Below are 72,089 nucleotides of genomic sequence, written 5' to 3' on the forward strand. Positions count from 1 at the left end.
AGGACTGTTGATATGGGGCACAGCAGAGTTGATACAGAGGACTGTTGTATGGGAGCACAGCAGAGTTGATACAGAGGACTGTTGATATGGGAGCTCAGCAGAGTTGATACAGAGGACTGTTGATATGGGAGCACAGCAGAGTTGATACAGAGGACTGTTGATATGGGAGCTCAGCAGAGTTGATACAGAGGACTGTTGATATGGGAGCAGAGCAGAGTTGATACAGAGGACTGTTGATATGGGAGCACAGCAGAGTTGATACAGAGGACTGTTGATATGGGAGCAAAGCAGAGTTGATGCAGAGGACTGTTGATATGGGACTACCAGAGTTGATACGAGGACTGTTGATATGGGAGCACAGCAGAGTTGATACAGAGACTGTTGAATGGAGCTCAGCAGAGTTGATACAGAGGACTGTTGATATGGGAGCTCAGCAGAGTTGATACAGAGGACTGTTGATATGGGAGCACAGCAGAGTTGATACAGAGGACTGTTGATATGGGAGCCACAATTGATACAGAGGACTGTTGTATGGAGCTCAGCAGAGTTGATACAGAGGATTGTTGATATGGGAGCTCAGCAGAGTTGATACAGAGGACTGTTGATATGGGAGCTCAGCAGAGTTGATACAGAGGACTGTTGATATGGGAGCTCAGCAGAGTTGATACAGAGGACTGTTGATATGGGAGCACAGCAGAGTTGATACAGAGGACTGTTGATATGAGCTCAGCAGAGTTGATACAGAGGACTGTTGATATGGGAGCACAGCAGAGTTGATACAGAGGACTGTTGATATGGAAGCTCAGCAGAGTTGATACAGAGGACTGTTGATATGGGAGCTCAGCAGAGTTGATACAGAGGACTGTTGATATGGGAGCACAGCAGAGTTGATACAGAGGACTGTTGATATGGGAGCACAGCAGAGTTGATACAGAGGACTGTTGATATGGGAGCACAGCAGAGTTGATACAGAGGACTGTTGATATGGGAGCTCAGCAGAGTTGATACAGAGGACTGTTGATATGGGAGCTCAGCAGAGTTGATACAGAGGACTGTTGATATGGGAGCTCACCAGAGTTGATACAGAGGACTGTTGATATGGGAGCACAGCAGAGTTGATACGAGACTGTTATATGGGAGCTCAGCAGAGTTGATACAGAGGACTGTTGATATGGGAGCACAGCAGAGTTGATACAGAGACGTGTATGGGAGCACTGCAGAGTGATACAGAGGACGTTGATATGGGAGCTCAGCAGAGTTGATACAGAGGACTGTTGATATGGGAGCACAGCAGAGTTGATACAGAGGACTGTTGATATGGGAGCACAGCAGAGTTGATACAGAGGACTGTTGGGGATATCTACATGTCCAAAGTTCCACTGTCCAAGGACATTAAAGCCTCAATCTGTAGTTTGTGTTTCAGAGAGTGGTTACATTTCCCCAGCCCCATCACTCAGATTACTAATCAAATATTTAGCCTGTACAGTGTTTTATAAATATGTCATATTGTAGCAATGAATATTCCATCAACTAAAATGACTGGACATCTTACAGACTGTTGCTTTTAAAGCTTCATCACCCTCCCTGGATTTGGTGTCTCAGGTCTGGTGGTGATAAATCTGTATTTATGACATCTCTACGTCTTTTTATGACCTCCTGACATTACCTATTATAACATTATGCAAATCTTTTTCTCCTATCAGCTGCAGTATTCCTGTGGAAAACCTCTCTAGAGAACACTCACACATTCACATCTGGAGATAAATTATTCTGAGATAGAGAGAGAGGGGTGGAGAGGGAGAGACTGAGGGGTAATGTTTACTTATAGTAGGAGTGACGTGAAGGTGGCCATGGCGACAAAATCCTCTCACATCACAGCTCTGATGATGACGTCGGTGATGGGCCATTCATGCCTTGACCTTTGAACTCCAGCATGTTGTTTGTGCCGTTCTGGCAAGGCTTACTTACTGTACTTACTGTTCTGAACCTATAAACCCTCTCTCTGTTTCTCTCTCTGTGAACCTATAAACCCTCTCTCTGTTTCTCTCTCTGTGAACCTATAAACCCTCTCTCTCTGTTTCTCTCTCTGTGAACCTATAAACCCTCTCTCTGTTTCTCTCTCTGTGAACCTATAAACCCTCTCTCTGTTTCTCTCTCTCTGAACCTATAAACCCTCTCTCTGTTTCTCTCTCTGAACCTATAAACCCTCTCTCTGTTTCTCTCTCTGTGAACCTATAAACCCTCTCTCTGTTTCTCTCTCTGTGAACCTATAAACCCTCTCTCTGTTTCTCTCTCTGTGAACCTATAACCCTCTCTCTGTTTCTCTCTCTGTGAACCTATAAACCCTCTCTCTGTTTCTCTCTCTGTGAACCTATAAACCCTCTCTCTGTTTCTCTCTCTGTGAACCTATAAACCCTCTCTCTGTTTCTCTCTCTGTGAACCTATAAACCTCTCTCTGTTCTCTCTCTCTGAACCTATAAACCTCTCTCTGTTCTCTCTCTGAACCTATAAACCCTCTCTCTGTTTCTCTCTCTTGAACCTATAAACCCTCTCTCTGTTTCTCTCTCTGTGAACCTATAAACCCTCTCTCTGTTTCTCTCTCTGTGAACCTATAAACCCTCTCTCTGTTTCTCTCTCTGTGAACCTATAAACCCTCTCTCTGTTTCTCTCTCTTGAACCTATAAACCCTCTCTCTGTTTCTCTCTCTCTGTGAACCTATAAACCCTCTCTCTGTTTCTCTCTCTGTGAACCTATAAACCCTCTCTCTGTTTCTCTCTCTGTGAACCTATAAACCCTCTCTCTGTTTCTCTCTCTGTGAACCTATAAACCCTCTCTCTGTTTCTCTCTCTGTGAACCTATAAACCCTCTCTCTGTTTCTCTCTCTCTGAACCTACAAACCCTCTCTCTGTTTCTCTCTCTGTGAACCTATAAACCCTCTCTCTGTTTCTCTCTCTGTGAACCTATAAACCCTCTCTCTGTTTCTCTCTCTGTGAACCTATAAACCCTCTCTCTGTTTCTCTCTCTGTGAACCTATAAACCCTCTCTCTGTTTCTCTCTCTCTGAACCTATAAACCCTCTCTCTGTTTCTCTCTCTGTGAACCTATAAACCCTCTCTCTGTTTCTCTCTCTGTGAACCTATAAACCCTCTCTCTGTTTCTCTCTCTGTGAACCTATAAACCCTCTCTCTGTTTCTCTCTCTGTGAACCTATAAACCCTCTCTCTGTTTCTCTCTCTGTGAACCTATAAACCCTCTCTCTGTTTCTCTCTCTGTGAACCTATAAACCCTCTCTCTGTTTCTCTCTCTGTGAACCTATAAACCCTCTCTCTGTTTCTCTCTCTGTGAACCTATAAACCCTCTCTCTGTTTCTCTCTCTCTGAACCTATAAACCCTCTCTCTGTTTCTCTCTCTCTGAACCTATAAACCCTCTCTCTGTTTCTCTCTCTCTGAACCTATAAACCCTCTCTCTGTTTCTCTCTCTGTGAACCTATAAACCCTCTCTCTGTTTCTCTCTCTGTGAACCTATAAACCCTCTCTCTGTTTCTCTCTCTGTGAACCTATAAACCCTCTCTCTGTTTCTCTCTCTGTGAACCTATAAACCCTCTCTCTGTTTCTCTCTCTGTGAACCTATAAACCCTCTCTCTGTTTCTCTCTCTGTGAACCTACAAACCCTCTCTCTGTTTCTCTCTCTCTGAACCTATAAACCCTCTCTCTGTTTCTCTCTCTGTGAACCTATAAACCCTCTCTCTGTTTCTCTCTCTGTGAACCTATAAACCCTCTCTCTGTTTCTCTCTCTGTGAACCTATAAACCCTCTCTCTGTTTCTCTCTCTGTGAACCTATAAACCCTCTCTCTGTTTCTCTCTCTGTGAACCTATAAACCCTCTCTCTGTTTCTCTCTCTGTGAACTATAAACCTCTCTCTGTTTCTCTCTCTGTGAACCTATAAACCCTCTCTCTGTTTCTCTCTCTCTGAACCTATAAACCCTCTCTCTGTTTCTCTCTCTGTGAACCTATAAACCCTCTCTCTGTTTCTCTCTCTCTGAACCTATAAACCCTCTCCCTGTTTCTCTCTCTCTGAACCTTTAAACCCTCTCTCTGTTTCTCTCTCTGTGAACCTATAAACCCTCTCTCTGTTTCTCTCTCTCTGAACCTATAAACCCTCTCTCTGTTTCTCTCTCTGTGAACCTATAAACCCTCTCTCTGTTTCTCTCTCTGTGAACCTATAAACCCTCTCCCTGTTTCTCTCTCTCTGAACCTTTAAACCCTCTCTCTGTTTCTCTCTCTCTGAACCTATAAACCCTCTCTCTGTTTCTCTCTCTGTGAACCTATAAACCCTCTCTCTGTTTCTCTCTCTGTGAACCTATAAACCCTCTCTCTGTTTCTCTCTCTGTGAACCTATAAACCCTCTCTCTGTTTCTCTCTCTGTGAACCTATAAACCCTCTCTCTGTTTCTCTCTCTCTGAACCTATAAACCCTCTCTCTGTTTCTCTCTCTCTGAACCTATAAACCCTCTCTCTGTTTCTCTCTCTGTGAACCTATAAACCCTCTCTCTGTTTCTCTCTCTCTGAACCTATAAACCCTCTCTCTGTTTCTCTCTCTCTGAACCTATAAACCCTCTCTCTGTTTCTCTCTCTCTGAACCTATAAACTAACTCTCTGTTTCTCTCTCTCTGAACCTATAAACCCTCTCTCTGTTTCTCTCTCTGTGAACCTATAAACCCTCTCTCTGTTTCTCTCTCTGTGAACCTATAAACCCTCTCCCTGTTTCTCTCTCTCTGAACCTTTAAACCCTCTCTCTGTTTCTCTCTCTGTGAACCTACAAACCCTCTCTCTGTTTCTCTCTCTCTGAACCTACAAACCCTCTCTCTGTTTCTCTCTCTGTGAACCTACAAACCCTCTCTCTGTTTCTCTCTCTCTGAACCTACAAACCCTCTCTCTGTTTCTCTCTCTGTGAACCTATAAACCCTCTGTTTCTCTCTCTCTGAACCTATAAACCCTCTCTCTGTTTCTCTCTCTCTGAACCTATAAACCCTCTCTCTGTTTCTCTCTCTCTGAACCTATAAACCCTCTCTCTGTTTCTCTCTCTGTGAACCTATAAACCCTCTCCCTGTTTCTCTCTCTGTGAACCTACAAACCCTCTCTCTGTTTCTCTCTCTGTGAACCTATAAACCCTCTGTTTCTCTCTCTGTGAACCTATAAACCCTCTCTCTGTTTCTCTCTCTGTGAACCTACAAACCCTCTCTCTGTTTCTCTCTCTGTGAACCTATAAACCCTCTCTCTGTTTCTCTCTCTGTGAACCTATAAACCCTCTCTCTGTTTCTCTCTCTGTGAACCTACAAACCCTCTCTCTGTTTCTCTCTCTGTGAACCTATAAACCCTCTCTCTGTTTCTCTCTCTCTGAACCTATAAACCCTCTCTCTGTTTCTCTCTCTGTGAACCTATAAACCCTCTCTCTGTTTCTCTCTCTGTGAACCTATAAACCCTCTCTCTGTTTCTCTCTCTGTGAACCTACAAACCCTCTCTCTGTTTCTCTCTCTGTGAACCTATAAACCCTCTCTCTGTTTCTCTCTCTGTGAACCTATAAACCCTCTCTCTGTTTCTCTCTCTCTGAACCTATAAACCCTCTCTCTGTTTCTCTCTCTGTGAACCTATAAACCCTCTCTCTGTTTCTCTCTCTGTGAACCTATAAACCCTCTCCCTGTTTCTCTCTCTCTGAACCTTTAAACCCTCTCTCTGTTTCTCTCTCTCTGAACCTATAAACCCTCTCTCTGTTTCTCTCTCTCTGAACCTATAAACCCTCTCCCTGTTTCTCTCTCTGTGAACCTATAAACCCTCTCTCTGTTTCTCTCTCTCTGAACCTATAAACCCTCTCTCTGTTTCTCTCTCTGTGAACCTATAAACCCTCTCTCTGTTTCTCTCTCTGTGAACCTATAAACCCTCTCTCTGTTTCTCTCTCTGTGAACCTATAAACCCTCTCTCTGTTTCTCTCTCTCTGAACCTATAAACCCTCTCCCTGTTTCTCTCTCTGTGAACCTATAAACCCTCTCTCTGTTTCTCTCTCTCTGAACCTATAAACCCTCTCCCTGTTTCTCTCTCTGTGAACCTATAAACCCTCTCCCTGTTTCTCTCTCTGTGAACCTATAAACCCTCTCCCTGTTTCTCTCTCTGTGAACCTATAAACCCTCTCCCTGTTTCTCTCTCTGTGAACCTATAAACCCTCTCTCTGTTTCTCTCTCTGTGAACCTATAAACCCTCTCTCTGTTTCTCTCTCTGTGAACCTATAAACCCTCTCTCTGTTTCTCTCTCTGTGAACCTATAAACCCTCTCTCTGTTTCTCTCTCTGTGAACCTATAAACCCTCTCTCTGTTTCTCTCTCTGTGAACCTATAAACCCTCTCTCTGTTTCTCTCTCTCTGAACCTATAAACCCTCTCTCTGTTTCTCTCTCTGTGAACCTATAAACCCTCTCCCTGTTTCTCTCTCTCTGAACCTATAAACCCTCTCTCTGTTTCTCTCTCTGTGAACCTATAAACCCTCTCTCTGTTTCTCTCTCTGTGAACCTATAAACCCTCTCCCTGTTTCTCTCTCTCTGAACCTATAAACCCTCTCTCTGTTTCTCTCTCTGTGAACCTATAAACCCTCTCTCTGTTTCTCTCTCTCTGAACCTATAAACCCTCTCTCTGTTTCTCTCTCTCTGAACCTATAAACCCTCTCTCTGTTTCTCTCTCTGTGAACCTATAAACCCTCTCTCTGTTTCTCTCTCTCTGAACCTATAAACCCTCTCTCTGTTTCTCTCTCTCTGAACCTATAAACCCTCTCTCTGTTTCTCTCTCTCTGAACCTATAAACCCTCTCTCTGTTTCTCTCTCTGTGAACCTATAAACCCTCTCTCTGTTTCTCTCTCTGTGAACCTATAAACCCTCTCTCTGTTTCTCTCTCTGTGAACCTATAAACCCTCTCCCTGTTTCTCTCTCTGTGAACCTATAAACCCTCTCTCTGTTTCTCTCTCTGTGAACCTATAAACCCTCTCTCTGTTTCTCTCTCTGTGAACCTATAAACCCTCTCTCTGTTTCTCTCTCTGTGAACCTATAAACCCTCTCTCTGTTTCTCTCTCTGTGAACCTATAAACCCTCTCCCTGTTTATCTCTCTGTGAACCTATAAACCCTCTCCCTGTTTCTCTCTCTCTGAACCTATAAACCCTCTCTCTGTTTCTCTCTCTGTGAACCTATAAACCCTCTCTCTGTTTCTCTCTCTCTGAACCTATAAACCCTCTCTCTGTTTCTCTCTCTGTGAACCTATAAACCCTCTCTCTGTTTCTCTCTCTGTGAACCTATAAACCCTCTCTCTGTTTCTCTCTCTCTGAACCTATAAACCCTCTCTCTGTTTCTCTCTCTGAACCTATAAACCCTCTCTCTGTTTCTCTCTCTGTGAACCTATAAACCCTCTCCCTGTTTCTCTCTCTCTGAACCTATAAACCCCCTCTCTGTTTCTCTCTCTCTGAACCTATAAACCCTCTCCCTGTTTCTCTCTCTGTGAACCTATAAACCCTCTCTCTGTTTCTCTCTCTGTGAACCTATAAACCCTCTCTCTGTTTCTCTCTCTGTGAACCTATAAACCCTCTCTCTGTTTCTCTCTCTCTGAACCTTTAAACCCTCTCTCTGTTTCTCTCTCTGTGAACCTATAAACCCTCTCCCTGTTTCTCTCTCTCTGAACCTATAAACCCTCTCTCTGTTTCTCTCTCTGAACCTATAAACCCTCTCTCTGTTTCTCTCTCTGTGAACCTATAAACCCTCTCTCTGTTTCTCTCTCTGTGAACCTATAAACCCTCTCCCTGTTTCTCTCTCTCTGAACCTATAAACCCTCTCCCTGTTTCTCTCTCTGTGAACCTATAAACCCTCTCTCTGTTTCTCTCTCTCTGAACCTATAAACCCTCTCTCTGTTTCTCTCTCTGTGAACCTATAAACCCTCTCTCTGTTTCTCTCTCTCTGAACCTATAAACCCTCTCCCTGTTTCTCTCTCTCTGAACCTATAAACCCTCTCTCTGTTTCTCTCTCTGTGAACTTATAAACCCTCTCTCTGCCTCTCCCTCTCTCCCTGTTTCTCTCTCTCTCTGTTTCTCTCTCTCTGATTCTCTCTTTCTCTCTCATCACTCGGAGGTCCGGCTGCTTTGCATATTGATGACAACCTGACCGTCCTCCAGTCCTTGCCTGGCTAGTGTCAATCAACTTATACATTTGACATTTTACTAATTGAGCAGACGCTCTTATCCAGAGCGACTTACAGGAGCAATTAGGATTAAGTGCCTTGCTTAAGGGCACATCGACATATTCTTCACCAACCAGCAACCTTTCAGTTACTGGCCCAACACTCTTAACTGCCAGGTTACCTGCCGCCCCGTTCCACTTATCAAAGGAACGATTTAGCACCACACACCCCTCCCATTATGGATTACTACTAACAATTACAGAACATTACAGAGCACTCATAATGTACTAGGAAGTCCCATAATTGGGATTCTTACAGTTTGTCCATTCACAAACTTTGATTGGTTGAGGTAAGTGTTACAGTGTCAAAATGGTAATATTTATGGTTGCAAAGGGAGGGTACAGTGGCTTGCGAAAGTATTCACCCCCTTGGCATTTTTCCTATTTTGCTGCCTTACAACCTCAAATTAAAATTGATTTCTGGGGGGTTTGTATCATTTGATGTACAAAACATGCCTACCACTTTGAAGATGCAAAATTGTGAAACAAAGAAGAAGTAAGACAAAAAAAAACGAAACTTGAGCGTACATAACTATTCACCCCCCCAAAGTCAATACTTTGTAGAGCCACCTTTTGCAGCAATTACAGCTTGGAGTATGTCCCTATAAGCTTGGCACATCTAGCCACTGGGATTTTTGCCCATTCTTCAAGTCAAAACTGCTCCAGCTCCTTCATTTTGGATGGGTTCCGCTAGTGTAAAGCAATCTTTAAGTCATACCACAGATTCTCAATTGGATTGAGGTCTGGACTTTGACTAAGGCAATCCAAGACATTTAAATGTTTCCCCTTAAACCACTCGAGTGTTGCTTTAGCAGTATGCTTAGGGTCGTTGTCCTGCTGGAAGGTGAACCTCTGTCCCAGTCTCAAATCTCTGGAAGACTGAAACAAGTTTCCCTCAAGAATTTCCCTGGATTTAGTGCCATCCATCATTCCTTCAAATCTGACCAGTTTCCCAGTCCCTGCCGATGAAAAACATCTCCACAGCATGATGCTGCCACCACCATGCTTCACTGTGGGGTTGTTGTTCTCGGGGTGATGAGAGGTGTTGGGTTAGCGCCTTGATGGCCAAAAAGCTCAATTTTAGTCTCATCTGACCAGAGTACCTTCTTCCATATGTTTGAGGAGTCTCCCACATACTTTTTGGTTAACACCAAACATGTTCGCTTATTTTTTTCTGTCCACTCTTCCGTAAAGCCCAGATCTGTAGAGTGTACGGCTTAAAGTGGTCCTATGGACAGATACTCCAATCTCCTCTGTGGAGCTTTGCATCTCCATCAGGGTTATCTTTGGTCTCTTTGTTGCCTCTCTGATTAATGCCCTCCTTGCCTGGTCCGTGTGTTTTGGTGGGTGGCACTCTCTTGGCAGGTTTGTTGTGGTGCCATATTCTTTCCATTTTTTAATAATGGATTTAATGGCGCTCCTGTTCAAAGTTTCAGATATTTTTTTATAACCCAACCCTGATCTGTACTTCTCCACAACGTTGTCCCTGACCTGTTTGGAGAGCTCCTTGGTCTTCATAGTGCCGCTTGCTTGGTGGTGCCCCTTGCTTAGGGGTGTTGCAGACTCTGGGGCCTTTCAGAACAGGTGTTCATGTGACAGACCATGTGCAACTTAAATAAAGTCCACCTGTGTGCAATTTAACTAATTATGTGACTTCTGAAGGTAATTGGTTGCACCAGATCTTATTTAGGGGCTTCATAGCAAAGGGAGTGAATACATATGCATGCACCACTTTTCCGTTTTTTATTTTTTAGAATATTTTGAAACAAGTAATTTTTTTCATTTCACTTCACCAATTTGGACTATTTTGTTTATGTCCATTACATGAAATCCAAATGAATATCCACTTAAATTACAGGTTGTAATGCAACAAAATAGGAAAAACGCCAAGGGGGGTGAATACTTTTGCAAGACACTGTATATTACATTCTAAGTTTATCAGTAAAATACCAGCATTTTGGTATCTTTCAAGGATTTTATGTAATCTATCACAAGATATACAGTTGAAGTCGGAAGTTTACATGCACTTAGGTTGGAGTCATTAAAACTCGTTTTTCAACCACTTCACAAATTTCTTGTAAACAAACTATAGTTTTGGCAAGTTGGTTAGAACATCTACTTTGTGCATGACACAAGTTATTTTTCCAACAATTGTTTACAGACAGATTATTTCACTTAAAATTCACTGTATCACAATTCCAGTGGGTCGGAAGTTTACATACACGAAGTTGACTGTACCTTTAAACAGCTTGGAAAATTCCAGAAAAGGATGTCATGGATTTAGAAGCTTCTGATAGGCTAATTGACATAATTTGAGTCAATTGGAGGTGTACCTGTGGATGTATTTCAAGGCCTGCCTTCAAACTCAGTCCCTCTTTTCATGACAGCATGAGAAAATCAAAAGAAATCAGCCAAGACCTCAGAAAGACCTCAGAATTGTAGTCTGGTTCATCCTTGGGAGCAATTTCCAAATGCCTGAAGGTACCACGTTCATCTGTACAAACAATAGTGCGCAAGTATAAACACCATGGGACCATGCAGCCGTCATACCGCTCAGGAAGGAGACGCGTTTTGTCTCCTAGAGATGAACAACAGCAAAGGACCTTGTGAAGATGCTGGAGGAAGCAGGTACAAAAGTATCTATATCCACAGTTAAACGAGTCCTATATCGACATAACCTGAAAGGCCTCTCAGCAAGGAAGAAGCCACTGCTCCAAAACTGCCATAAAAAAGCCAGATTACAATTTGCAACTGATGAAACAAAAATAGAACTATTTGGCCATAATGACCATCGTTATGTTTGGAGGAAAAAGGGGGAAGCTTGCAAGCCGAAGAACACCATCTCAACTGTGAAGCACAGGGGTGGCAGCATCATGTTGTGGGGGTGCTTTGCTGCAGGAGGGACTGGTGCATTTCACAAAAAGATGGCATCATGAGGACGGAAAATTATGTGGATATATTGAAGCAACATCGCAAGACATCAGTCAGGAAGTTAAAGCTTGGTCGCAAATGTCAGGAATTGTGAACAACTGAGTTTAAATGTATTTGGCTAAGGTGTATGTAAACTTCTGACTTCAACTGTATATACTCCATCCCTTTCTCTCTCTCTGTCTTTCTAACCTTCTTTCCATCACACATACATACCACGTCAGTTTAGTGTGTGTGTGTGTGTGTGTGTGTGTGTGTGTGTGTGTGTGTGTGTGTGTGTGTGTGTGTGTGTGTGTGTGTGGAGAAAGAGAGAGGCTCTGATAAATGTGAAATCAGAAAGATCAAAGCCTGCAGAAGCAGAGAGGAGTGAGGAGAGATCAGTCCGGCGCGTGTGTGTGTGTGTGTGTGTGTGTGTGTGTGTGTGTGTGTGTGTGTGTGCAGTATTCTGATTCATCTCTTTGGGATGCTGTGTGAAGTCTGGTGGTTGGGTCCTTCTGCTCCCTTAGATATAAATCTGTGTGTGTCTGTGCGTGTGTGTGTGTATGGATGTCCATGCACAACTGTGTTTGGATAGAAGCTGGGTAAGACGCTTCTGGAATCATACAAAAAAAACTCTGAGTTTGTGTCCATGCACAAGTGTATGTGTGTGCGTGTGTGTGTGCGCGCGTCTGTGTGTGTGTGTGTACTGACAATCCCCTAGCACACAGACGGATGATGAGAATAAGGATGTGTGTGTGTGTGTGTGTGTGTGTGTGTGTGTGTGTGTGTGTGTGTGTGTGTGTCTGTGTGTGTGTGTTGACAATCCCCTGGCACACAGACGGATGATGAGAATAAAGGTGTGTGTGTGTGTGTGTGTGTGTGTGTTTGTCTGTGTGTTTGTCTGTGTGTGTTGACAATCCCCTGGCACACAGATGGATGATGAGAATAAAGATGTGTGTGTGTGTGTGTGTGTGTGTGTGTGTGTGTGTGTGTGTGTGTGTAACTGTTTGACAATATACAGTGCCTTCAAGACACTGTATCAAGTTACACAGTGGCCCCCAAGTTACACAGTGGCCTCCATCATTCTTAAATGGTAGAAGTTTGGAAGGTCCCCAAGTTACACAGTGGCCTCCATCATTCTTAAATGGTAGAAGTTTGGAACCACCAAGACTCTTCCTAGAGCTGGATGCCTGGCCAAACTGAGCAATCGGGGGAGAAGGGCCTTGGTCAAGGAGGTGACCAAGAACCTGATGGTCACTCTGACAGAGCTATAGGGTTCCTCTGTGGAGATGGGAGAACCTTCCAGAAGGACAACCATCTCTGCAGCACTCCGCCAATCAGTTCTTTATGGTAGTGTCCAGATGGAAGCCACTGCTCAGTAAAAGGCACATGACAGCCCGCCTTGAGTTTGCCAAAAGGCACCTAAAGACTCTCAGACCATGAGAAACAAGATGCTCTGATGAATCCAAGATTGAACTCTTTGGCCTGTATGCCAAGCATCACTTCTGGAGGAAACCTGGCACCATCCCAACGGTGAAGCATGGTGGTGGCAGCATCATGCTGTGGGGATGTTTTTCAGCGGCAGGGACTGGGAGACTAGTCAGGATCGAGGAAAATGTGAGAACGGAGCAAAGTACAGAGAGATCCTTGATGAAAACCTGCTCCCGAGTGCTCAGGACCTCTGACTGGGGCGAAGGTTCACCTTCTAACAGGACAACGAGCCTAAGCACACAGCCAAGACAATGCAGGAGTGGCTTCGGGACAAGTCTCTGAATGTCCTTGAGTGGCCCAGCCAGAGCACGGACTTGAACCCGATCGAACATCTCCTGAGAGACCTGAAAATAGCTGTGCAGCAACGTTCCCCATCCAACATGACAGAGGTTGAGAGGATCTGCAGAGAAGAATGAGAGAAACTCCCCAAATACAGGTGTGCCAAGCTTGTAGCGTCATACCCAAGAAGACTTGAGGCTGTAATCACTGCCAAAGTTGCTTCAACAAAGTACTGAGTAAAGGGTCTGAATACTTACGTAAATGTGATATTTCAGTTTTAATTTTTTATAAATTATAAAAAATGTCTAACATCCTGTTTTTGCTTTGTCATTATGGGGTATTGTGTGTAACAATTTAATCAATTTTAGAATAAGGCTGTAACCTAACAAAATGTGGAAAAAGTCAATGGGTCTGAATACTTTCCGAAAACACTGTATGTGTAAGGTGGTGTGTGTGTACCCTAGGGTAGAGATTGTGTGTGTGTACCCTAGGGTAGAGATTGTGTGTGTGTACCCTAGGGTAGAGATTGTGTGTGTGTACCCTAGGGTAGAGGTGGTGTGTGTGTACCCTAGGGTAGAGATTGTGTGTGTGTACCCTAGGGTAGAGATTGTGTGTGTGTACCCTAGGGTAGAGATGGTGTGTGTACCCTAGGTAGATGGTGTGTGTACCCTAGGGTAGAGATGGTGTGTGTGTACCCTAGGGTAGAGATGATGTGTGTGTACCCTAGGGTAGAGATGATGTGTGTGTATCCTAGGGTAGAGGTGGTGTGTGTGTACCCTAGGGTAGAGATGGTGTGTGTACCCTAGGGTAGAGGTGGTGTGTGTGTACCCTAGGGTAGAGATGGTGTGTGTGTACCCTAGGGTAGAGATGGTGTGTGTGTACCCTAGGGTAGAGGTGGTGTGTGTGTACCCTAGGGTAGAGATGGTGTGTGTGTACCCTAGGGTAGAGATGGTGTGTGTGTACCCTAGGGTAGAGATGGTGTGTGTGTACCCTAGGTTAGAGATGGTGTGTGTGTACCCTAGGGTAGAGATGGTGTGTGTGTACCCTAGGGTAGAGGTGGTGTGTGTGTACCCTAGGGTAGAGGTGGTGTGTGTGTACCCTAGGGTAGAGGCGGTGTGTGTGTACCCTAGGGTAGAGGGTGTGTGTGTGTACTCTAGGGTAGAGGCGGTGTGTGTGTACCCTAGGGTAGAGATGGTGTGTGTGTACCCTAGGGTAGAGGTGGTGTGTATACCCTAGGGTAGAGATGGTGTGTGTGTACCCTAGGGTAGAGGTGGTGTGTGTGTACCCTAGGGTAGAGATGGTGTGTGTGTACCCTAGGGTAGAGATGGTGTGTGTGTACCCAAGGGTATAGATGGTCTGTGTGTACCCTAGGGTATAGATGGTGTGTGTGTACCCTAGGGTATAGATGGTGTGTGTGTACCCTAGGGTAGAGAGATCTAGCCTTCAATAAGAACCATGATGCCTCCAGTCTGACAACTCAGATTGAGCTCTAATGTGTGTTGATGTCTCTCTCTCTCTCTGGCAGGGACAATATTTAAACAACTGTAGCTATACATTTTAGCAGTATATGTGTGGCTTGGAGTGATTTATACAGGTATTTATTCTAAATACAAATCCTTTCTAGATAAATCATTTGGTCCCAGATCTGTTTGTGATCTTGCTGTCAAGCCAAACATTGGGAATAAACAATAAAACTCTTTCAACTTTCATATAAAATATCAGTCACACAACTATATACTTGTGTTTAAATATGTTTATTACATCTTTTTCAATTATTGTATTTTCAAGGTGAAACATTTGACACGTAGTTGCAGAATGAATGTGAACTTACCTCGTTGAATAGTTGAGTCATTGAGTTATTGAATCCTTTCAGCTGTTGAATGCTGTTTTTGTTGCCAGCCTAAAACCCAGCAGACAATGTAGCTGTAGCTTAAACCACACAGAAATCTACATTGTATGCTAGGTCCAGGACCAAGCAAAGATGTCTCATCAGCTGTCTCACACACACACACCCACGCACCCATGCATACACACAGAGTTATCATAGAATGTGGCATTTCATCTGTTCTCTATTGAGTGATTTCTAGGGGAACTGCAGGCATCACATCCTAAACAATGTTCTCTTCTCTTAAAGGCTTTGTTCTATTGTGTCTGACATGTTTTTCTCTGCTCTCGTCAATCTCTTTTCTATGGGCCGCCAGTCAACATCTTTTAGAAAACAGCACAATTCATTAAAGAATACCAAGAACCCTTTGAATGGCTCACCGCCAAGGACGCTACAGCGGGAGAAAAGATTTGACAGGAGAGGAGAGAAAAAGAAGAGATTAAAAAGAGAAGAGAGAAAGAAAAGAAGCTGAACTAAAGTCCTGACAGGCACAGAGAGATTCATAGGATGTAACCCCCCCCATATGATAACATACTAGCCAATCAGAGAGGAATGAAATGTGCAATTAACCACTAGGCAGGAAGTAGGAGGCGTGTCTTCAGAGACCCAGTAGCCAGATGTAGCTGCTGATCATTATACAGGATCTACACTGCCTACTGAGCAACTGACCAACACGCAAATACAGAGTGAATGAATGGAGGAGAGGGATGGGGAGATCGAGGGACTGGGTCACAGATATAGAGGATCCACGTGGATGACTTTGCTGCTTGGAAGAATCTTCAGAATCTTCATCATGATCATCATTAGGTCATTGGGTCCATTCTGGTTAGAGAGAGAGGGAGACACAGATAAAGAGAGAGATGGTCATTATTGGGTAAGGAATCATAAGGTAACATTTACTGCAGCTAGTAAGAGAGATGAGATGAGGAAGGGGAGTACGAAGGGAGAGGTAGGAGAAGAAACAAGGGGAGAGGACGGGGTGAGGAGAGAGGAGGAAGAGGAGAAGGAGAAAAGTGAGGAGGGAGAGGGAGGAGAGGAAACAATGGGAGAGGAAGGGGTGAGGAGAGGGGAGAGAGAGGGGAAGGGTGAGGTAGGAGAAGAAACAAGGGGAGAGGATGGGGTGAGGAGAGAGGAGGAAGAGGAGAAGGAGAAAAGTGAGGAGGGAGAGGGAGGAGAGGAAACAATGGGAGAGGAAGGGGTGAGGAGAGGGGAGAGAGAGGGGAAGGGTGAGGTAGGAGAAGAAACAAGGGGAGAGGATGGGGTGAGGAGAGGGGAGGGAGAGGAGAAGGAGAAGAGTGAGGAGGGAGAGGGAGGAGAGGAAACAAGGGGAGAGGAAGGGGTGAGGAGAGGGGAGAGAGGAGAAGGAAGAGGAGAAGAGTGAGGAGGGAGAGGGAGGAGAGGAAACAAGGGGAGAGGATGGGGTGAGGAGAGGGGAGAGAGAGGGGAAGGGTGGGGTGAAGGGCGAGGGAGGAGAGGAAACAAGGGTTAGAGTATGGGGTGAGGAGAGGAGAGGGGAAGGAAGAGGAGAAGGGTGAGGAGGGAAAGGGAGAAGAGGAAACAAGGGGAGAGGATGGGGTGAGGATAGAGGATGGGGTGAGGAAAGAGGAAGAGGGGAAGGAAGAGGAGGAGGGAGAGGGAGAGAGAGAACAGACATAGAGAGGAGAGGGTGGGCTAAGGGGAGAGGGGAAGCATAGCCTATGGGAATTATCTTTGTATGGCCATCTCTAAGCGTGGCATTATCAGTTGCAGATTCCTGTCATTCCTTCCCATTAGGCCCGGGGCAACTGGAGGCAGCAGCCCACAATGGCTCCGATGCCACACTCATGCGGCTTGCATTCTCTCTCTCAGGGAGACGTTTCCTCTAGGCACTTTGTTCTAGGCACTGATCAGCTTACCCTCTCCAAATCCTTACCTGAACCATTAGATAATCACTCCACCACTGATCTAGGATCAGCTTACCCTCCCTGAATCCCATTAAAAAGTCATATAGGGACAAATGTGTTATCATGGCAGTTATCTACTGTATACCTCCTTTAGAGAACACGTTACCCCGTAATGGACGGAGAGAGGGAGGAGAGGACAGGGGAATGGAGTGATAGAGTAGAGGAGGGATAAATGGAGAGGCAGATGAAAAGAACGAGAGGAGCGATGGAGGAATGGAGGGACGGAGGAATGGAGGGATGTAGGAATAGAGGAATGTTGGAATGCAGGGATGATGGAATGGAGGGTTGGATGAATGGAGGGATGGAGGAATGCACACTGAGCGAAAAGAGGGAGGAAAGAAGGGAATAGAGGGGCCGAATGGTTAGATGGAGGGTAGGTATGCATGCTGGGCTTTCCCTCTTGTCACGTGTTCAGTTGGGCCTCTGCATAGCTGAAGCCTCATGACCATATTGATCAAACATAGCAGCCTCGTACTCTACTCAGCCAGCTGATGCTCACTTGACTCCAATTTCTCCTTATTAAGGAAAAGTCTCTCTCTCTCTCGTTCTACTCTCTTGGATTCTAGCATTCTGTCTGATGAGCTTCAGCACTATGGCCTTCTCTCCTTCTCCCTCTTTTTCTCCCTCCCGCTGCATGTCTCTCCTTCTCCCTCTCTTTCTGTCTCTCTTTTTCTCCCTCCCGCTGCATGTCTCTCCTTCTCCCTCTCTTTCTGTCTCTCTTTTTCTCCCTCCCGCTGCATGTCTCTCCTTCTCCCTCTCTTTCTGTCTCTCTTTTTCTCCCTCCCGCTGCATGTCTCCTTCTCCCTCTCTTTCTGTCTCTCTTTTTCTCCCTCCCGCTGCATGTCTCTCCTTCTCCCTCTCTTTCTGTCTCTCTTTTTCTCCCTCCCGCTGCATGTCTCTCCTTCTCCCTCTCTTTCTGTCTCTCTTTTTCTCCCTCCCGCTGCATGTCTCTCCTTCTCCCTCTCTTTCTGTCTCTCTTTTTCTCCCTCCCGCTGCATGTCTCTCCTTCTCCCTCTCTTTCTGTCTCTCTTTTTCTCCCTCCAGCTGCATGTCTCTCCTTCTCCCTCTCTTTCTGTCTCTCTTTTTCTCCCTCCCGCTGCATGTCTCTCCTTCTCCCTCTCTTTCTGTCTCTCTTTTTCTCCCTCCCGCTGCATGTCTCTCCTTCTCCCTCTCTTTCTGTCTCTCTTTTTCTCCCTCTCGCTGCATGTCTCTCCTTCTCCCTTTCTTTCTGTCTCTCTTTTTCTCCCTCCCGCTGCATGTCTCTCCTTCTCCCTCTCTTTCTGTCTCTCTTTTTCTCCCTCCCGCTGCATGTCTCTCCTTCTCCCTCTCTTTCTGTCTCTCTTTTTCTCCCTCCCGCTGCATGTCTCTCCTTATCCCTCTCTTTCTGTCTCTCTTTTTCTCCCTCTCGCTGCATGTCTCTCCTTCTCCCTCTCTTTCTGTCTCTCTCCTTCTCCCTCTCTTTCTGTCTCTCTTTTTCTCCCTCTCGCTGCATGTCTCTCTCTCTCCCTCTCTTTCTCAATTCAATTCAAGGGGCTTTATTGGCATGGAAAACATATGTTAACATTGCCAATGCAAGTGAAGTAGATAATATACAAAAGTGAAATAAACAATAAAAATTAACAGTAAACATTAAACTCACAGAAGTTCCAAAAGAATAAAGACATTTCAAATCTCATATTATGTCTATATACAGTGTTGTAACGATGTGCAAATAGTTAAAGTACAAAAGGGAAAATAAATAAACATAAATATGGGTTGTATTTACAATGGTGTTTGTTTTTCACTGGTTGCCCTTTTCTTGTGGCAACAGGTTACAAATCTTGCTGTTGTGATGGCACACTGTGAAATTTCACCCAGTAGATATGGGAGTTTTTAAAAATCAGGTTTGTTTTGTTAATTTCTTTGTGGATCTGTGTAATCTGAGGGAAATATGTGTCTCTAATTATGGTCATACATTTGGCAGGAGGTTAGGAAGTGCAGCTCAGTTTCCACATTTTGTGGGCAGTGTGCACACAGCCTGTCTTCTGAGAGCCAGGTCTGCCTACGGCGACCTTTCTCAATAGCAAGGCTATGCTCACTGAGTCTTTACATAGTCAAAGCTTTTCTCTTTCTCTCTCTCTCTCTCTCTCTCTCTCTCTCTCTCTCTCTCTCTCTCTCTCTCTCTCTCTCTCTCCCCCCCCCCCCCCCTCCCCTCTCTGTGGTCCCGGAGTGTTTTGGCCGGAGTGTTGCCATGGTGATGGTGTTCCATGCATTTGAGTCCCATGACAAGACTGACGTAGGAGTAGCAGTGTTGAGTGAGAAAGAGAGAGGCGTTGAATGTGTCATCTAGTCAATGACATGGGCCAAACTTCTGTCTTTTATCTAGTCAATGACATGGGCCAAACTTCTGTCTTTTATCTAGTCAATGACATGGGCCAAACTTCTGTTTTTTATCTAATCAATGACATGGGCCAAACTTCTGTCTTTTATCTAATCAATGACATGGGCCAAACTTCTGTCTTTTATCTAATCAATGACATGGGCCAAACTTCTGTCTTTTATCTAATCAATGACATGGGCCAAACTTCTGTCTTTTATCTAATCAATGACATGGGCCAAACTTCTGTCTTTTATCTAATCAATGACATGGGCCAAACTTCTGTCTTTTATCTAGTCAATGACATGGGCCAAACTTCTGTCTTTTATCTAATCAATGACATGGGCCAAACTTCTGTCTTTTATCTAATCAATGACATGGGCCAAACTTCTGTCTTTTATCTAATCAATGACATGGGCCAAACTTCTGTCTTTTATCTAATCAATGACATGGGCCAAACTTCTGTCTTTTATCTAATCAATGACATGGGCCAAACTTCTGTCTTTTATCTAATCAATGACATGGGCCAAACTTCTGTCTTTTATCTAGTCAATGACATGGGCCAAACTTCTGTCTTTTATCTAATCAATGACATGGGCCAAACTTCTCAGTATTTTATCTAGTCAATGACATGGGCCAAACTTCTCAGTATTTTATCTAGTCAATGACATGGGCCAAACTTCTCAGTATTTTATCTAGTCAATGACATGGGCCAACCTTCTCAGTATTTTATCTAGTCAATGACATGGGCCAAACTTCTCAGTATTTTATCTAGTCAATGACATGGTCCAAACTTCTCAGTATTTTATCTAGTCAATGACATGGGCCAAACTTCTCAGTATTTTATCTAGTCAATGACATGGGCCAAACTTCTCAGTATTTTATCTAGTCAATGACATGGGCCAAACTTCTCAGTATTTTATCTAGTCAATGACATGGGCCAAACTTCTCAGTATTTTATCTAGTCAATGACATGGGCCAAACTTCTCAGTATTTTATCTAGTCAATGACATGGGCCAAACTTCTCAGTATTTTATCTAGTCAATGACATGGGCCAAATTTCTCAGTATTTTATCTAGTCAATGACATGGGCCAAACTTCTCAGTATTTTATCTAGTCAATGACATGGGCCAAACTTCTCAGTATTTTATCTAGTCAATGACATGGGCCAAACTTCTCAGTATTTTATCTAGTCAATGACATGGGCCAAACTTCTCAGTATTTTATCTAGTCAATGACATGGGCCAAACTTCTCAGTATTTTATCTAGTCAATGACATGGGCCAAACTTCTCAGTATTTTATCTAGTCAATGACATGGGCCAAACTTCTCAGTATTTTATCTAGTCAATGACATGGGCCAAACTTCTCAGTATTTTATCTAGTCAATGACATGGGCCAAACTTCTCAGTATTTTATCTAGTCAATGACATGGGCCAAACTTCTCAGTATTTTATCTAGTCAATGACATGGGCCAAACTTCTCAGTATTTTATCTAGTCAATGACATGGGCCAAACTTCTCAGTATTTTATCTAGTCAATGACATGGGCCAAACTTCTCAGTATTTTATCTAGTCAATGACATGGGCCAAACTTCTCAATATTTTATCTAGTCAATGACATGGGCCAAACTTCTCAATATTTTATCTAGTCAACGACATGGGCTAAACTTCTGTCTTTTATCTAGTCAATGACATGGGCCAAACTTCTCAATATTTTATCTAGTCAATGACATGGGCCAAACTTCTCAGTATTTTATCTAGTCAATGACATGGGCCAAACTTCTCAGTATTTTATCTAGTCAATGACATGGGCCAAACTTCTCAGTATTTTATCTAGTCAATGACATGGGCCAAACTTCTCAGTATTTTATCTAGTCAATGACATGGGCCAAACTTCTCAGTATTTTATCTAGTCAATGACATGGGCCAAACTTCTCAGTATTTTATCTAGTCAATGACATGGGCCAAACTTCTCAGTATTTTATCTAGTCAATGACATGGGCCAAACTTCTCAGTATTTTATCTAGTCAATGACATGGGCCAAACTTCTCAATATTTTATCTAGTCAACGACATGGGCTAAACTGTATTTTATCTAGTCAATGACATGGGCCAAACTTCTCAATATTTTATCTAGTCAATGACATGGGCCAAACTTCTCAGTATTTTATCTAGTCAATGACATGGGCCAAACTTCTCAATATTTTATCTAGTCAATGACATGGGCCAAACTTCTCAGTATTTTATCTAGTCAATGACATGGGCCAAACTTCTCAGTATTTTATCTAGTCAATGACATGGGCCAAACTTCTCAGTATTTTATCTAGTCAATGACATGGGCCAAACTTCTCAGTATTTTATCTAGTCAACGACATGGGCTAAACTTCTGTATTTTATCTAGTCAATGACACTTATCGCTTATGCACATGCTCATCTGTTCTGATGATATTGTAACTGTCCTTTCTAGCGCGGCCATCTAGAAACTACTGGGCAGTGCTGTGTGTGGTAGGGTGGCAGGGACGGGCGGGGTGACGGAGCACGGCCTGGGGATGTGTCGAGGAATGCACTTCCTGGATCTGCATGAATGAACTGAGAGGAACCCGGGACATTGCACACAGAGGGGGGGGGGGGGGGGGGGGGGTTATAAAGCGAGAAATGGAGGATTGAGAGAGAGAGAGAGAGAGGAGAGGACAGCACTACAGAACTAGGGTTGTCAATCAATCTATCAATCCATGAATTACCCAAGCTACACAGCGTGGTCGGGGTCAATTTAGTGATACAACATTTTTTGAATTAAGGAAGAGAACATCACCCGTAGACACTTTGTTGCTTTTATGAATTTTGTCTTGCTGCTTTTTGTTCTATGTTGCTATGTCTGTATGCTATGTCTTGTTCTATGTTGCTATTGTCTATATTGTAATTGTTTTTAATAACCTGCCCAGGGACTGCGGTTGAAAATTAGCCGGCTGGCTAAAACCGGCACTTTTACTGAAACGTTGATTAATGTGCACTGTCCCTGTAAAAATAAACTCAAACTCAAACTCAACATGGAGGAACCAGTGTAGTGTAGTGGTCGTTCAGGGGAGTATGGCGTCTTCAGTGCTGATAAGAGCATGGTCAGTCTAGTGGCTGTGGCTTGGTATTCACACACACGACTGCTCTGACACTTGCTAACCCACAACACAACAGATCAGGCGTGATCATAACTTGACCAAGACATACGGTGTAGTGCAAACCCATGAAAACGTGTGTATTATATGATTGTGTGGCAACAGCCCTGAACCAGTTAGACTCAGTTTACATGGTAAGCTGATATGTTCCACTCTCCCTCTCTCTCTGATCTGCTTCTTTCCATCCATTGATGATGCTTTGTATGTTTGTTTGTTTGTTTGTTTGTGAGTGCGTGCGTGCGTGCGTGCGTGCGTGCGTGCGTGCGTGCGTGCGTGCGTGCGTGTGATTCTGCCAGTGTGACTGATCAGAAAGGGTCAAGTGTGTTTAAAGGGATCGGTTATTTCCAGTGAAACCCAGAACAGTACGGTTGAGAGGGACACAAGTCTTATTGACCAGAACAAGGTCAATGGAAGCACAGTCACACCATACAGACAGATGTTTTCCTGTTCACACAGACCTACACTAGTCCAGGTTCCAGTGACCAAAGCAAAAAAACATCAGATTTTTAGATACAGTAGGTTAGCACATCTACAACACTTTAAGATTCCTGAAAGCTAGCAAGCATCCAAAACCAACATGATCCTACAGTAGGCAAAAAAGGTTTATATAGAACACAGTATAAATGTAACAGTATGTACCTGGGCTCGAACCAGGGACCCTCTGCACACATCAACAACTGACACCCTCTTAAGCATCGTTACCCATCTCTCCACAAAAGTCACGGCTCTTGCAGAGCAAGGGGAACAACTACTTCAAGGTCTCAGCGCGATTGAAACGCTATTAGCGCGCACCCCGCTAACTAGCTAGCCATTTCACTCCGGTTACATAAACATAGTGAAGAATGACAAAGAAGGGGTGAAAAGATGTGTGAGTGGGTGAGGGTGAGTTGGGAGGACAGTGTGTGTGGGTAGGATGTGTGTGTGTGTAGGATGTGTGTGTGTAGGATGTGTGTGTGTGTAGGATGTGTTCGTTAGGACGACAGTGGGTGTGTGTAGGATGTGTGTGTGTGTGTAAGATGTGTTCGTTAGGACGACAGTGGGTGTGTGTAGGATGTGTGTGTGTAGGATGTGTGTGTGTGTAGGATGTGTGTGTGTAGGATGTGTGTGTGTGTAGGATGTGTGTGTGTAGGATGTGTGTGTGTGTAGGATGTGTTCGTTGGGACGACAGTGGGTGTGTGTAGGATGTGTGTGTGTGTGTAGGATGTGTGTGTGTAGGATGTGTGTGTGTGTAGGATGTGTTCGTTAGGACGACAGTGTGTGTGTAGGATGTGTGTGTGTGTAGGATGTGTGTGTGTGTAGGATGTGTTCGTTGGGACGACAGTGTGTGTGTGTGTAGGATGTGTGTGTGTGTGTAGGATGTGTGTGTGTGTAGGATGTGTTCGTTGGGACGACAGTGGGTGTGTGTAGGATGTGTTCGTTAGGACGACAGTGGGTGTGTGTAGGATGTGTGTGTGTAGGATGTGTTCGTTAGGACGACAGTGGGTGTGTGTAGGATGTGTGTGTGTGTGTAGGATGTGTGTGTGTGTAGGATGTGTTCGTTAGGACGACAGTGGGTGTGTGTAGGATGTGTGTGTGTGTGTAGGATGTGTGTGTGTGTAGGATGTGTTCGTTGGGACGACAGTGGGTGTGTGTAGGATGTGTTCGTTAGGACGACAGTGGGTGTGTGTAGGATGTGTGTGTGTGTGTAGGATGTGTGTGTGTGTAGGATGTGTTCGTTGGGACGACAGTGGGTGTGTGTAGGATGTGTGTGTGTGTAGGATGTGTTAGTTTGGACGACAGTGGGTGTGTGTAGGATGTGTGTGTGTAGGATGTGTGTGTGTGTAAGATGTGTTCGTTGGGACGACAGTGGGTGTGTGTAGGATTAATCTTTATTTCTATGGTTTCCTCTTTTCATCCATAGTTGAGAGCTCTTTTCATCCATAGTTGAGAGCTCTTTTCATCCAGAGTTGAGAGCTCTTTTCATCCATAGTTGAGAGCTCTTTTCATCCAGAGTTGAGAGCTCTTTTCATCCAGAGTTGAGAGACACAAGTCGCTTTTCCACTAAATGAACTTCAAACCAGAGATCCATAAACAACCCTTAGTCTACAGCACCACACTCTCTGGTCCTCTTTCAGCACCAACTACCATGTCATTCTTTCAGAGCAGCGGCCAATCAGATACTAGTTCTCAGCTTCAACGTGTCCAGATCTGGAGAGTCTGATCTGAGGAACCGTCCAACCAGAGAGAGGAAAGCCAGCGGCTCCGATTAGCCATTTCCTGGTCTATGGAGACATGGAGGTCATGGAACATCAAAGGTCCCTGCCATCCCTTTTCCCACAACCTTCCCAATCCCAGAGTATTCCCATTGTTTTAGATACAGTTCCCAGCTCCCCCGTCTCTCTCTCCCTCTTACACTGCCCCATAGAGACGTAACAGCACACACTTCCCTACTGTTGTTATTTTAGTTTTTTTAACAGGGGAGAGCCCGAACACAGTCCAGAAATTATGCAATCGAGATTTCCACATTTGGGAAATTCGCAGGGGTCAGCACAGCCGGAGTGCAATGGCTGAGCCTCGCCCTGGGTGAACCGCCTTCTTGATCACAGTATCTCCCTTGCCAGGTAAGTATGATCCTACTGCTGTAGTCATTGTTATCCATAGAGGGTGTGTTGGTGTAAAACCTGTTGAAAAAAATGAACGACGTAAAGCCACGCCTTCAGGCACCTTCAGGCACCTTTCAGAAGGTGAACTCTCTATCAGAGACAGACACACATTCTACCTTCCTTAAACTTTCAGCAGACTTCATTCTAACCTGAATAGCTGACTGACTGGCCATACATACATTTCCAGACAATTTCCTTTAAAAAGTACAATTAATGAGAGTTCCCATAGTAGCAATATCAGCCGGGAAAAGTGTTCAGTCTCTTGTGAGTGTGGTCAATGGTGGGTGAAGATAGTTCCACTATAACACCAACTGATTACCGAGTCCCATCCGAATACTATGTACCTGGGGGAGTCCTAGCTACCTGATAAAAAACACTTCTTCAAACACGGATCTCAGGCCTCGCTCATTCATCTTGCTTTCCATGACATGCTTCCGCTTTCACGTCTCTGCCCGGCTCTCTGTCTCACTGGAATTCAACGCACTCTCAGAGAGGGACCAGGTAAGGAAAGCTATGGCCATATATGGGCACAGGGACACACAGTGCCAGGTGGGTGTGTGGAGAACCATTGAAACCTATCGTACCTGAGTACACAAACACACCTTTAAGAAGGCCCCTCCCATCCAACACACACACAAGTGTGGTACATCAAACCAAATGCAGCGAGCAGCCCTTGTGACTTCTAAGTTATCCAGTTAAACTCTGCCTGAACTCAACAATAGAGTGACTATTGTTGTCTAAACAAAACCAAGTCAGGTCATGCCAAAAGGAACAATAGAGAGTGAAAAAGAGAGTTCTACATGGAACCCAAAAGGGTTCTACCGGAAACCAAAAGGGTTCAAACTGGAATCAAAAAGGGTTCTTCCCGGAACCTAAAAGGGTTCTTCCCGGAACCTAAAAGGGTTCTCCTATGGGGACACCAGAAGAAGCCCTTTGGCATGCTTTTTTAAAAGACTGTAGTGAGAAGAGCCTCACATAGTGACGTCATCAAAGATAGCGCCAACACACTCACTGCACGGTGAACTGATGACCAATAATCAAATGAATAAATCCTACCTGTACCAGCAAAACACTTTGTCATGGCAAAATGTCCATCTGTGAGACGTTGCCAAGTAGGACAGGTAAGAGTATGTAGGTATAGAGATCAGACAGAGAGCAGATTCCCCCTGAGAATCTAATCTCAACCATCAAGATACCGGCTATGCATCATACCGACAATATCAGGACTATCACACAGACCGGACACGCAGGCACGATAAGCACACACACACACACACACACACACACACACACACACACACACACACACACACACACACACACACACACACACACACACACACACACACACACACACACACACACACACACACACACACACACACACCGGACATGCAGGCACGATAAGCACACACACACCTACACACACACATACACACGCACACACACACACACACACACACACACACACACACACACACACACACACACACACACACACACACACACACACACACACACACACACCGGACATGCAGGCATGATAAGCACACACACACCTACACACACACACAACGGACACGCAGGCACGATAAGCACACACACACACACCTACACACACACACAACGGACACGCAGGCACGATAAGCACACACACACACACACACACACACACACACACACACACACACACACACACACACACACACACACACACACACACACACACAAAACTTTCAGAACAGCTGGTAACTGGGGGAGGGCAAGGCGACAGTAGAAGTTGACTCTAAACACAGGCGACAGCAGAAGGTGACTCTAAACACAGGCGACCGCAGAAGGTGGCTCTGAACACAGGCGACCGCAGAAGGTGGCTCTAAACACAGGCGACCGCAGAAGGTGGCTCTAAACACAGGCGACCGCAGAAGGTGGCTCTAAACACAGGCGACCGCAGAAGGTGGCTCTAAACACAGGCGACCGCAGAAGGTGGCTCTAAACACAGGCGACCGCAGAAGGTGACTCTAAACACAGGCGACCGCAGAAGGTGGCTCTAAACACAGGCGACAGCAGAAGGTGGCTCTGAACACATGCGACCGCAGAAGGTGGCTCTAAACACAGGCGACCGCAGAAGGTGACTCTAAACACAGGCGACCGCAGAAGGTGGCTCTAAACACAGGCGACCGCAGAAGGTGACTCTAAACACAGGCGACCGCAGAAGGTGGCTCTAAACACAGGCGACCGCAGAAGGTGGCTCTAAACACAGGCGACAGCAGAAGGTGACTCTAAACACAGGCGACCGCAGAAGGTGGCTCTAAACACAGGCGACCGCAGAAGGTGACTCTAAACACAGGCGACAGCAGAAGGTGACTCTAAACACAGGCGACAGCAGAAGGTGACTCTAAACACAGGCGACAGCAGAAGGTGACTCTAAACACAGGCGACAGCAGAAGGTGACTCTAAACACAGGCGACAGTAGAAGTTGACTCTAAACACAGGCGACAGCAGAAGGTGGCTCTAAACACAGCGACCGCAGAAGGTGGCTCTAAACACAGGCGACCGCAGAAGGTGGCTCTAAACACAGGCGACCGCAGAAGGTGGCTCTAAACACAGGCGACCGCAGAAGGTGGCTCTAAACACAGGCGACCGCAGAAGGTGACATTACTCATCTCATATGTATATATTGTACTCTATACCATCTACTGCATCTTGCCATCTTGATGTAATGTACCACTAGCCACTTTAAATAATGCCACTTTTATATGTTTACATACCCTACATTACTCATCTCATATGTATATACTGTACTCTATAACATCTACTGCATCTTGCCTATGCCATTCGGTCATCACTCATTCATATATTTTTATGTACATATTCTTATTCATTCCTCTACACTTGTGTGTGTATAAGGTAGTAGTTGTGAAATTGTTAGGTTATATTACTTGTTAGATATTACTGCATGGTCGGAACTAGAAGCACAAGCATTTCGCTACACTTGCATTAACACCTGCTAACTATGTGTATGTGACAAATACATTTGATTTGATTTTAAACACAGGGGACCGCAGAAGGTGACTCTAAACACAGGCGACCGCAGAAGGTCACTCTAAACACAGGCGACTGCAGAAGGTGACTCTGAACACAGGCGACCGCAGAAGGTGACTCTAAACACAGGCGACCGCAGAAGGTCACTCTAAACACAGCGACCGCAGAAGGTGGCTCTAAACACAGGCGACCGCAGAAGGTGACTCTAAACACAGCGACCGCAGAAGGTGACTCTAAACGCAGGCGACCGCAGAAGGTGACTCTAAACACAGGCGACCGCAGAAGGTGACTCTAAACACAGGCGACCGCAGAAGGTGACTCTAAACACAGGCGACAGCAGAAGGTGACTCTAAACACAGGCGACCGCAGAAGGTGACTCTAAACACAGGCGACCGCAGAAGGTCACTCTAAACACAGGCGACCGCAGAAGGTGACTCTAAACGCAGGCGACCGCAGAAGGTGACTCTAAACACAGGCGACCGCAGAAGGTGACTCTAAACACAGGCGACCGCAGAAGGTGACTCTAAACACAGGCGACCGCAGAAGGTGACTCTAAACACAGGCGACCGCAGAAGGTGACTCTAAACACAGGCGACAGCAGAAGGTGACTCTAAACACAGGCGACCGCAGAAGGTGACTCTAAACACAGGCGACAGCAGAAGGTGACTCTAAACACAGGCGACAGCAGAAGGTGGCTCTAAACACAGGCGACCGCAGAAGGTCACTCTAAACACAGGCGACCGCAGAAGGTCACTCTAAACACAGGCGACCGCAGAAGGTGACTCTAAACACAGGCGACCGCAGAAGGTGACTCTAAACACAGGCGACCGCAGAAGGTGACTCTAAACACAGGCGACCGCAGAAGGTGACTCTAAACACAGGCGACCGCAGAAGGTGACTCTAAACACAGGCGACCGCAGAAGGTCACTCTAAACACAGGCGACAGCAGAAGGTCACTCTAAACACAGGCGACTGCAGAAGGCAACTCTGAACACAGGCGACCGCAGAAGGTGGCTCTAAACACAGGCGACTGAACCCTACTGTCCATTCAGAAACCCTGCTCTTCTCTCAACCAATAAGATTGTCCGCTCAGACTACCCATTCATAAAGAAACATACTGAGTTACAGTATATACATTCACTTCCCCTTCTACACCCCACCCCCCCCTCCCATCTCCTCGTGCTCGGAGTTCATTCATGCCTTCTGCCACTGGGTAAAAGGAGTGGACTGTACCATTTACCCCAATTTATAGGGGAGTCAACATGACAGAGGATGGGGAGGGGGGGGGTCCATAGACAGGAAACTATACAACATTCCTATTCTCAACTACATACAGTATCAACCCAACAGAACAAGTCAATGACTGCATAGAACCAATAAAACAGACATTAGCAACACAATGACTGATATCCTAATGCATTTTTTTTTTTTTACCTTTGCCCTATACTGTGCCCTTCACAGCTTATTTAAATAACTCACATTTGGAGACAGCATAAGAGCTCTGTCATACTTCTGTATCCATTTAATTCTATCAATGTACAAGCTATACATGCTATTACAGTCTATGACTATGTAACAGCTATGTAACTGTTATATAACAGCTATGTAACAGCTATGTAACAGTGAATCAGCTATGTAACAGTGAATCAGCTATGTAACATCTATGTAACAGCTTTGTAACAGTTATGCAACAGCTATGTAACAGTGAATCAGCTATGTAACATTGAATCAGCTATGTAACAGCTATGTAACAGCTATGTAACATTGAATCAGCTATGTAACAGCTATGTAACAGCTATGTAACAGTGAATCAGCTATGTAACAGTGAATCAGCTATGTAACAGTGAATCAGCTTTGTAACAGCTATGTAACAGCTATGTAACAGCTATGTAACAGTGAATCAGCTATGTAACAGCTATGTAACAGTGAATCAGCTATGTAACAGCTATGTAACAGCTATGTAACAGTGAATCAGCTTTGTAACAGCTATGTAACAGCTATGTAACAGCTATGTAACAGTGAATCAGCTATGTAACAGCTATGTAACAGCTATGTAACAGTGAATCAGCTATGTAACAGCTATGTAACAGCTATGTAACAGTGAATCAGCTATGTAACAGCTATGTAACAGCTATGTAACAGCTATGTAACAGCTATGTAACAGTGAATCAGCTATGTAACAGCTATGTAACAGCTATGTAACAGCTATGTAACAGTGAATCAGCTATGTAACAGCTATGTAACAGCTATGTAACAGCTATGTAACAGCTATGTAACAGTGAATCAGCTATGTAACAGCTATGTAACAGCTATGTAACAGCTATGTAACAGCTATGTAACAGTGAATCAGCTATGTAACAGCTATGTAACAGCTATGTAACAGCTATGTAACAGTGAATCAGATGCGTTGTAATCCGACTAATCTAATAACACTCCGAGGTAACATTCACACTAGTAATCTCTATTCAATCCAGCACAGCTCCAATACATTACAGTAAATCACTACTATATCTCACTGAGCTTTCAGCTGGAGTACCTCACACAAATATAAACACATATCATCATATTATTACAGGGCTGACAGAGAAAGGATTTCTGTCACAAAGATGTTTTTCTAAGTGCAGTGTCTATTTCTATTCAATAAGAAATGTGTCATTCTGAGTCTGAGAGCTTCTCTAGTTTTCCTCTAGTCTGGTCTGACTGTGGAGGATCAGTGAGCGTTTTCTCAGCCTTAACGTGGACCATATGATATCCATCAGAAGCAGCAGTGCTAACTGGGACTTTTTTCCCCCACTTACCTACTCAGAGCATTTCCTCCTGATGGCTGTGAGCTTCTCGCCGAACCCTCTCCATTTCTCTTTCTCTCTGTCTCTCTCTCTGTGTTGGTCTGTCTCTCTGTCGGTTCCCCTCTTCTTCCACTTTCTCTCTGCCCCCTCCCCTCTCTCTCTGTCAGATAATCTGGGGTTCCCCTCCAGTTTGCCTCTCTCAGGGAGAGAAGAGAGAGAATTGTCTCTCTAGCTTCCAAACTTAACTAAACCAAATTCAAAAGAATCTGTCCTTACTCGTCTCTCTCTCTCTCTCCTTTCTCTCTCTCTCCCTCTGCCTCTCACTCTCCCCCCCTCTCCTCTCTCTCCCCCTCTCCTCTCTCTCCTCTCCTCTCCTCCCCTCTCTCTCTCCCCCTCTCCTCTCTCTCTCTCCTCTCCTTTCCTCTCCTCTCCCTTTCTCTTTCAGTCTTTTTTTCTCCTTCGGTTGCATTCTTCAGAGTGTAATCAGTAACAGGCTTAAAGTGACAGCGCTGTGCTGAAGCCGACACACACACACACACACACACACACACACACACACACACACACACACACACACACACACACACACACACACACACACACACACACACACACACACACACACACACACACACACACACACTCTCACAAACATACACACACTCTCTCTCTCTTTAAGTCCCTCTGGGCTAAAGGTGCTTTCCCACCACACTGCCGACCCCGCTCCCGACCCCGCTCTCACAACCCAGCCCTGCCGAGAAAAAACTACTATCACATGTTACAGCACTAAGACTCTCTCTCTCTTTCCCCCTGTATTCCTCTTTCTTTATCTGTCTCTCTCTTTCCCCCTGTATTCCTCTTTCTTTATCTCTCTCTCTCTTTCCCCCTGTATTCCTCTTTCTTTATCTCTCTCTCTCTTTCCCCCTCTATTCCTCTTTCTTTATCTCTGTCTTTCCCCCTCTATCCCTCTTTCTTTATCTCTCTCTCTCTTTCCCCCTCTATTCCTCTTTCTTTATCTCTCTCTTTCCCCCTCTATTCCTCTTTCTTTATCTCCCTCTCTCTCTCCCCTTCTATTCCTCTTTCTTTATCTCCCTCTCTCTCTCCCCTTCTATTCCTATTTATTTATCTCTCTCTCTTCCCCCTCCCCCTCTCTCTCCTGTCTGTCTGTCTGTCTGTCTGTCTGTCTGTCTGTCTGTCTGTCTGTCTGTCTGTCTGTCTGTCTGTGTCTGTCTGTCTGTCTGTCTGTCTGTCTGTCTGTCTGTCTGTCTGTCTGTCTGTCTGTCTGTCTGTCTGTCTACCTCCCCCCTCCCTCTCTTTCCCTCAGCCCCTCTGATGCAGACAGACAGACAGACAGACAGACAGACAGACAGACAGACAGACAGACAGACAGACAGACAGACAGACAGACAGACAGACAGACAGACAGACAGACTCTCTCTTACACACTCTGAGCTGAGACTGAGCTCTTATAGTCCCTTGGTGAAAGGGGCTGAGCCTATCGCAGTGGAGGGCAGTGTTCTGTTACACTCCTCTCAATTGAGAGGTTAGAGAGAGGACACCCATTCAGAAAAAAAGAGAGGGAGAGGAGAGGTCTCGTTATCAGCTAAGAGACGTCCACATGGTTCTGACGATTGATTGAAATGAACAGTGAGAGAGTCCCGTAGATCACAGACAAGACCCCTGCACTTCTCTCCTATCTACAGTGACGGCTCCCCCTTTACTGTCTCTAGTCTACACCACAGAGAAAGTACCTGGACTTGCAGTCAATCACCTCTGTGACACCTGAGAAATGGGAAAATAAGCTGAGATGTCAGACACTAAAGCACAAATGACACGTACAAGACAGAAGCTTGGATGTCCAGTAGAGAGAGAACATGAAAACGAAAGAAAGAACATCTTCATCTGCCAGTCCTCACCTCCATATAACCTTCTCACAACCATACCTTTCCTCACTCTGTTACCAAGAGTAGAGATATAGGAAGGAGCTCGGAAACTGCCACTCCAATAGAAATGCCTGCTCATGATACTAAGCACTGGCGTTTTTGGCTAACTCAGCCAATCAGCACAAGTACAGAGACACCAGACCGTGTTCAGTGGCAGAACTGTGCAAAAAGTAAAGTGGTCTTGATTTGAAAAGCCAGAAGAGCTGTGTGTGTAAGGCTGTAGTCAGGTTGTAGGGGCTCTTCAGGTTACTACAGATTTATACACACTAGTAATACAAATCTACTCTTTCAAAAGACATGGACTGAAGTAGGACATCTCAATTACTGAAGTAGCCAATGAATTAGCTCATTTAAAATCAGGTCAAAATATATGAGTATAATATACATTTAAAGTTCTGGAATTTTCTATACAGTTATTGTTATTGAGAGAGAATGGTAACTGGGTAGGGCTCAAGAAAACCCAGTTACTACACAATGCATAGCGGTTGGGTGGGGCTGTAGGAAACCCATTACTACAGAATGTACAGAGGGTGGGTGAGGGTGTGTGTGTGAATCACAGCTTGCCATGTGTCAGCAGCAGAGTGAAACTATACGCTCTCTGTCTGTCTCTCATTGTGTTCAGTGGGTGACTCTCAGCTACAGTATGTTAGCTAGCTAGCGTTAGTGTGGTTTAGCTAGCATGACTCAGAGCCATGACTGGCTAAAAGACCGTAGAAGTGAGGGACAAACAGCTGGAATTACCTTTATTTAGCTAGAATGGTGTAATAGTGGAGCAAGAACTGAAATGTCAGAGTTTCCTCTATTCCTCTGGTATTGATTAGGATGAGTGATATTTATGTAGAAGAGGGGTTTGAAGAGGCTGTGTTTAATTATTTTATAGTCTTGATGTTAGACTTAATGTGTTTTCTTAAACTGTACTCATTCTGAACAGCTAAATACATGTTTTAAATTATTTCAACAAAATCTGTATAAAATGTATATAGTTTATTTGTATAATGAATAAAACAAATAAAGTTAAAGGTTAACAGAAACCTCAGTAAACCTCATACCAGCTGACTTTTGTTTCCCCATAGGTGAATTTAAAAACAATGATTTTACATTTATATTTGCGTAAATTAGTACGTTATAATTATGTAATTCCTTGTTCTGGAATTACAAATATCTGATATTCATTTTACAGTATACTGTAAAAATGTTATTAATAGCCTGGGCGTTTATATGCTTAATTCGCTGAACACAACAGGCGCTTTTTAGAGATGCTTCTATTTGAGCCAGGCTTCTATTTGAGCCAGGCTTCTATTTGAGCCAGGCTTCTATTTCCTTAATGCACACAGCGTTTGCTCATTTTTATAATAACTAAATGGCCCATTATTTAGAAAGTATTTTTTCTTCTCCGTGATGTTACATACAAATCTGCTTTGCTTCAACCTTGGTTTATAAAGACTCATTGTGTTCAGTGGGTGACTCTCAGCTACAGTATGTTAGCTAGCTAGCGTTAGTGTGGTTTAGCTAGCATGACTCAGAGCCATGACTGGCTAAAAGACCGTAGAAGTGAGGGACACATTTGGATAGACATATGGATTTTGAACTACAGAAAAAAAGTGTGTGTTTGTAAAGTATAAATATCTAAATGACATGTATGATACATGATAACCATACATAATGATCAAAGAGGTCAAAGAGGTGGGCATGGGTCCTGTCAAAGAGGTGGGCATGGATCCTGTCAAAGAGGTGAGCATGGGTCCTGTCAAAGAGGTGGGCATGGATCCTGTCAAAGAGGTGAGCATAGGTCCTGTCAAAGAGGTGGGCATGGATCCTGTCAAAGAGGTGGGCATTGATCCTGTCAAAGAGGTGGGCATGGGTCCTGTCAAAGAGGTGGGCATGGATCCTGTCAAAGAGGTGGGCATGGATCCTGTCAAAGAGGTGGGCATGGATCCTGTGAAAGAGGTGGGCATGGGCCCTGTCAAGGAGGTGGGCATGGGCCCTGTCAAAGGGGTGGGCATGGATCCTGTCAAAGAGGTGGGCATGGGCCCTGTCAAAGAGGTGGGCATGGATCCTGTCAGAGATGGGCATGGATCCTGTCAAAGAGGTGGGCATGGATCCTGTCAAAGAGGTGAGCATGGGTCCTGTCAAAGAGGTGGGCATGGATCCTGGCAAAGAGGTGAGCATGGATCCTGTCAAAGAGGTGGGCATGGATCCTGTCAAAGAGGTGGGCATGGATCCTGTCAAAGAGGTGGGCATGGGTCCTGTCAAAGAGGTGGGCATGGATCCTGTCAAAGAGGTGGGCATGGATCCTGTCAAAGAGGTGGGCATGGATCCTGTGAAAGAGGTGGGCATGGGCCCTGTCAAGGAGGTGGGCATGGGCCCTGTCAAAGGGGTGGGCATGGATCCTGTCAAAGAGGTGGGCATGGATCCTGTCAAAGAGGTGGGCATGGGTCCTGTCAAAGAGGTGGGCATGGGCCCTGTCAAAGAGGTGGGCATGGATCCTGTCAGAGATGGGCATGGATCCTGTCAAAAAGGTGGGCATGGATCCTGTCAAAGAGGTGGGCATGGGCCCTGTCAAAGAGGTGGACATGGGCCCTGTCAAAGAGGTGAGCATGGATCCTGTCAGAGATGGGCATGGATCCTGTCAAAGAGGTGGGCATGGGCCCTGTCAAAGAGGTGGGCATGGATCCTGTCAGAGATGGGCATGGGCCCTGTCAAAGAGGTGAGCATGGATCCTGTCAAAGAGGTGGGCATGGGCCCTGTCAAAAAGGTGGGCATGGATCCTGTCAGAGATGGGCATGGGTCCTGTCAAAGAGGTGGGCATGGATCCTGTCAAAAAGGTGGGCATGGATCCTGTCAGAGATGGGCATGGGTCCTGTCAAAGAGGTGGGCATGGATCCTGTCAAAGAGGTGGGCATGGATCCTGTCAAAGAGGTGAGCATGGATCCTGTCAGAGAGGTGGGCATGGGCCCTGTCAAAAAGGTGGGCATGGATCCTGTCAGAGATGGGCATGGGTCCTGTCAAAGAGGTGGGCATGGATCCTGTCAGAGGTGAGCATGGATCCTGTCAGAGAGGTGGGCATGGGCCCTGTCAAAAAGGTGGGCATGGATCCTGTCAGAGATGGGCATGGGTCCTGTCAAAGAGGTGGGCATGGATCCTGTCAAAGAGGTGAGCATGGATCCTGTCAGAGAGGTGGGCATGGGCCCTGTCAAAAAGGTGGGCATGGATCCTGTCAGAGATGGGCATGGGTCCTGTCAAAGAGGTGGGCATGGATCCTGTCAAAGAGGTGGGCATGGATCCTGTCAAAGAGGTGGGCATGGATCCTGTCAAAGAGGTGAGCATGGATCCTGTCAAAGAGGTGGGCATGGATCCTGTCAAAGAGGTGGGCATGGATCCTGTCAAAGAGGTGGGCATGGATCCTGTCAAAGAGGTGAGCATGGGTCCTGTCAGAGAGGTGGGCATGGGCCCTGTCAAAGAGGTGGGCATGGATCCTGTCAAAGAGGTGGGCATGGATCCTGTCAAAGAGGTGGGCATGGATCCTGTCAAAGAGGTGGGCATGGATCCTGTCAAAGAGGTGGGCATGGATCCTGTCAAAGAGGTGGGCATGGATCCTGTCAAAGAGGTGGGCATGGATCCTGTCAAAGAGGTGGGCATGGATCCTGTCAAAGAGGTGGGCATGGATCCTGTCAAAGAGGTGAGCATGGATCCTGTCAAAGAGGTGGGCATGGATCCTGTCAAAAAGGTGGGCATGGATCCTGTCAAAGGGGTGGGCATGGATCCTGTCAAAGAGGTGAGCATGGATCCTGTCAAAGAGGTGGGCATGGGCCCTGTCAAAGAGGTGGGCATGGGCCCTGTCAAAGAGGTGGGCATGGATCCTGTCAGAGATGGGCATGGGCCCTGTCAAAAAGGTGGGCATGGATCCTGTCAGAGATGGGCATGGGCCCTGTCAAAGAGATGGGCATGGGCCCTGTCAAAGAGGTGGGCATGGATCCTGTCAGAGACTGGTTAGTCTGCAGGATGTGAACTATGCTTCACCGTTACATTTACAGTAATTGACGTTGTAATGCATGTAAATTCACTAAACATGTTCCAGTATTGTTCCAGTATGATCTATTGACAGTAAACTCTGTTCTACCGTCAGAATGGACAGAAGACCGCATGGTGTTGTCCGTGGCCGGGTGCTGACCGATCAGCAGGAGTGGGCCGTGGTGGAAATGGTGAGAGACAGGAATGACAGACGAAGCACATTTATCTGGTGCCTTTTGGAGAGAAACAACGACCAGGTGAAACAACAGCAGACAGAGTATGTTCAGGTACAGCACTATATACTGTATTACTGTTACTATTAATGCACATGCTACTTCACAATATCATCCTGGAACTACACTGTAAAAATAACTAACCACAATACATTTTTAAAGGGTGTTGGTGTTTGATGCTGCTGTGAACATCACAAGTATATTTTTGTTGATGAAGCGGCCTTCAACCTGGCCAAAACATTCCTACCCACCAGGCTACCCCCCGCCCACAATGCTGGCCCATGTTGACTCCAATGCTTCCCACAGTTGCTTCCAGTTGGCGGGATGTCAGAATTCAATAAATCAGATAAAAAAATTAAAAAATAAAGACGTGTTAAAGTGTCATAATTCAGTATTCTGTGCACCCTTTGACTTCCAGGAAGACTTTAACCAACTACACCCCGACATTTCTCAAAGTTTTTCCCATCAATGTAAAGACCTAGTTATTTTGTTGCTTTGTCAAAGTAATTATAAAGTATTTATTTCACGTGATTAGTGATTCATTTTAAGGTCACCCTGTGAACTAAACTCTCATTTCAATATGGTGATACTATTCCTTGCAATTATTTTTATCAGAAGACACATTGAACATCTACTCGTCAAATGATAGTGTGAAAGCAGGTGGGCTGGTTCTACTCTCTATGGACGTTTTGTGGTGTTTTGTGATCCATTAGAGCAGAACACGTCAACCCTGTTACGGTCAGCCATGTTACGGTCAGCCCTGTTACGGTCATCCCTGTTACGGTCAGCCCTGTTACGGTCAGCCCTGTTACGGTCAGCCCTGTTACGGTCAGCCCTGTTACGGTCAACCCTGTTACGGTCAACCCTGTTACGGTCAACCCTGTTACGGTCAGCCCTGTTACGGTCAGCCATGTTACGGTCAACCCTGTTACGGTCAACCCTGTTACGGTCAGCCCTGTTACGGGCAGCACTGTTACGGTCAACCCTGTTACGGTCAACCCTGTTACGGTCAGCCCTGTTACGGGCAGCACTGTTACGGTCAACCCTGTTACGGTCAGCCATGTTACGGTCAGCCCTGTTACGGTCAACCCTGTTACGGTCAGCCATGTTACGGTCAACCCTGTTAACCATGGACAGACAGGCTAGATTTTTTTCAAACAAAGTTTGCATTTAACTGCTGTCATATGAGGATTTATAGCTTTATTTGGCACTTAATAAGCACTTAATATAGTAATTTATTTATTTAACATCTTGCAATTGGAAAACATGTTTTTTTATGAAGTTGAACGTGTACTCTTTATGACAGAATGGTAAAATTAGGTGAAATCAAATGTTTTTTTCCTCACCAAGTTACACATCTCAAAAGGCACCGAATTGGTGGAACGACTCAATAATGGTAAAAATAATCAATGCAACTGTAATATGTTAACTTAACTTGTTTGTGATCTACGGTGTCAATATATTGCAGACGCCTCAGGCTATCAGGTCATTGACAGTCATAGCAACATGAAGCCAAAACACACAATCAATAACCTAGTGGCGTCACACTGCAGAGCACAGAGGATACCTTTAGCCTGTGATGACAATGATCCCATGGAAATGTGCCCACGCACTCGCACACGCGCACACACGCACGCGCACACACACACACACACACACACACACACACACACACACACACACACACACACACACACACACACACACACACACACACACACACACACACACACACACACACACACACACACACACACACACACACACACACACACACACTTCCTCTCTAAATAAGACTCTTTCACAGCCATGTTGGAATGTCTCAGTCAGCTGAGGACAGGCTGATGTAACAGAGCCTCAGCCGAGAGAGAGCGTGCCAGACCAGACCCCTGTCCCTGGTTGTGTGTCTGTCTGTATGTGTGTCTGTCTGTATGGCAGACTTGCTGATTATTATATTAGGCTGGCGGTGTCATCTAGCCCAGAGACATAGGGAGCAGAAGGACAGAGGGAGCAGAAGGACAGAGGGAGTAGAAAGACAGAGGGAACAGAAGGACAGAGGGAACAAAAGGACAGAGGGAGCAGAAGGACAGAGGGAGCAGAAGGACAGAGGGAGCAGAAGGACAGAGGGAGCAGAAGGACAGAGGGAGCAGAAGGACAGAGGGAGCAGAAGGACAGAGGGAGCAGAAGGACAGAGGGAGCAGAAGGACAGAGGGAACAGAAGGACAGAGGGAACAGAAGGACAGAGGGAGTAGAAGGACAGAGGGAGTAGAAGGACAGAGGGAGCAGAAGGACAGAGGGAGTAGAAGGACAGAGGGAGCAGAAGGACAGAGGGAACAGAAGGACAGAGGGAACAGAAGGACAGAGGGAACAGAAGGACAGAGGGAGCAGAAGGACAGAGGGAACAGAAGGACAGAGGGAACAGAAGGACAGCGGGAACAGAAGGACAGAGGGAGCAGAAGGACAGAGGGAGCAGAAGGACAGAGGGAGCAGAAGGACAGAGGGAGCAGAAGAACAGAGGGAACAGAAGGACAGAGGGAGCAGAAGGACAGAGGGAGCAGAAGAACAGAGGGAGCAGAAGAACAGAGGGAACAGAAGGACAGAGGGAGCAGAAGGACAGAGGGAGCAGAAGAACAGAGGGAACAGAAGGACAGAGGGAACAGAAGGACAGAGGGAACAGAAGGACAGAGGGAACAGAAGAACAGAGGGAGCAGAAGGACAGAGGAAGCAGAAGAACAGAGGGAGCAGAAAGACAGAGGGAGCAGAAGGACAGAGGGAGCAGAAGGACAGAGGGAGCAGAAGGACAGAGGGAGCAGAAGGACAGAGGGAGCAGAAGAACAGAGGGAACAGAAGGACAGAGGGAGCAGAAGGACAGAGGGAGCAGAAGAACAGAGGGAACAGAAGGACAGAGGGAGCAGAAGGACAGAGGGAGCAGAAGGACAGAGGGAGCAGAAGGACAGAGGGAGCAGAAGAACAGAGGGAACAGAAGGACAGAGGGAGCAGAAGGACAGAGGGAGCAGAAGGACAGAGGGAGTAGAAAGACAGAGGGAACAGAAGGACAGAGGGAACAGAAGGACAGAGGGAGCAGAAGGACAGAGGGAGCAGAAGGACAGAGGGAACAGAAGGACAGAGGGAGCAGAAAGACAGAGGGAGCAGAAGGACAGAGGGAGCAGAAGGACAGAGGGAGCAGAAGGACAGAGGGAGCAGAAGGACAGAGGGAGCAGAAGAACAGAGGGAACAGAAGGACAGAGGGAGCAGAAGGACAGAGGGAGCAGAAGGACAGAGGGAGCAGAAGGACAGAGGGAGCAGAAGGACAGAGGGAGCAGAAGAACAGAGGGAACAGAAGGACAGCGGGAACAGAAGGACAGAGGGAGCAGAAGGACAGAGGGAGCAGAAGGACAGATGGAGCAGAAGGACAGAGGGAGCAGAAGGACAGAGGGAGCAGAAGAACAGAGGGAGCAGAAGGACAGAGGGAGCAGAAGGACAGAGGGAGCAGAAGGACAGAGGGAGCAGAAGGACAGAGGGAGCAGAAGAACAGAGGGAACAGAAGAACAGAGGGAGCAGAAGGACAGAGGGAGCAGAAGGACAGAGGGAGCAGAAGGACAGAGGGAGCAGAAGGACAGAGGGAACAGAAGGACAGAGGGAGCAGCAGGACAGAGGGAGCAGAAGAACAGAGGGAGCAGAAGGACAGAGGGAGCAGAAGAACAGAGGGAGCAGAAGGACAGAGGGAGCAGAAGGACAGAGGGAGCAGAAGAACAGAGGGAGCAGAGGGACAGAGGGAGCAGAAGGACAGAGGGAGCAGAAGGACAGAGGGACAGAGGTACAGAGGGAGCAGAAGGACAGAGGGAGCAGAAGGACAGAGGGAGCAGAAGGACAGAGGGAGCAGAAGGACAGAGGGAGCAGAAGGACAGAGGGACAGAGGTACAGAGGGAGCAGAGAGATTGAGAGATGGAGGGAGCAGAGGTACAGAGGAATAGGGGGACAGAGAGATAGGTGGAGCAGAGTGACCGAGGGAGCAGAGTGACAGAAAGACAGAGGGAGCAGAGAGATGAAGAGATGGAGGGAGCAGAGTGACAGAGGGACAGAGGGAGCAGAGAGATGGAGAGATGGAGGGAGCAGAGTGACAGAGGAATAAGGGGACAGAGGGATTAGAGGGAGCAGAGTGACAGAAAGACAGAGGGAGCAGAGAGATGGAGAGATGGAGGGAGCAGCGTGACAGAGGAATAAGGGGACAGAGGGATTAGAGGGAGCAGAGTGACAGAGGGACAGAGGGAGCAGAGAGATGGAGAGATGGAGGGAGCAGAGTGAGAGATGCAGCCATGATGTCATAGTCACACTGCCTTCTCTCTCTCTCTCTCCAGATAGCACCGCTTGTTTAACCTTCTACCCCACTGGCCTCCCGGGTGTGTGGATGTGTGAGTGAGTGAGGGTGTCAGTATGTCTGGTCTTTCTGTCCTGCTCTTTTAAAAGCACAGTGAGAAGCAGACAGACAGTTCCATGGAAGCCCTGGGCTGATTAACACACTGCAGTGAGCACAGAGACCTTGCCTTGAGCCAGACACGACACACAAAGTATACCAGGGACGACCAGCACATGACTAACGTTATGTAGTAGAATCATTCTACAAGTAGTGTGTAGTAGTACTAATAGTAGTACTAATAGTACTAGTAGTCCCAGCAGGCAAAAGTTGGTTGAAGTGACGTCATAACAACCAGTTTAAGACCAAAATCAAAACCCTTATTTGAATCAGACAGGGTAGTAGTCATAGTGGTAGTAACAGATGAAGTCGTAGTAATACTATATAGTCATTATATCAATCAGTTTTGACTACTGGGGTAGTAGTCATAGTGGTAGTAATAGATTAAGTAGTACCACTATATTAATAGTAGTACTCCTGTATACAAAGCAAGAGGAATTGATCCGTTGTGTTTGGCGTGACGTGGGTGGTCTTGTTGGTCTGGGTGGGGTATGATGTAGTGAGGGTGGGTTTAAAGACAGTGGCGCTCTGTAGATGGGTGGACGTGTGTGTGGGTGGTACACACTGTGTGGGAGGTGGATTGAAGGTGGCAGAGTATGTGTGTGTCGAGTGGTGCCCTGAAGGTGTGTGTGAGACTCTTTAAAGGAGCCTACTAGTCTGCCTCTGTGTCCCATTCCGTCTCCTTAACTCCTCTCTTCCTTTTCCCCTTCCAAGAAACAAGGTGTCAGAGGAAATGCAGCTGATGGCTCTTCTCTCTCTCTCTCTCTCTCTCTCTCTCTCTCTCTCTCTCTCCCTCTCTCTCTCTCTCTCTCTCTCTCTCTCTCTCTCTCTCTCTCTCTCTCTCTCTCTCTCTCTCTCTCTCTCTCTCTCTCTCTCTCTCTCTCTCTCTCTCTCTCTCTCTCTCTCTCTCTCTCTCTCTCTCTCACCATGGGTGTCCTCTCTGTCTCTAGTCTACCTCTACATACACACAGTTAATTTCCTTGTTTCTTTGGTCAGGCTTCCCCTCATGTATCTGTGAGTGGGCAAGCCAACATGAGAGTCACAGCCTCCCTCTCCACCCCCCACACACACAGACACAGTGGGACGAGCAGACGCCCTCATCCTGGACGTTTGCAGGCGAAGCGTGTTCTTTTTAAACATTCCATTCTCCTCTGCCACACCGAGCAGGGTTTCCTGCTCTGTCTCGCTCTCTCTCTCTCTCTCACAAAAACCCCCACACACACCCCTCCCTCCAACCTCTCCCACACCTGTTAATTTAAATGCATTCCAGGTACCTCATGAAACTGGTTGAGAGAATGCCAATAGTGTGCAAGTTGTCATCAAGGCAAAGGGTGACTACTTTGAAGAATCTAAAATCTAAAATATATTGATTCCATGTGTGTTATTTCATAGTTTTGATGTCTTCACTATTATTCTACAACGTAGAAAATAGTAAAAATAAAGAAAACCCTCGGGATCGGTGTCCCTATACCGGGATGGTTTAGACTAGAATTGTGACTAGAATGACGTTGTAAGTAACAGCAAACTTTCCAGGACATAGACATGTCTTATAAGGACAGAAGGCTTAAATTATTGTTAATCTAATAACTGCACTGTCCAATTTACAGTAGCTATTACATTGACAAAATACAATGCTATTGTTTGAGGAGAGTGCAAAAACAACAAACCACCTTTAATCGCGGCAACTGGTTTGATACATTCACCTCTGAAGGTAAATAATGTACTTACATTAATCTGGCTCTGATTTGTCATCCTGAGGGTCCCAGAGATAAAATGTAGCATAGTTTAGTTTGATAAAATCAATTTTTATATTCAAATGTAGGAATTGGGGTCTACAGTTTGACCCCACACCCACCATGTCCAGCTATCTAGATGTGTGAAAGTTAGTTAATGATCCATCATGTATGACATTCCTGCGAGTGTGCAAACTAAAATGTTATATTACCATATAATTTTTGTATGTTCTCTATAGTTATGTACTTGAAAATGTATCAATTGACCAATTCGGCACATTTGGGCAGACATGATACAAAATACTGTGCAATATTGCAATGCTTCACTGGATCAATCTGAAACAGTGCATACACACTGCTGCCATCTAGCGACCAAAATATAAATTGCGCCTAAACTGCAATATTATATTATGGCCTTTCTCTTGCATTTCAAAGATGATAAAAACATTAAAAGTAGAAAACGAATGTTTTTTGGTTTGTATTATCTTTTACCAGATTTAATGTGTCATATTCACCTACATTAATTTCACATTTCCACAAACTTCAAAGTGTTTCCTTTCAAATGGTATCAAGAATATGCATATCCTTGCTTCAGGTTCTGGTCCTACAGGCAGTTAGATTTGGGTATGTCATTTTAGGCGAAAATTGAAGAAAAAGGTCTCGATCCTTAAGAGGTTTTAATGAGTAGATGTGACCAAACTTTTGACTGGTACTGTATACATAATATGACATTTGAAATGTCTTTATTCTTTTGAGACTTTTGTAAGTGTAATGTTTACTATACATTTTTTATTCTTTGTTTCACTTTTGTTTATTATCTATTTCACTTGTCTTGGTAATGTAAACATATGTTGCCATAGCCAATAAAGCCCTTAAATTGAATTGAAATTGAATAGATACATAGTGAAAAAGACAAAGAGAGAGAGAAAAAAGGATTCTTTTCACAGCTGTTCAGGGATGGAATGTCACAGGGTCTACTTCCTGCAGTGCACGGCTGTCTCTGTACGTCTCACTTCCTGTTTCCCTCAGGGGAATCCAGGAACTGATTATGTGAGTATGTGTGTATCGAAGTGTGTGCATGAATATGTATGTCCGTGAATATGTATGTGTGTGTCCCTAATTCAGGACCCCCCCCCCCCCCCCCACAGTGTCAGAGTGGTCTCTCCCTCCCTGGTTTGACTTCCTGGTTTTCTTGTATTGTCCTCTGGCTCGTGCCATTGCATGTGATAGAGGGATGTGAGGACCAGACTTCTGGACCCGGCACCCTTCATGTTCGGTCTCTGATTACACAATGTTTTCCTCTACAAAATGATTATGATATGATTCTGGAAACAGAGCCACGTTACACAGTCTCATGTGTAGGGTTGTGTTCATTAGGCACCAAACAGAAGAAAAGGGACTGAAACAAGGAGGGACCATAATGGTAAAGCTCATTTTGCTTTTCCATTATAGACCCTAATGAACACAGTCCAGATTAGCATACATTTGAGTCATTCTTATCTAGAGTGACTTACAGGATTAATTAGGGTTAAGTGTCTTGCTCAAGGGAACATTGACACATTTTTTACCTAGTCGGCTCGGGGATTCAAACCAGCAACATTTCTGTTACTGTCCCAATGCTCTTAACCACTAGGCTACCTGCCACTGTGTTATACTGTATGCGTTTTGTTATTTGCCACAAACATTGCAATTCACACAGTCATGTCCACTATGACTAAAGCTGTGTTGGAGAAAGATCAGGGTAATGCATCTGTCTGTTGTTCCTCTGTTCTGTGCCTCCAACTTTATGACTAATGGCTGTGTGTGTGTGTGTGTGTGTGTGTGTGTGTGTGTGTGTGTGTGTGTGTGTGTGTGTGTGTATGTGTGTGTGTGTGTGTGTGTGTGTGTGTGTGTGTGTGTGTGTGTGTGTGTGTGTGTGTGTGTGTGTGTGTGTGTGTGTGTGTGTGTGTGTGTGTGTGTGTGTGTGTGTGTGTGTGTGTGTGTGTGTGTGTGTGTTTGTCTAGGTTTCCATTAGGAAAATGTGGCACCGGACATTTGACCAGCAGCATTTAAATTTACCGGACCTTTGAGACATTCACCGGACCCATACGCATTGGGTGCGTAACCTGATTAGGGCGTCCACCCACAGTGCTCAGAATGACAGCGCTTTTACAATATGGTAATTCATATTAACAGAACATGCAAGTTGAGGATGCAACGATTTGCCGTCCTTCTTACCAAATTCTTATGTGCACTTTGAAGATGTTAGAATAACTGTCCACATTTACTTTTCCTCAGACAACAAGATGAGTAACGAACAGAAAAATCACTAACCTACGTCAATCTACTATCCCCCATAGTAGAAAAGTTAACCTATTTTATTGGTCAGCTTTTCGAGAAAGAAATATCCTATTCCAAACAGACTCTGGGACAGATGATAGATCCCAAAATCAGTAGGCCTACGCTACATTAAAAAATAAAACCTTACAAAGCAATGAGTCTGATGCAACAGATCAGAACGTTTATCTTAAAATGTTGATCAACTACTATTTCTTCACATTATAAGCGCAGCAATGCACACAAGGCAGTAGACTGGAATGTTTGTTCCAAAACGCAATTAGTGAGAAAATACGTGCGAGCGGTTTCATGTGATATGAATAAAAAATCCAGTAGAAATGTAGAAACAGGGTCTAATATGAAACAAGTAGCATGGGTTGCTAATATGACTGATTTTGGCTACTTTGAAGCAAGCTAAGACATGCCTCATAATATGTAGTAAAAAGTTCAGGTTTCAAACAATTTAGTGTACTGTATGTTTTCAAAATGCATACTACTTCCAGCTCATTGAAAAGTGCTGATGAAACCTGCCATCAGTTGCCTATGTTTGCTGTTTGAGATGCTTCTGCAGCAGCTCTCACGCTTTCTGACAGATTTACTGCTCAAAGGCTCTGTATCTGCATGTCGTACACGTGAGATTAATAAAATACATAACGAATACACTGTACACGTACCAATTTAATTCCACAAAATGATGCAAAGTAACCTATAGATTAATAAGCATGACCAGTCAAATGTATAGACATCAACTGGTATTTAAATAAATGAATAGACTAAAATGCATTACTTCGCAATGGGATTTTTTGTTATTCTCAGGGACAATTGAGCAGCGGCAATTTTATTTATGAGCTTTCCAAATGTTTTATCGGCCAAACACCTGCTATTACCGGCTAATGGAAGCCATGGTGTGTGTGTGTACAGTATATACAGTTGAAGTCAGAAGTTTACATACACCTTAGCCAAATACATTTAAACTCAGTTTTTCACAATTCCTGATATTTAATTCTAGTAAAAATGCCCTGTCTTAGGTCAGTTAGGATCACCACTTTATTTTAAGAATGTGAAATGTCAGAATAATAGCAGAGATAATGATTTATTTCAGCTTTTATTTCTTTCATCACATTCCCGGTGGGTCAGAAGTTTACATACACTTAATTAGTATTTGGTAGCATTGCCTTTACATTTTTTGACTTGGGTCAAACGTTTTGGGTAGCCTTCCACAAGCTTCACACAATATGTTGGATGAATTTTGGACCATTCCTCCTGACAGAGCTGGTGTAACTGATTCAGGTTTGTAGGCCTCCTTGCTTCCACACGCTTTTTCATTTCTACCCACAAATTTTCTATAGGATTGAGGTCAAGGCTTTGTGATGGCCACTCCAATACCTTGACTTTGTTGTCCTTAGCCATTTTGACACAACTTTGGAAGTATGCTTGGGGTCATTGTCCATTTGGAAGACCCATTTGGGACCAAGCTTTAACTTCCCGACTGATGTCTTGAGATGTTGCTTCAATATATCCACATAATTGTCCTACCTCATGATGCCATCTATTTTGTGAAGTGCACCAGTCCCTCCTGCAGCAAAGCACCCCCACAACATGATGCTGCCACCCCCGTGCTTCACGGTTGGGATGGTGTTCTTCAGCTTGCAAGCCTCCCCCTTCTTCCTCCAAACATAACGATGGTCATTATGGCCAAACAGTTCTATTTCTGTTTCATCAGACCAGAGGACATTTCTCCAAAAAGTACGATCTTTGTCCCCATTGTCAGGTGCAAACCGTATTCTGGCTTTTTTTATGGTAGTTTTGGAGCAGTGGCTTCTTCCTTGCTGAGCGGCCTATCAGGTAATATCGGTATAGGACTCGTTTTACTGTGGATATAGATCATTTTGTACCTATTTCCTCCAGCATCTTCACAAGGTCCTTTGCTGTTGTTCTGGGATTGATTTGCACTTTTCGCACCAAAGTACGTTCATCTCTAGGAGACAGAACGCGTCTCCTTCCTGAGCGGTATGACGGCTGCGTGGTCGCATGGTGTTTATACTTGTGTACTATTGTTTGTACAGATGAACGTGGTACCTTCAGGGATTTGGAAATTGCTCCCAAGGATGAACCAGACTTGTGGAGGTCTACAATTTTTTTTCTGAGGTCTTGGCTGATTTCTTTAGATTTTCCCATGATGTCAAGCAAAGATGCACTGAGTTTGAAGGTAGGCCTTGAAATACATCCACAGGTACACCTCCAATTGACTCAAATGATATCAATTTACCTATAAGAAGCTTCTAAAGACATGACATCATTTTCTGGAATTTTCCAAGCTGTTTAAAGGCACAGTCAACTTAGTGTATGTAAACCTTTGACCCACTGGAAAAATTACTTAATGTAAAAAGTAGATGTCCTCACCGACTTGCCAAAACTATAGTTTGTTAACAAGAAATTTGTAGAGTGGTTGAAAAACGAGTTTTAATGACTCCAACCTAAGCGTATGTAAACTTCCGACTTCAAATGTAAATATATATATAATTTATTTTAAACTGGGTGGTCGAGCCCTGAATGCTGATTGGCTGACAGCTGTGGTATATCAGACCGTAAACCACGGGTTTGACAAAACATGTATTTTTACTGCTCTAATTACGTTGGTAACCAGTTAGTAATAGCAATAAGGCTCCTCGGGGGTTTATGGTATACGGCCAATATACCACGGCTAAGGGCTGTATCCAGGCACTCCGCTTTGCGTCGTCCTTTAGAACAGCCCTTAGACGTGGTATATTGGCCGTATACCACACCCCTCCGTGCCTTATTGCTTAATTACGTCACAGCCCTGTGAGAACATAGAGGTCACATAGAAGACATGGTAAAGTGTGAGAACACAGAGGACTCAGAGCAGTATTCTGCCAACAGTGTCTGAGCTGCAACATCTGCCTGAGAAGAGATGTAGAATGCAGACAGACAGGATGACAAACCCTCTAATGAACTTTACATGTATTGTACACTGCCGGTCAAACGTTTTAAAATACCTACTCATTCAAGGGTTTTTCTTTATTATATACTATTTTCTAAATTATAGAATAATAGTGAAAACATCAAAACTTTGAAATAACACATATGGAATAATGTAGTAACCAAAAAAGATTTTAACAAATCTAAATCTATTTTATATTTGAGATTCTTCAAATATCCACCCTTTGTCTTCATGACAGCTTTGCACACTCTTGGCATTCTCTCAACCAAGTTCACCTGGAATGCTTTTCCAACAGTCTTGAAGGAGTTCCCACATATGCTGAGCACTTGTTGGCTGCTTTTTCTGTAAAAATCTTTTAATATTAGCTTTTCAATGAGACTGAAACCTGGAGAAATGCACAATATAATCATGCAATGTTCAATGCAGCAACTGCATTTAGATTCTGTGTGTGTGTGTGTGTGTGTGTGTGTGTGTGTGTGTGTGTGTGTGTGTGTGTGTGTGTGTGTGTGTGTGTGTGTACGCTAGCTAAAACACCTTCTATATGTTGTAGGGCAGAGAGCTCCCTTGTTCGAGGCAGCAGTTCCAACTGACTCACCGACCTCTACCCACTCTTCCCACCCACTCCCTTTCTCCTCTCTTTCTCTCTCTGTCCTCTCCTCCCACTCCCTTTCTCTCTCTGTCATCTCCTCCCACTCCCTCTCCCACTCAGCCCCAGCCTCTACCCCGGCGTGGGAGTAAGCATATCCCAGTACGAGAGCCTCCGGTGGGGCACACATACAGCGAGCATGGGCCTACGGTTCTGGAGCTTTGGCTTTCATTCTCTCTCCCACACAGACACACACACACACATACACTCTACCCATATGAGGAACCCACACTGAGAGCTCCCCTTTAATGTCATGTGTCTTACATCTGAGGAGAGCAGAGGCAGGGGAAACACGGGGGAGTGTGTGGGCTGAGTGTGTGTGTGTGTGTGTGTGTGTGTGTGTGTGTGTGTGTGTGTGTGTGTGTGTGTGTGTGTGTGTGTGTGTGTGTGTGTGTGTGTGTGTGTGTGTGTGTAAACTGTGCGAATCACTATGCCTTTTGAATTCAGTTCACATTCAGACAAACCATTAGTCCTCTGGTGTCCTTCTTGGTAGACATGTACTCACAGGAGCTAAATCACTCAGATAGCTTTTATTGCCAGAGCTAAATAGCATCCAGTCCCTCTCAAAATAATTCAATATTCATGACTTATGATCTGATGATTAGACACACTGTAGGATGTATTATGTTAAAACAGATGAAGAACAGATTGAAAGATTGAGAGAATGATAGAATGATAGAATGATAGAATGAGAGAGATAGAATGATAGAATGATAGAATGAGAGAGAGAGAACGATAGAATGATAGAATGAGAGAACTGAGAGAATGACAGAATGAAAGAATGATAGAATGAGAACACAGAGAATGACAGAATGAGAGAATGAGAGAATGAAATAATGAAATAATGGGAGAATGAGAGAATGAGAACACAGAGAATTGAGATAATGAGAGAATGAGTAGGGGATCCTCTGAATGTAAGTGCAGCCCTTGGACTGAATTAGACATTGAACATCCTCGACCCAAAACTGCAGAAATTGTCAACTAATTCACTAAATATATACAGAAAGTCACCAAGTGAAAGTGTCTGACTATAGTCAGAATGTATAGGGAGAGAGCTAGACTGGTACAGTACTTCCACAGGAATTTTCCCTCTTTGAAGACAATAGCAAAATCTATAACAGGTATAGTTTTTAGCAATCAAGATGTTTGGGTCTACATCGGAGGGCCTGGACACACAGGAAAACGTCATTCCTCTAGAAGCTCTGTATAACAGATAGAAATACCAATATCTTACCGGTAGAAGAATGGATGACCAATGTCAATCATCTCCACCTTGTCAATCATCTCCACCTTGTCAATCATCTCCACCTTGTCAATCATCTCCACCTTGTCAATCATCTTCACCTTGTCAATCATCTTCACCTTGGCAATTTCAGCTTCTGAAAAAAACAGGCAATAGAGAACATTATATAATACATAATATCATAATGAGATGTTCTGGAATTATTTAACAAAAAACAGACTTGTTTATGTTCACAATCACTTGCATAATAAATTCCCATCGTGTGAAGTTTCTTGGTATACAGACGGACCAGATTGCTCATTGGAATATGTAACATTTGTGTGTGGGCGACTGTGGGCAGTCTCTGTCCTTCCAGTTCCCCATCTAGTTCCAACAATTAGTTAGCTCCTCCAGGGAACAACCCAACCACAACCCTTACCTCATCATCTGTCCACTTATATGAGGAAAACACTGTTTCACATGCTTTTAAAATGGCCCATTCACTATGACTAGATGTAGAAACTCATCCATAATATGTTTAAAGAAACATTTAGGTGTAAAACATATTGATTTTGTTCTATTCTAAATAGATGGAGGCTATTTTTTCATATTGTGTATTTCATAATGTGGTTTGGTAAATGTTAAAATCTTACAATTTAAGGTCCTCTGGCTGTAGTATAATCACCTGGTGTCTGGGACATAAGACTGTTGTAGGTGTCACAGATATCCCCTGGCTGTTGCATGACTTCAATATTAAAGCCCCCATGCTATCTTTTTTAAATGTTTTTCGAAATCATCACTTTATGTCAAATAAATCACTGTATGTGTTTATTTTTGTAATATAATACCTCAAAATAAATTTTTTATCATTTATTTCCCTGAGCCTCCTTGGGTCACTGAAAGGCTCAGTCCGATTGTGTGGGCATAGGGATACAAATTTGAATATAGTTATATATGCAGCCCTGATTGGCTGATAGAATAACTTAAAGCCCATCCCCTTACCCCTTCAAAAAAAACGACAACAAAAGGCACATGGTATTAAACCTTTCTGTTGGAGTTGAAGTTGGACCCTAAAAGCGACAAACTTCCATAGGTGTGTAGGCTACTTTGTTTTGCCATCAAAACAAAAGGCATACATAATGCATGAAAAATAATATTCACAAATAAATAACGTAGATGTAAGCACCAGGAAGACCCTATCCACCCACCCCCTGCAGGAATACATTATATTGTCAGTTATTTACATAACATAATAAACATATCGTAAAACAAGGTTATAATGAAAGTCTAAATCACGGCATGGACGTATCTTCTCAAGTTATTGTTTTACATGTGCTAAAGCTCTGTAAGGTGTTCCTGTGGGATGAAAACAGATGATGGTGAAAGTTAGAGGGTGTTAGCTAAACATAATCAGGTAGGAGGTCCAGAGCGGCACCAGAGTAGTGATCGATGGTAGAAAGTTAAATAACTAGTGCTTTTATCTACATTGTCATCACCAGCTTTCTCCAATAGTGACATTACTATACACAACTACAATCTGTGAAAGGTGGAAGAGGTAGTATTTCAAACTTACTACACACGCACACAGAACAACACCTAGCTTCTCAACGTCACCTAGCTTCTCAACGACACCTAGCTTCACAACGACACCTAGCTTCTCAACGACACCTAGCTTCTCAACGACACCTAGCTTCACAACGACACCTAGCTTCACAACGACACCTAGCTTCTCAACGACACCTAGCTTCTCAACGACACCCAGCTTCACAACGACACCTAGCTTCTCAACGACACCTAGCTTCACAACGACACCTAGCTTCACAACGACACCTAGCTTCTCAACGACACCTAGCTTCACAACGACACCTAGCTTCACAACTACACCCAGCTTCTCAACGACACCTAGCTTCTCAACGACACCCAGCTTCACAACGACACCTAGCTTCTCAACGACACCTAGCTTCACAACGACACCTAGCTTCACAACGACACCCAGCTTCACAACGACACCTAGCTTCTCAACGACACCTAGCTTCACAACGACACCTAGCTTCACAACGACACCTAGCTTCACAACTACACCCAGCTTCTCAACGACACCTAGCTTCTCAACGACACCCAGCTTCACAACGACACCTAGCTTCTCAACGACACCTAGCTTCACAACGACACCTAGCTTCACAACGACACCTAGCTTCACAACGACACCTAGCTTCTCAACGACACCTAGCTTCTCAACAACAACTTCTTTGGCAGAATCATTTGTGTTATTTGTGATGGTTGGGGTGAAAATCTACCAGAGAATAGATCTCCAGGAAGATGGTTGGTGACCACTGCCGCTACACACACTACAAATGTGTGTTAAAATAGTCATACAGTCAATCACAGATAGACCCATAGCCCCTACCCATTGACAATTCCTACTAATCGGTTATAGGACATGGTCCAACCATTACACTCTCTGAAAAAAGTAATACAGCATATAGAACCTTTGTCTGACAGTACTTTGTCTGACAGTCTGACAGTACTTTGTCTGACAGTCTGACAGTACTTTGTCTGACAGTCTGACAGTAGTTTGTCTGACAGTCTGACAGTACTTTGTCTGACAGTACTTTGTCTGACAGTCTGACAGTACTTTGTCTGACAGTACTTTGTCTGACAGTGTCACGCCTTGACCTTAGAGATCCTTTTTATGTCTCTATTTTGGTTTGGTCAGGGCGTGAGTTGGGGTGGGCATTCTATGTTTTTGTTCTATGTTTTCTATTTCTATGTGTTTGGCCGGGTGTGGTTCTCAATCAGAGGCAGCTGTCTATCGTTGTCTCTGATTGAGAACCATACTTAGGTAGCCTTTTCCCACCTGTGTTTTGTGGGTAGTTGTTTTCTGTTTTGTGTGAGTACCTGACAGAACTGTTGCGTTTTGTTCCACTTTTGTTTTTGTTTCAGTGTTCAGGTGATAATAAACATCATGAACACGTACCACGCTGCGCTTTGGTCTACTCCTTCTTCCTCAGACGAACATCGTTACAGACAGTCTGACAGTACTTTGTCTGACAGTCTGACAGTACTTTGACAGCATTTCAGTCTGAAGGACGTATGATTTGAAGTGACTGAAATATTCAGAAAGGTATTGGGAAGTGATCAGAAGATCACCAGGCAATAATTTTGTGTAGAAAATAACATAATTACTTTCAATTTTGTGGTGCTGTCCTCCCCAGTCTGATTATGCCCGGTCATGTCCACTCTCTGCTCTAACGAGTCCTGCACAGCTTGAGAGCATTGTAAAGGAAAACAGATTAGTGTTCCTGAGAATCTTAGCACAGGAATGGGGCAATATTAGCACACAGCTAATAATAAATGCTTCGGGGCTCCCGAGTGGCACAGCGGTCTAAGATACTGCATCTCAGTGCTTCAGATGTCACTACAGACACCCTGGATCGATTCCAGGCTGTATCACAACCGGCCGTGATTGGGCGGCAAACATTTGGCCCAGCGTTGTCCGGGTTTGGCTGGTCGACGAGCCGTCATTGTAAATAAGAATGTGTTCTTTAACCTTTTCTCAATAGGGGGGGGCGCTATTTTCACTTTGTAAAAAATCGTTCCCAAATTAAACTGCCTCGTACTCAATTCTTGCTCGTACAATATGCATATTATTATTACTATTGGATAGAAAACACTCTGTAGTTTCTAAAACCGTTTGAATTATATCTGTGAGTAAAACAGAACTCATTTTGCAGCAAACTTCCTGTAAGGAAGTGAAAAATCTGAAATCGAGGCTCTGTTCCAGGGCCATCCTATTAATTTGCCTGAAATCTATGGATCTACATGCACTGCATACGCCTTCCACTAGATGTCACGAGGCAGTGAGAGGTGGAATGGGGTGTCTAGCTTGATCTGAGGCCGAACAAGAGCTTTTGGAATGACGTGACCACTATTTCCTTTGTTCAGCAAGGCGCGGGAAGGAACCCTGGATTGCGTTCTGAAAAGCTTACGGTATAGACGTTAGATATCTCCGGCTCTGATTTTATTTGATATATGTGTTAAAAACATCATAAAGTAGTTATTTTAAACCGATTTATATCAGTTGTTTGAACGTTTATTGCGATTTCGGCATTTTCTTTTCTTTGCGTTATGTGATGTTGGACACTTCTGCGCCACATGGCTAGCTTTGGTTGCTAATTCGACAGGTGAAGAGGACATTCTACAATCAAACAACGATTATTCTGGACAAAGGACAACTTGTACAACATTCTGATGGAAGCTCATCAAAAGTAGGAACCATTTATGATGTTATTTCGTATTTCTGTCGAAAATGTGTAGTCATATTTTCCACCCTGATTTTGGGCGCTGTCTCGCTATAACGTAAGCTGTATGTCGTACTAAAGTTATTTAAAAAAATCTAACACAGCGGTTGCATTAAGAACTAGTGTATCTTTCATTTGCTGTCCAACATGTATTTTTTTGTAAAGTTTATGAGGAGTTATTTGATTAGATTAGGTGAGTGTCAGAAATATATCCGGATAATTTTGTGCGGTTTGGCTACGTATTCACATTGTAAAACCACAAATTGTACCGCTAAATATGCACATTTTCGAACAAACCATATATGTATTGTGTAATATGATGTTATAGGACTGTCATCTGATGAAGTATGTGAAGGTTAGTGAATACATTTATATCTTTTGCTGTTTTTTTCGCTATCGCTACCTTTGTGGTGAATGAATGCGGTTGTGTGGTTGGATATTGTAGTAAGCTAATATAATGCTATATTGTGTTTTCGCTGTAAAACACTTAAAAAATCTGAAATATTGGCTGGATTCACAAGATGTTTGTCTTTCATTTGCTGTACACCATGTATTTTTCATAATTGTTTTATGATGAGTATTTAGGTATTTCACGTTGGTCTCTGTAGTTATTCTAGCTGCTTTGGTGAGATTTGTGATGGTGGCTGCAATGTAAAACTATGATTTATACCTGAAATATGCACATTTTTCGAACAAAACATATGCTATACAATAAATCTGTTATAAGACTGTCATCTGATGAAGTTGTTTCTTGGTTAGTGACTAATTATATCTTTATTTGGTCGAATTTGTGATAGCTACCTATGCGGTAAAAAAATTGTGAAAATATGCGGTTGAGTCTTTTGCTATCGTGGTTAGCTAATAGAAATACATAGTGTTTTCGCTGTAAAACATTTTAAAAATCGGAAATGATGGCTGGATTCACAAGATGTGTATCTTTCATCTGGTGTCTTGGACTTCATGATATTTATATGCTAGTATTTACTTGTGGCGCTATGCTAGGCTATGCTAGTCAGCTTTTTTTACTGATGAGGATGCTCCCGGATCCGGGATTGTGACCAAGTAGAAGTTAACTGACTTGCCTGGTTAAATAAAGGTTAAATAAAATATATATATTTTTTAATTATAGCTCCAACCGTTCAAGAGGTATAGACACATTTGCAAGAAAAAAACAGAAAGCACTCTTCCACCATCTGCTAATGGGGATCCAAATAAACAAACAAATAAATAAACAAACATAGAGGAAAAGTGTAGCTGGCTATGCGGGAACATTGTTTACATTGTGAGAGGCACCTTCTGCCTAGGCACTAGGGCAGCGTTTCCCTTTTACGATTCTGATATAACTGTTTTTGTAGTTAGGCTAGCTACAGGTATCCTATGTAAATATAAACGTCAGGTCAGTAGCTAGCTAGCTATCCTAGTTGCAGTCGAGACTAGTAGCTAGCTAACTAGCTAAGCTAACGTTAGCTAGCTAGCTAGCAGCAGCACAACAATATCTTGTCCTTTGCTTTTAATAGTAATAGTTAGCTAGAAGAATAACTATTTAGAGATGTACTTTTTGAAACGTTGCTGTTGATTGCTGCTGCTTGTTGGGAAAGAACTTTGATGAAGGATGCTGCTAGCAAATCCACTGCCTAAGAAACTATTGCTGCTTAGCAGCCAGCTACTGCACATCTCTTTTGCTTTTGTTCATTGCTGTAGCCTATTAATGGAGTCAAACGATCAAATCGCCCTCTAGTGGCATCATGGTTGGAATGTTTCTAATATTTTTCATAATTTCATAATTCATTAAAAATAAATTAAGCCCATAACAATGTGTGTGAGGTGTATACTTTTGTTAAAAAGTAGATGTTTTTAAGACTACCAAGAAACTGTGACCATGATTTAGCCCACTGCAGTGAAAGGTTAAAGTGGAAGTAGGCCTAAATACAGAAATATTTTGGTCTTTGGTAGCATAAGTGCACGCTGCCAACAATGAGGAATGGAATGTCAATATGACAGGGCAGGGCCAACAACAGTGTAGGAGGATATATGCAAATGAAAGATGAACTGTCATTGGTCTATTATAATCATATCAGATTGTGATGTCATGATCTGGGCCAAAAACGTGTTTTTAAACAGCTCTTATACTAAAAGGCACATTCATAATTTTCACAGTTTCAGTGTTGTTTCGATCTAAAAGTGTGGAAATATCATAAAAATAGCAAGAAATCACGATTTTAACTGCACTGCCCCTTCATTTTCTACTCTGAAGACAGAGGAATAGCGGTGTTTGCATGAAACCATTTGAAATAAGTAACAAACCATTTGTAACAGGTCAAGTGTTAAAAAGGACATGTAACCATTGGTCCAATTGCATCCGTAATGCTTGCTTTGTTCCTTGAAGGGCTTTTTTATTTTAATTATATCTCACAAGGATATGACGATGATGATGATAACTATTATCATTAGTACTATTTGAAATACAAAAGTCACCTGTATGTCAGTCATATCACAACTGACATTAATGGAATCAAATAATGTTGGTTTATTCCTGCATTCTCTCTCTCTCTCTCTCTCTCTCTCTCTCTCTCTCTCTCTCTCTCTCTCACGGTGTCTCCCCCGGGGTAATCACATTCCAAAACACACACAAGAATTTCTAACAGCCCAGCTCGCATACCACCCCACACACACACGCACACACACAGCACGACTTGCATACCCCCCCCCTCCTCCCGCAACTTAAAGAAGGGAAAACACACACAGAGATCCTGTCTGCACCCAACCACACTCTCAGATCTCTCCCTCGCTCACACACACACACACACACACACACACACACACACACACACACACACACACACACACACACACATCTAGCTCGACTTGCATACCACCCCTCCTCCAGCAACTTAAAGAAGGGAAAACATGCACAGAGATCACACACGCGCACACACACACACACACATACACACAGTCTACAATGATAGAACCAAGGCAGACCACACACTGTTGCAATGCCATGCTCAACAGACGTGTGAATGCTTCTTCTGGTCTTTCACACAATGCAAACTCTAGAATATGATAGCCTAACTGTAGACCTAACAAAAATAATGGCACTTATCTAAACACCAATCTTATGAATGTGAAAAAACGTAGCAAATAAAACAATAGGCTTAATACTGTATATCCGTAGTATTAAGATGATATAAACAGCCGACAGCTGTGGCTTACCTTGTGGTTGTCTGTCTCCGGACTCGAGTTTTCTTCCTCCGCCCATTGCTGTTGCAAACGCCAAGAGTCGTGCAGGAGGGAGCCCGGGGTTGCAGACACCTTTCCATGGCGCGACACTCCGCAGTTACATGCTACAAAAACACAACGCAACAACAAAAACATCACCAAAGGCTGAAGAACACTTTCTCTAGCAACTGACTTTCTCATCTGACTTTCTCATCGCGAATGCACTTAATGATCTCATCACTCAGTCATCTGCGACTCCTGCAAGTCATTTCCCCTCTCCCCTTATCGCTGACTGGCCGCGGGGCTTTTCGCCGTGTGCATACCGAATCAGTCGGAAATGCCACTGAGTTTCCTGCTTCAGCATAGCTTCCCATTCACCTCAGCCTGTACATAGGCGCGTCCCCCTGCTCGCCCTGACGACGAACCCCAGCCAGCAATAAATCCCCCTTTTACCAGGGGCCGTCCCTCCTGCGACCCGTGTGCGTGTAGTGCGTGCGCGTGTCCACAGACACATGTACGATTTCAGGAAAGTCCACTTTTCTGAATAACACGATTTTACAGACAGAAATTATAAGGTTACATGTTTTCCAGAATATGACAAGCCTACATTTTTTTTCTGCACTCAGCCGAGTAACCACATCTGATTCCTTGAATTAGACTTGAATTAGATTGATCTACTGGGCTGTGTAGATGTATAATACTATCACATAATGTAATTCTAATGTCAATAAGGAGAGAGTTTTGATTTGAAAAAATATACATTACCACAAGTCTCTCTCCAGTCTCCATCTCTCCTCATCTCTCCTCCATCCCTCCTCATCTCTCCTCCATCCCTCCTCATCTCTCCTCCATCGCTCTGCATCTCTACTCTCTCCTCTATCCCTCCTCATCTCTCCTCCATCCCTCCTCATCTCTCCTCCATCGCTCTACATCTCTACTCCATCCCTCCTCATCTCTCCTCCATCGCTCTACATCTCCCCCAATCTCTTCATTCTCCATTGGGCAGTAATGTCTTTACAGCGGAGGATAGCAAGGGGCTTTACCATCACATTAGACATTAAGAAACAACTGCAATGGGATTTCACCTATATTGGTCTCTCTCTCTCTATCTCTCTCTCTCTCTCTCTCTCTCTCTCTCTCACTCTCTCTCGCTCTTTCTCTTTTTCTCTCCTGCTCTCTCTCTCTCTGATAGGATGATGGAGGGGGGTTGATCTTGTAATGGGGTGTATAGCTATTTGCATTTCCTCAAAATGCCTTTGAACTAGTTTTTTCCCCCACTGTCCCTTTCTCTTTTGTCACCCTCTCAATTTCCCCGGTGAGAGTGATCATGTAATGGTGAATATGGGAAATGGTGTTACTTATATCAGTAGTTCAGATTTGAGGTGTCAATCAGAGACATTGCATTCATATTGTGAAATCCCCTGAATAAATTAACACTCGTTTACTCATCTGAACTTCTTTGGTATGAATTTATTTTTCTTTTCATTCTATGACATTTGAAACCACTGCAGAAGTCCTATGACAACATTTATAGTTTGATATAGGCTGTAGTCTAATAGCTGTAGTCTATCTTTCTCAGGCATTCCCTTCAGAAATCAATGGGTGCGAACATCAGGCCATTTGCCAGTATTACTGGGCAAGATGTGGGGGGACTTCAATGGACTGTGACATCAGGGTCAGGTCTGTTGACCAGTCTTTTAGAGGCATAGTTGCGTTTGTCTGGTTAAAGTGCTACTGATGAAATGAACTCATGCTGTTGTTTAGATATTTTTTTGCTGTGTCATAGAATGGTCTGGCAAACATGCATCACCAACAGTTTGGAGTAAATCCCAGCTTCAGGGGATGATGTGCTGTCCAGCCATATTTAGAATGTTGACATTATGGCACGGCGTGGCATTTTATTTCAAACCGTTGACTAAGGTGTCTGTTACCATCTACTAGGCTCACATCGAGCTAGGGTGTTGGGGATGGGTTTGAGGATGGGGTTGAACTGTGACAACGAGCTAGGGTGTTGGGGATGGGTTTGAGGATGGGGTTGAACTGTCACAACGAGCTAGGGTGTTGGGGATGGGTTTGAGGATGGGGTTGAACTGTGACAACGAGCTAGGGTGTTGGGGATGGGTTTTATGGTTGGCTTGAACTGTGACAACGAGCTAGGGTATTGGGGATGGGTTTGAACTGTGACCTATGGCTCTGGGCATCGGAGGTTGTTCTTCTATTTTAACCCTAACCCTAACCTTTAACCCTAACCCTAACCCTAACCTTTAATCATATTACTAACCCTAACGCTAACCCTAACTCTAACCCTAACCTTTAACCCTAACCTTTAATCCTATCACTAACCCTAACCCTAACCCTAACTCTAACCCTAACCTTTAACCCTAACCCTAACCTTTAATCCTATCACTAACCCTAACCCTAACCCTAACCCTAACTCTAACCCTAACCTTTAACCCTAACCTTTAATCCTATCACTAACCCTAACCCTAACCCTAACCCTAACTCTAACCCTAACCTTTAACCCTAACCTTTAATCCTATCACTAACCCTAACCCTAACCCTAACCCTAACCCTAACCCTAACCTTTAATCCTATCACTAACCCTAACCTTTAATCCTATCACCTACCCTAACCTTTAATCCTATTACTAACCCTAACCTTTAACCCTAACCCTAACATGTAGTCCTATCACTAACCCTAACCTTAAAGGGAAATTTCTAAAATGTTCAACTTCATATTCATCATCTTCAGCACCACCGCAACATCAACACATGAGAACGTAGTAAAACAGATAGAGGAAGACAAGTGTTTCCAATGACATCATCAACCAATTAGTAGACAACAAGTAGACAATTAGTAGGTAAAACTTAGGCAATAAGTAGGCAATTAGTAGGCAATTAGTAGGTAATATTTAGGCAATTAGTAGGCAATAAGTAGACAATAAGTAGACAATTAGTAGGCAATTAGTAGATAATATTTAGGCAATTAGTAGACAAATCGTTGGCAATGAGTAGGCAATTAGTAGGCAATTAGTAGGTAATAGTAGACAATAAGTAGGTAAAACTTAGGCAATACGTAGACAATAAGTAGGTAATACTTAGGCAATTAGTAGAGGACTAGTAGGCAATTAGTAGGCAATAAGTAGACAATAAGTAGGTAATACTTAGGCAATTAGTAGAGGACTAGTAGGCAATTAGTAGGCAATAAGTAGACAATAAGTAGGTAACTTAGGCAATAAGTAGACAATAAGTAGGTAATACTTAGGCAATTAGTAGGCAATTAGTAGGTAATACTTAGGCAATTAGTAGGCAATAAGTAGACAATAAGTAGACAATTAGTAGGCAATTAGTAGGTAATACTTAGGCAATTAGTAGACAAATCGTTGGCAATACGTAGGCAATTAGTAGGTAATACGTAGACAATAAGTAGGTAAAACTTAGGCAATAAGTAGGTAATTAGTAGGTAATACTTAGGCAATTAGTAGAGGACTAGTAGGCAATTAGTAGGCAATAAGTAGACAATAAGTAGGTAATACTTAGGCAATTAGTAGGCAATACGTAGACAATACGTAGTAAATACTTAGGCAATTAGTAGGCAATTAGTAGGCAATAAGTAGACAATTAATAGACACTTTATTGGTAATAATTAGGCAATTAGTAGACAACTAGTAATTGGTTAAAATCACACAATGCACGCTGATGATGTCGTTGGACATCTTCCTCTATATTTTTTACTACAAAACATAGAAACGCACCGTTTTCACGTGTGTTGATGTTGAAGTGATGCTTGAGATGATGAATATGAAGTTGAACATTTTAGATATTTCCCTTTAACCACTTGGAATTAATGGCTACATTTAAGATGAACCCTATCCCAAACCATAACCTTAACCAGTCGGAATGAATGCCTAAAGTTACGTTTCATTTCACTTTTTGCACAGTTTAACTGACAGCTATGAAACGGCAAAATACATTGTAATTATAAAGGCAAGACATGCCATAAATCATGCATTGGAGATAAGTGGAGATTTGGGGGTATTTTCTAGTTCTGCAGCTGTATCTCATGTAAACTAGAGATTATTATATATATTTTGAAGTAGTCCACACGTGTTTGTATCTGTCCTAGAAAGGGTTTTACTATTCAGGACAACGTGTCTAGTGCAATGGATGACCAGGCTTTCCTAACCCTCTCCTCGGGCTCTCCCAGAAGTTTCACATTTTTGTTTTGACCCTAAACTGGCACACCTGATTCCATTAGTCAACTAATCATCGCGCCTTTGACTAATGGAATCAGGTGTGCTGGTTTAGGGGGGGCCCGAGGAGACGGTTGGTAAACCCTGCATTACTGTTGTGTGGTGGAAGTATTATTATTTGAATCCCTGTTCTTTCACCAGGAATGTAGCCCCCCTTCTATCTCTCTCTCTCTCCCTGTCTGTGTGTGTGTGTGTGAGTGTGAGTGTGTGTGTGCGTGCGTGCGTGTGTGTGTGTGTGTGAGTTCATCTGTGCCAGCTTCTGTGTGTGAGTGTTTGTATTCATGCTTGTTTGTGTGTGTGTGTGTGTGTGTGTGTGTGTGTGTGTGTGTGTGTGTGTGTGTGTGTGTGTGTGTGTGTGTGTGTGTGTGTGTGTGTGTGTGTTTGTGTGTGTGTGTGTGTGTGTGTGTGTATGTGTGTGTGTGCCTGGGTCTGTGAGTGTGAGTGTGTGTGTTCTTCTCCTGATTCCCATGAATCTGGTGGAGTTAAAGCCTCTTAAATGTCCCCCTGGCTTTTGTACTCACGTTTCAGCTGAAATTCCCCAAATTCACCCCTCCATTCAGACACTGTGTGTTAGAGAGCTCTGGAATGCACTGGGCTTGACAGGCGCCTGGGCTGGGTGTGTGTGTGGATGCATGCACATGTGTGTATGAGTGTGTGTGGGAGTGTGGGCGGGTGGGTGCTCGTCTGTGCACGTGAGTGTGTGGGTGGTTGCGTGGGTGTTGGGGTGAGTGGGTGCATGGTTCTCAGTGGCTGAGTGCACATGTGACTACATAAGTGTGTGTGTGTGTGTGTTAGTCTCTGTGTGTATAGAAAAGGTGAAACGTGTGTGTGTATAAGACATAGGTATTTGTATTTCATAATCTGAGTCTTTGTGTTTAAATGTTAAAAAAAAACTCAAACAAATTCACAGACACAATCTCTCATACTTACCACTAATATACACACACACACACACACACACACACACACACACACACACACACACACACACACACACACACACACACACACACACACACACACACACACACACACACACACACACACACACTCACACACACACACACTCACACACACACACACACACACACACACACACACACTCATACACACACATGCATCCACACACACACACACACACACACACACACACACACACACACACACACACACACACACACACACACACACACACACACACACACACACACACACACACACACAATTTCACACTCAGCATCGGGCGTTTGCCTGATCTAGTTTCCTCCTTGCTTTGTGAGCAACCCGCAGCAATAAAATAAACACAAATATGTGATAATCACATTCTTCACATAGCTGGTGGGAAGTTTCGGCTGGTTCTCCACAAGAGGAGGGGTGTGTGCATATGTGTGTGCATGTGTGTGTGTGAATGTGCTCGTGCGTGTGCTCGTCTGTGTGTGTGTGTGTGTGTGTGTGTGTGTGTGTGTGTGTGTGTGTGTGTGTGTGTGTGTGTGTGTGTGTGTGTGTGTGTGCGTGTGCGTGTCATTCCTCTGTTCTCTGTAGGCCCCACAGAGACAGAAAGAGTTATGGAACAAATAGGTCTCACACATTACATAACAGTAACACCAGTACAAACCATCAGCTCAGATATACTCCCAGTACACACCAGATATACTCCCAGTACACACCAGATATACTCCCAGTACAAACCAGTTATACTCCCAGTACAAACCAGATATACTCCCAGTACAAACCAGTTATACTCCCAGTACAAACCAGTTATACTCCCAGTACAAACCAGATATACTCCCAGTACAAACCAGATATACTCCCAGTACACACCAGATATACTCCCAGTACAAACCAGATATACTCCCAGTACAAACCAGTTATACTCCCAGTACAAACCAGATATACTCCCAGTACAAACCAGATATACTCCCAGTACACACCAGATATACTCCCAGTACAAACCAGATATACTCCCAGTACAAACCAGATATACTCCCAGTACAAACCAGATATACTCCCAGTACAAACTAGATATACTCCCAGTACAAACCAGATATACTCCCAGTACACACCAGATATACTCCCAGTACAAACTAGATATACTCCCAGTACACACCAGATATACTCCCAGTACAAACCAGATATACTCCCAGTACACACCAGATATACCCCCAGTACACACCAGATATACTCCCAGTACAAACCAGATATACTCCCAGTACAAACTAGATATACTCCCAGTACAAACTAGATATACCCCCAGTACACACCAGATATACTCCCAGTACAAACCAGATATACTCCCAGTACAAACTAGATATATTCCCAGTACAAACCAGGTACATTTCCAGTCAAAAGTCAAATAAATAGATCATCTAATACAACAAACAGATAAATATTGAAGTTAGACCAGATTGTTGACCTTTCTAATGACACAGACTGGGAGACCGATGCCGACAGATAGAGATAATCAGACAGAACGAGAGAGGGACAGAAAGAGAGAAAGAGAATTAGACATAATGAGAGAGACGGGAAACCGGGAAAGAGAAACAGATAAAGAGAGAGAATGAGAGAACAAGAGAGAGACAGAGCGAGTGGCAAGGAGAAACAGACATGTACAGAGACAGAAAGACATTTTTAGGAGTTGGAGTTGTTCTTACCTGAACACATGGTCCACATGCTGCCGAGCACACTTCCCTTCCTCCATCATGCTTTGTCTCTGCTCCCTCCGCTGGCTTTTCTCTTCCCTTCCTCTCTCTCTCTCTCTCTCTCTCTCTCTCTCTCTCTCTCTCTCTCTCTCTCTCTCTCTCTCTCTCTCTCTCTCTCTCTCTCTCTCTCTCTCTCTCTCTCTCTCTCTCTCTCTCTCTCTCTCCCCCTCTCTCTCTCTCTCTCTCCCCCTCTCTCTCTCCCTCTCTCTCTCTCTCTCTCTCTCTCTCTCTCTCTCTCTCTCTCTCCCTCTGTCTCTCCAGTGAGGTTGTCTCTTGGAGTGAGAGTGATCCATGAAGTGGCTGCCGACAGTCTTAACTACACCGCCTCTTTCTCCACCCCCGAGCCGCATGGTGTATGTGTGTATGTGTATGTGTATGTGTGTGTGTGTGTGTGTGTGTGTGTGTGTGTGTGTGTGTGTGTGTGTGTGTGTGTGTGTGTGTGTGTGTGTGTGTGTGTGTGTGTGTGTGTGTGTGTGTGTGTGTGTGGCGGATTCTTGTCAACCCCCACACAGCCCACCTTACACATATAGTCACCTGAAAATTGTCAAAGACCACACATGCACGCACGCACGCACGCACGCACGCACGCACGCACGCACGCACGCACGCACGCACGCACGCACGCACGCACGCACACACACACACACACACACACACACACACACACACACACACACACACACACACAGACACACACACACCTCCCCACCTATAGGCAGAACCTTTAACAGGAAGCTCACGGGCGAAGGACTGTTCAGTGTTCCTCTGGCCAATCGGAATCTATGCTTCAAGATTGTTTTTGTCACACGGACTGGAAAATGGTGACTGAGTTAATCGGGAAGTGCACAGAGGATGTTGTTCCCACAGTGATGATTAGAACTTATCCAAACCAAAAACCCTGGATAGATGGCAGCATTCGTGCAAAACTGAAAGCGCAAACCACCACATTTAACCGTGGCAAGGTAACTGGGAACATGGACATATACAAACAGACCAGCTATGACATCCTAAGGCAATCAAAGAGGCAAAACAACATTACATGGACAAAGTGGAGTTGCAATTCAACGTCTCAGACACAAGACGTATGTGGCAGGGTCTACAGACAATCGCGTATTATTAAGGGAATGCCAGCCACATCGCGGACACCATCGCCTCGCTCCCGGACGAGCTAAACACCTTCTTTGCCCATTTCGAGGAAAACAACATTGAGCTGCCCGACGCAACTATCGCCCCCATAGCACTCACTTCTGTCATCATGAAGTGCTTTGAGATGCTAGTAAAGGACCATATCACCTCCACCTTACCTGACAACCTAGACCCAGTACAATTAGCATATAGCCCTAACAGATCCATGGACGACGCAATCACCATTGAACTGAACACTGCTCTATACCACATGGACAAGAGAAATACCTATGTAAGAATGCTGTTCATCGACTACAGCTCAGCCTCCAAGCTCATCACTAAGATCAGGGCCCTGGGTCTGAACCCCTCACTGTGCAACTGGTTTCTGGATTTCCTGAATGCCAATTGGTGAAGGTAGGCACCAACACCTCCGCCACGGTGATCCTCAACATGGGCACCCCACACACGGGTACTCTCTGTTCACCCATGAATGCGGGGCCACGCATGTATCCAATTAAATCATCAAGTTTGTGGAGGACACAACAGCGGTAGGCCTGATTACCAACAACAATGAGAGGAGGAGGAGGTGCCAGGAAAAGGCCTTGGGGAGGCCTTGGGGAGTGGTGCCAGGAAAATAACCTCTCCCTTAATGTCAACAAACTTCCCTTCACACAGACAGCATGGTGAAGAAGGCGCAATAGTGCCTTGTCAACCTCAGCAGGCTGAAGAAATTCAGCGTGGCCCCTAAGACCCTCACAAACTTCTACAGATACACCATTGAAAGCATCCTGTCGGGCTGTATCACCGCCTGGTATGGCAATTGCACCGTCCGCAACCGAAGTTGGTGCGGTCTCCAGAGGGGGGTACGGTCAGCCCAATGCATCACCGGGGACACACTGCCTGCCTGCCCTCTAGGCCATCTACAGAACCGACGTCACAGGAAGGCCAAGAAGATCCTCAAGGACCTCAGCCACTCGAGGCTGAGTTCCTGTTCAACCTGCTACCATCTAGAAGACGGAGACAGTACAGGTGCATCAAAGCTGGGACCGAGAAACTGAGAAACAGCTTCTATCTCCAGGCCATCAGACTGTTAAACAGTCATTTAGCACTAACCTTAGTCACTGTTCTAGCAGGCTACCAGTCGGTACTCCACCCTGCATCGTAGAGACTGCTGTCCTATGTACACTGCCTTATGTTTACTATTTTCGACATTGTAGAATAATAGTGAAGACATCAAAACTATGAAATAACACATATGGAATCATGTAGTAACCAAAAAACTGTTAATAATATTTGAGATTCATCAAATAGCCACCCTTTGCCTTGATGACAGCTTTGCACACTCTTGGCAATCTCTCAACCAGCTTCATGAGGTAGTTACCTGGAATGCATTTCAATTAACAAGTTTACCTTGTTAAAAGTTCATTTGTGGAATCTTTCCTTTTTAATGCATTTGAGCCAATCAGTTGGGTTGTGACAAGGTAGGGGTGGTATACAGAAGATAGCCCTATTTGGTAAAAGACCAAGTCCATATTATGGCAAGAACAGCTCAAATAAGCAAAGAGAAATGACAGTCCATCATTACTTTAAGACATGAAGGTCAGTCATTACGGAAAATTTCAAGAACTTTAAAAGTTTCTTCAAGTGCAGTCACAAAAACTAACAAGCGCTATGATGAAACTGCCTTTCATGAGGACAGCCACAGGAAAGGAAGACCCAGAGTTGCCTCTGCTGCAGAGGATAAGTTCATTAGAGTTACCAGCCTCAGAAATTGCAGCCCAAATAAATGCTTCACAGAGTTCAAGTAACAGACACATCTCAACATCAACTGTTCAGAGGAGACTGTGCTAATCAGGCCTTCATGTTCGAATTGCTACAAAGAAACCCCTACTAAAGGACACCAATAAGAAGAAGAGACTTGCTTGTGCCAAAAAAACACGCGCAATGAACATTAGACCGGTGGAAATCTGTCCTAAAGTCTGATGAGTCCAAATCTGAGATTTTTGGTTCCAACCGCCGTGTCTTTGTGAGACTCAGAGTAGGGGAACGGATGATCTCCGCATGTGTGGTTCCCACCGTGAAACATGGAGGAGGAGGTGTGATGGTTTGGGGGTGCTTTGCTGCTGACACTATCAGTGATTTATTGTGAAGCTGGTTGAGAGAATGCAAAAGCTGTCATCAATGCAAAGGGTGGCTACTTTGAAGAATCTAAAATCTAACACACACACCGACTTACACATAACAGTCTTTTTCTGTCCGTCAGTCATTATCAATCGCTCTCTTTCACTGTCTCACTCCTTGTTATATTCTTTATTTTTTCTCTCACCTGCCTCAGTCTTCTTCTCTCCATCTGTCTCAGTCTTCTTCTCTCTCACCTGTCTCAGTCTTCTTCTCTCTCACCTGTCTCAGTCTTCTTCTCTATCACCTGCCTCAGTCTTCTTCTCTACATCTGTCTCAGTCTTCTTCTCTCTCACCTGTCTCAGTCTTCTTCTCTATCATCTGTCTCAGTCTTCTTCTCTACATCTGTCTCAGTCTTCTTCTCTCTCACCTGTCTCAGTCTTCTTCTCTATCACCTGCCTCAGTCTTCTTCTCTACATCTGTCTCAGTCTTCTTCTCTCTCATCTCTCAGTCTTCTTCTCTCTCATCTGTCTCAGTCTTCTTCTCTCTCATCTCTGTCTTCTTCTCTCTCATCTGTCTCAGTCTTCTTCTCTCTCATCTCTCAGTCTTCTTCTCTCATCTGTCTCAGTCTTCTTCTCTCTCATCTCTCAGTCTTCTTCTCTCTCATATGTCTCAGTCTTCTTCTCTACATCTGTTTCTGTCTTCTTCCCTCTCATCTGTCTCAGTCTTCTTCTCTACATCTGTCTCAGTCTTCTTCTCTCTCATCTGTCTCAGTCTTCTTCTCTCTCATCTCTGTCTTCTTCTCTCTCATCTGTCTCAGTCTTCTTCTCTCTCATCTGTCTCAGTCTTCTTCTCTCTCATCTCTCAGTCTTCTTCTCTCTCATATGTCTCAGTCTTCTTCTCTCTCACCTGTCTCAGTCTTCTTCTCTCTCACCTGTCTCAGTCTTCTTCTCTACATCTGTCTCAGTCTTCTTCTCTACATCTGTCTCAGTCTTCTTCTATCTCACCTGTCTCAGTCTTCTTCTCTACATCTGTCTCAGTCTTCTTCTCTACATCTGTCTCAGTCTTCTTCTCTCTCACCTGTCTCAGTCTTCTTCTCTCTCATCTGTCTCAGTCTTCTTCTCTACATCTGTCTTAGTCTTCTTCTCTCTCACCTGTCTCAGTCTTCTTCTCTCCATCTGTCTCAGTCTTCTTCTATCTCCATCTCCATCCTTCTCAGTCTTCTTCTCTCTCATCTGTCTCAGTCTTCTTCTCTCTCACCTGTCTCAGTCTTCTTCTCTCCATCTGTCTCAGTCTTCTTCTCTCTCATCTCTCAGTCTTCTTCTCTCTCATCTCTCAGTCTTCTTCCCTCTCATCTGTCTCAGTATTCTTCTCTACATCTGTCTCAGTCTTCTTCTCTTCATCTGTCTCAGTCTTCTTTTCTCTCATCTGTCTCAGTCTTCTCTCTCATCTCTCAGTCTTCTTCTCTCTCATCTGTCTCAGTCTTCTTCTCTCTCATCTCTCAGTCTTCTTCCCTCTCATCTGTCTCAGTCTTCTTCTCTCCATCGGTCTCAGTCTTCTTCTCTCTCACCTGTCTCAGTCTTCTTCTCTTCATCTGTCTCAATCTTCTTCTCTCTCATCTGTCTCAGTCTTCTTCTCTCTCACCTGTCTCAGTCTTCTTCTCTCTCATCTGTCTCAGTCTTCTTCTCTACATCTGTCTCAGTCTTCTTTTCTCTCATCTGTCTCAGTCTTCTCTCTCATCTCTCAGTCTTCTTCTCTCTCATCTGTCTCAGTCTTCTTCTCTCTCATCTCTCAGTCTTCTTCCCTCTCATCTGTCTCAGTCTTCTTCTCTCCATCGGTCTCAGTCTTCTTCTCTCTCACCTGTCTCAGTCTTCTTCTCTTCATCTGTCTCAATCTTCTTCTCTCTCATCTGTCTCAGTCTTCTTCTCTCTCACCTGTCTCAGTCTTCTTCTCTCTCATCTGTCTCAGTCTTCTTCTCTACATCTGTCTCAGTCTTCTTTTCTCTCATCTGTCTCAGTCTTCTTCTCTCTCATCTGTCTCAGTCTTCTTCTCTCTCACCTGTCTCAGTCTTCTCTCTCATCTGTCTCAGTATTCTTCTCTCCATCTGTCTCAGTCTTCTTCTCTCCATCTGTCTCAGTCTTCTTTTCTCCATCTGTCTCAGTCTTCTTCTCTACATCTGTTTGAGTCTTCTTCTCTTTATCTGTCTCAGTCTTCTTCTCTCTCACCTGTCTCAGTCCTCTTCTCTCTCATCTGTCTCAGTCTTCTTCTCTCTCATCTGTCTCAGTCTTCTTCTCTACATCTGTCTCAGTCTTCTTCTCTCTCATCTCTCAGTCTTCTTCTCTCTCATCTCTCAGTCTTCTTCTCTCTCATCTGCCTCAGTCTCTTCTCTCCATCTGTCTCAGTCTTCTTCTCTCCATCTGTCTCAGTCTTCTTTTCTCCATCTGTCTCAGTCTTCTTCTCTACATCTGTTTGAGTCTTCTTCTCTCTCACCTGTCTCAGTCCTCTTCTCTCTCATCTGTCTCAGTCTTCTTCTCTCTCATCTGTCTCAGTCTTCTTCTCTACATCTGTCTCAGTCTTCTTCTCTCTCATCTCTCAGTCTTCTTCTCTCTCATCTCTCAGTCTTCTTCTCTCTCATCTGTCTCAGTGTCTTCTCTCCATCTGTCTCAGTCTTCTTCTCTACATCTGTCTCAGTCTTCTTCTCTCAAACTGTCTCAGTCTTCTTTTCTCCATCTGTCTCAGTCTTCTTCTCTACATCTGTCTTAGTCTTCTTCTCTCCATCTGTCTCAGTCTTCTTCTCTCCATCTGTCTCAGTCTTCTTCTCTCCATCTGTCTCAGTCTTCTTCTCTACATCTGTCTTAGTCTTCTTCTCTCCATCTGTCTCAGTCTTCTTCTCTCCATCTGTCTCAGTCTTCTTCTCTCTCACCTGTCTCAGTCTTCTTCTCTCCATCTGTCTCAGTCTTCTTCTATCTCCATCTCCATCCTTCTCAGTCTTCTTCTCTCTCATCTGTCAGTCTTCTTCTCTCTCACCTGTCTCAGTCTTCTTCTCTCTCACCTGTCTCAGTCTTCTTCTCTACATCTGTCTCAGTCTTCTTCTCTCTCACCTGTCTCAGTCTTCTTCTCTACATCTGTCTCAGTCTTCTTCTCTCTCACCTGTCTCAGTCTTCTTCTCTCTCACCTGTCTCAGTCTTCTTCTATCTCCATCTCCATCCTTCTCAGTCTTCTTCTCTACATCTGTCTCAGTCTTCTTCTCTCTCATCTGTCTCAGTCTTCCTCTCTCTCACCTGTCTCAGTCTTTTTCTCTCCATCTGTCTGTCTCGCTCTCCTTTTGAATTCTGAATATTTCAATTTCTTTTTTTCATCACCCATCTTTAACTTTTCTCAGTCTCTTCTCCCCCATCTCACTGTGACAGCCGTCTCTCTTCTAGGGCTGTACGCTGCAGGTCATCTTCAGCTCTGCAAGATCACATATACCTGAGATAGAGAGCGAGAGCGAGAGAGAGGGAGAGAGAGAGAGATAGAGAGAGAGAGAAAGGGAGAGAGAAAGGGAGAGAGACAGACAGCGAGAGAGAGAGGGAGAGGGAGAAAGAGAGAAAGAGAGAGAGAGAGAGAGAGCGAGCGAGGGAGAGAAAGAGCGAGAGAGGGAGAGAGAAAGAGAAAGAGAGAGAAAGGGAGACAGAGAGAGAGAGAGAGAGAGAGAGAGAGAGAGAGAGAGAGAGAGAGAGAGAGAGAGAGAGAGAGAGAGCTGAGTGAAAGGGAGAGCTAAGTGAGTTGACAGTGATGTATCCATGCCATTTATGTAGAAAAAAAACTGTGAATTTGTCCCTCAGCTATGCAGAAAGGTGTACAGTGGCCATGCACTGTGAAATGTGTGCTGTCTGAGGGACACACAGTTGTCAAGTTGCAACCATAAGCTTTCCTATGGAGGATGCAAAGACAGAGAAAACATATATGCCTGTTGACGTTGCAATCAGAAATTCCAAACTGCTTTCACTGGGGAACAGCAACTCAAACATGAACTAGTCAGAGGGAATGAATGTTGTCCATAACCTGCCCGTTGTCTTTTCTACCGCTCCCAA

The 72,089-nt window shown here is 44.3% G+C and overlaps 1 long non-coding RNA gene and 1 pseudogene across 1 annotated transcript; both read right to left on the reverse strand.

Moving 5' to 3' along the window:
* Positions 1-24,743: 24,743 nt before the first annotated feature.
* LOC120058582 lies at positions 24,744-24,897 on the reverse strand (annotated as a pseudogene).
* A 25,005-nt stretch (positions 24,898-49,902) lies between these two features.
* Positions 49,903-64,855, reverse strand: LOC120057997. The gene is made up of 3 exons (XR_005477978.1): positions 64,723-64,855; positions 57,814-57,944; positions 49,903-50,456 (listed from the first exon to the last, which is right to left on the reverse strand). It is a non-coding gene; the product is annotated as an uncharacterized LOC120057997 (long non-coding RNA).
* Positions 64,856-72,089: the final 7,234 nt, after the last annotated feature.

This window comes from Salvelinus namaycush, chromosome 13 (assembly GCF_016432855.1).
Source record: "Salvelinus namaycush isolate Seneca chromosome 13, SaNama_1.0, whole genome shotgun sequence".
In the NCBI taxonomy this organism is placed as follows: domain Eukaryota; kingdom Metazoa; phylum Chordata; class Actinopteri; order Salmoniformes; family Salmonidae; genus Salvelinus; species Salvelinus namaycush.